This window comes from Triticum urartu, chromosome 7A (assembly GCF_056163025.1).
Source record: "Triticum urartu cultivar PI428250 chromosome 7A, HENAU_Tu73, whole genome shotgun sequence".
Taxonomy (NCBI): domain Eukaryota; kingdom Viridiplantae; phylum Streptophyta; class Magnoliopsida; order Poales; family Poaceae; genus Triticum; species Triticum urartu.
The window spans coordinates 303,970,731-304,041,866 of record NC_141879.1 but is presented as its reverse complement, the minus strand read 5'-3'; the positions used below and the strand labels follow the sequence as shown (position 1 = coordinate 304,041,866).

The window sequence follows — 71,136 nt, the reverse complement described above, 5'->3', positions numbered from 1 at the left end:
CAATTCGGCCCAAAACCCACCAAAAACCCCTCCATCATCTAGAGCGTTCGATCACAATCGTGTGGCCAAAAACCATGCTCAATCTGGAGCTCCCTAGCTCCCTCTACCTCTAAATAAGTGCCTCCCCGTCCAAATCCGGACGAAACCCTAGTCTCCTCGCTTCCCTCGCGCCGCCGGACAAAACCTCGTCCGGCCGGACACGTTCGCTTCACCCCGCCGCTGCCACGTGGCGCTTCCGGATTCATCTGCTGGCCGCGCCCCACATCGCCGAGCCTCCCACCGCGCCGGCCCGCGAGGCCCGGGGCAGGCCCCCGCGGCCCATCTCCTCACCGGTCTCCGCCCGGGTCTTCTTCCTCCTCCCGCGCAGCCGTTCGCCGACCGGCCGCCGCCCGCCACCGACGTCCGCCGCCCGCCACCGACGTCCGCCGCCCCGGCCACCGGCGTGCGCCGCCCCGGCCGCCGCGTCCGCGGCTACCTCGCCGCGCCGGCGCCGCCTCCTCGCCGCCCTTCTTCGCCCTCGCCGCCCGGCAAGCTCCGGCCGCGCCCTGCAACTCCGGCGAGCCCCTTCGACGACTCCGGTGAACAGGAACTCTGGCGCCGACCAACCTCGTTTTCCGCGCCTTCGATCCAGATCTGAGATCTATTCCAGACGGTTGACTTTTTATCCCCGAAACCCTAATTGTTGGCAATTTTCATCATGTCGTAACTCTGCATCTGTAGCTCCGATTTGTGCGTGCAGCATATCAAAATGTTCAGCTCGACGAGTACATAATTTCATCTCATTGCATCATTTCCATTTGATCTCATCTTTATGCCCAAAATGCTGTTGGAAGAGGTCTATGTGATGAATTTGGCAGATCTGTTTTAGCAAATAGCTATTTGTCATTTTTGCCATGTTTAATGTGTGCATGATATGATCCTGAACTCTACATGTGTTTTGTTATATGCCATGCCATCTTTACAGAGGTGCTTGCCATGTATTTTTGTGATATTTGTGGTGACTAGCACAAGCTTGCAAAGTAGCGTAATCGGTAATGCTGATTTCAGGGACTTAGAATTTCACTAAGTCCTTGTTCTGTTTTTGTCGTTATGCCATATGTTCATGTTGTTTCCTAGTGATCCGTGCCTCTTTTGAGGATGATCAATAAGGGTGTTTTGTTAACATTGTGGTGCCCTATCTATCCATGTCTTTGTTTGCATTTATGGAGCACCTAGCTTGAGTCAATCGAGCTCTACTATTGCTATAAAGTTAATCCTGGCAGATTGTTGACATGTTTAGCGATTTTGCCGAGGATGTTGCTATTGATCCGTGCATGCTATGTTGTTGTTCTTGCAATTTCTAGCTTCTATGCTATGTATTCTTGATGGGTGTATGCTTAGTTTGTCATGCCATGCTCTGTAGTGAGTGCATCGAGCTCGTAAACATGCCTACTCGTTAACTGATTTGCATGCTCCAGTTTTTCACCAAGTCTGAAATCTGTTTATGTTTTTGCCATGTTCACATGCTTGCAATTGTATTTTCTGATCCCTTTTGGCTCAAGGTCACTAAGGGACTTTTGTTAAGTGCTTTGAGTAGCTTCATTCCATGCCTTGCTTTGCCATGTTAAGTTCCTGTACCATGTAGTTTTCATGCTCTAAAGTGTGCTTCCTGATGATAAATTCCAGACTTGTGTTGATTTCATTAAGTCTGAAACCGGTTATCATTTGCACTTTTGCCATGCTTGTTTGAACCTGTTAATGGATGAATTAGCCGTAGCTCAGTGTTCATCTTTTGTCAAGAATCATGAGTTGATCCCTTCCATGTATTTTGTTGTCATGTTTGAGTGCTGTAGCATATTTACCTTGATGCATTTAGTTGGTCACTTGCTGATTATCGCAGACCGGTGCCATATTTGTTTTGCTTGCCATTTCCAAACCGTGCATCCGATTCCGGTGATCTTTATATCGATTTCAACCGAAATCACCTCACCTTTACAGTGGAACTCTTGGATTTACAAGTTGAGGCCAGGTTCAATCATTCCTTGTCAAATCTTGCATATGCATCATATACCGCATCCCGCATATCATACCATGTTTGCATCATGTTGTTTGAGCATTGCACGTGGTTGATTGTGTTCCGTTTGCTTGTTGTTCTTGTTTGGGTAGAGCCGGGAGACGAGTTCGTGAACGAGGAGCCCGTTGAGTTCGCTTACGAGGATCAAGTCAACTCTGATAACTTTGCAGGCAAGCTGATCATACCCTCGAAATCACTTCTATCTTTGCTTGCTAGATGCTCGCTCTTTTGCTATGCATATTCTACGATGCCTACCACTTGCTTATCATGCCTCCCAAATTGCCATGTCAAACCTCTAACCCACCATGTCCTAGCAAACCGTTGATTGGCTATGTTACCGCTTTGCTCAGCCCCTCTTATAGCGTTGCTAGTTGCAGGTGAAGATTGGAGATCGTTCCTTGTTGGAACATTGTTTATTGTTGGGATATCACCATATTATCTTGTTTATCTTAATGCACCTATATACTTGGTAAAGGGTGGATGGCTCGGCCTTTTGCCTAGTGTTTTGTTCCACTCTTGCCGCCCTAGTTTCCGTCATATCGGTGTTATATTCCCGGATTTTGCGTTCCTTACGCGGTTGGGTTATAATGGGAACCCCTTGACAGTTCGCCTTGAATAAAACTCCTCCAGCAATGCCCAACCTTGGTTTTTACCATTTGCCACCTAGCCTCTTTTTCCCTTGGGTTTCCGGAGCCCGAGGGTCATCTTTATGTAAACCCCCCCGGGGCTAGTGCTCCTCTGAGTGTTGGTCCAAACTAGAGCCCCTTGCAGCGCCACCTCAGGGAAACTCAAGGGTTGGTTTTAGTTGTACGGATTGCTTATCTGAGTGTGCCCTGAGAACGAGATATGTGCAGCTCCTATCGGGATTTGTCGGCACATTCGGGCGGTGTTGCTGGACTTGCTTTACCATTGTCGAGGATGTCTTGTAACCGGGATGCCGAGTCTGATCGGAATGTCTCGGGAGAAGGAATATCCTTCGTTGACCGTGAGAGCTTGTGATGGGCTAAGTTGGGACTCCCCTGCAGGGATTTGAACTTTCGAAAGCCGTGCCCGCGGTTATGGGCAGATAGGAATTTGTTAATGTCCGATTGTAGATAACATGAAACTTAATTTAATTAAAATGAATCAATCGCGTGTGTAACCGTGATAATCTCTTCTCGGCGGAGTCCGGAAAGTGAACACGATGTTGGAGTAATGTTTGACGTAGGTTGTTCTAGGATCACTTCTTGATCATAGTTCTTCGTCCGTGCTTTGCCTTCTCTTCTCGCTCTCTTTTGCGAATAGGTTAGCCACCATATATGCTAGTCGCTTGCTGCACCTCCACATCATACCTTGCCTTACCTTTAGGCTTAAATAGTCTTGATCGCGAGGGTGCGAGATTGCTGAGTCCCCGTGACTCAAAGTTTACTTCCAAAACCAGGTGCAGGGACCGATGATACCGTTCTAGACGATGCGCTTGAGCTCAAGTGGGAGTTCGATGAAGACTCTCGCCGTTAGTATGTGTCTTTCCCAGATGCTCAGTAGTGGTGCCCAGTTGGGGCGATCGGGGACCGTGTCGCATGTGGGGGTTGATCTTATTTTGGTACCGTAGTCGGACCATGAGTGTATTGGATGATTGTAATGTTATTCGTGTATTTGTGTGACATGGCGAGTGTAAGCCAACTATGTACCTTTTCCCCTTTTGTCTATTTACATGGGTTGTTGTGAAGATTACCTTACTTGCGACATTGCTTTCAATGCGGTTATGCCTCTAAGTTGTGCTTCGACACGTAGGAGATATAGCCGCATCGAGGGCGTTACATAGGAAACATCGTACTGTTAAAGGGTCGAGGAAATACTAAGGAAAATTTCCATGTGGTGCTCAACTCAAAATCCTACACCTACCAATCCCTTCGAGTGAAGTCTTTGGAAATCGCATACAGTCCAGTCATATTCTTCAGTGACAGAGATGAAGTTCTTCTGGTCTCTGAGGCATTTGTTCTGACTGAGGAGTTAGGAATTCACCAGTGCAGATTTCCTACACAGTGAGGAACATGATAGCCCTGAGGATTTTGCTACTCAAAATTCCGACCGTTGCTGTGCTATGTGCCAGCTGTCCCAAAATATCTATCCACCTAACGGTCATATCATTGAAGGGCATTTATGTCTTATCATGTCAGGCTGCTCCCTAGGCTATAAATAGCCGCCCCTACAACCACTAGCTGGTTGGGTGCTCCGAGAGAAACTGACACTTGTCATTTGAGAGCAACCCATCCTCTGAGGACTTTGAGAGAAAATCATCAAGTGACGAAAAACCCAAACCCAAACACCTACAAACCCCAAGTGATTGAGCATCACTGAAGAGATTGATCCTGTGTGGATCCGACGCTTGTTACCTTTGAAGACTGTGCTTCTTCCAGACGGTTAGGCGTCATGGTCTAGAGCGTCCAAGAGGAATTGTGGATTGCCGAGTGACCGAGTTTGTGAAGGTTCGGAAGTCACTTGAAGACTTACCACGAGTGATTGGACGAGGTCTGTGTGACCTTAGTTCAAGGAGAATACAGTGAGGACTTGGTGTCCTGAGCTGCGTGTTCAGGACTGGGTGTCCGGGACTGTGTCCTCGAGTTTAAATACTCAGCCGCTCCAACCAGACGTACAACTGAGACAGCAGTTGGAACTGGTCTACCAAATCATTGTCTTCACCAAGCTTACTGGTTCTATTCCCTCATCTCTTTCATTTCCTCGTAAATATGTTGTGAGTTTGTTCATATCTATGTTTGAAGACTTTAACTGAAGACTTTCTCAATTTCCTCAGTTCAATTTCCTTAGTCTGTTTATCTTCATCATGTGTTATCCTGTGCTTACGCTTCCTGTACTCTGTGCCTGTCTTCATTTCATCATGATGACTATGCTTGTATTCCGTTATGTTTACTTTTGAGTACTTATTCCGCTGCTAGTAGTTCTTCGCTACGGAATTTCCTCACCGGCAAATTCCTCAGTGAAGAATTTCACAAAAATCGCCTATTCACCCCCCCTCTAGTCGATATAACGCACTTTCAATTGGTATCAGAGCAAGGTACTCCCTTGTTCTGTGTGATTTTGGTTTAACCGCCTGGAGTTTTAGTTATGTCGACCGCAGGTATGATCAAGGTCTCTGCTGGGTGTCCTACCTTCGATGGGACGGACTACCCCTACTGGAAGAATAAGATGCGAATGCATCTTGAGGCAATTGATAACGATCTCTGGTATGTTGTGGAAAATGGTGTTCCCTCAGTCACACCTTCTCTGAATGTTGCTGATGTGAAGAGATTCAAGCAACTCGACTCTCAAGCGAAGAATATCATATGTGGCCATCTGAGCAAAGGACAGTATGGCAGAGTGAGTGCTTTGGAGACAACGAAGCTTATCTGGGACAGGTTGTCCAAAGCGAATGAAGGAGTCTCAACATAGCATGACTCTCGAGCTGATGTTCTTCGCAATCTCTTCAACCGCTTCAAAAGACTCGACAATGAAAATGTTCAACAAACCTTTGATCGCCTCACTGACATCTCAAATGAGCTTCAAGCACTTGGTGCCACTGACATCACCGACCATGAGGTGCTGAAGAAATTGGTGAGATCGCTTGATTCCTCATTTGACACTCTGGCATTGATGATACAAGAACGTGTTGATTACAAGTCACTTGATCCCGCTGATATTCTCGAGAGGCTAAATACTCATGAGTTCCAACTTCCTGAAAAAAGAGATCTCTATGGTTCGAGCTATGGCAGATCACGTGCACTAAAGGCCAAGGCAGTATCCCCTGTTCAAGAATTCATCCGATTAATCAATTAACTTATCGATTAATCCCTACTCATAGGGTCATCGAGTAGCCGATAAACTGATAAATCATCCGATTAATTGATTAAATGGCCGATTAACTTGCCGATTAGCCTATTAATCCCCTACTCGCCAGCCAACCGAGCAGTTACCAGTTACCGATTTCCTCAACAATGGCAGTATCTGAGTCCGAAGATGAAGACTCTGGTAGCAGCCTTGGTGACCCTGAAGAACTAAGCCATGATCTGGCTCTGCTCGTGAAGGAACTTCCAAAAGTTCTCAAGACGTGGTCGCCTTGGAAGGCCCTCAAGGAGCAATGATTCCTCATCCAGTGACTACAAGAGGAGGCTCTGTCACAAGTGCAAGAAACCTGAACGTTACATTCAAGATTGTCCTAAGTGGGAAAAGGAATCAAAGAAGAAGAAATACAAGGATTACAGTTCTGATGATGCAAAGAAAAAGAAGAAATCCACAAAATCTTCATCATCAAAATCCTCAAAGTCTCCATATCACAAGAAAAGCAGCTCCAAGAAGGCTAGGGAATTCATTGGCAAGGAAATGGACTCTGAGGCTGAATCTGAAGAAAATGAGGAAGAGGAGACATCTGAGGAGTCCGAATCCGGAGTGGTGAGCCTAGCTCTCGCTACTGCATTCGTCAGCAAGTCTATCTTCAACACTGAAGAAAATAACCTCACCAACAAGGTTGATGAAGGCGATGATGACTACGCTCCCACCTATTACTTCATGGCAAAGGGTGCCAAGGTACTCAAATATACCTCCTCTGAATCAAGTGAGCATGAATCTGATGAAAACCTTAAGCCCAGCTATTCTAAACTTGCTAAGATTGCTGTAAAACAACAAAGGGCTCTTGAAAAGGTTCAAAACATGCTAGACAAAAGTGATGATATGTTGGGTGAAGAAATGGATCGCACTAAAGCCTTGACTAAAAATCTTCAGAGACTTCAGACTAGGTTTGACAATCTTCAAGGTCATCATAACACTCTCTTATCTGATCATGAGAAGCTTTCTTATGAATTTCTTCAAAGAAAGAAAGAGCTTGAGAAGCTAAGAGTGAGTTATGAAGATCTTCAAAAGGAGCACGATTCATTACTTGCTCAACAAATCAGCGCTTCTTAGGAAGAATTTGTTCCTCCATGCTTGAATTGCATTGAACGTGAATCTGCTAATTCTTCACCTGAATGTTCAAATGCTGCTAATGTTTTAAATTCTTCACATGCCTCTGCTATCACTAATTCCTCATCTGATAACATTGCTAGTATCACTGACGATGCAGGGCTGAAGGAATTGTACATGATAGGCATGTACAAAAGCCTCAAAGGGCATCAGACTCTTTGTGATGTGCTTAAAAAGCAGATCCTCAACAGGAACTCTAGGAAAGAGGGTATTGCTTTTGAGAGGAAACTCAATGCTGATGGTACATATTGGAAGCTTGAGCAGTACCCCAAAACTACATGGGTTGCTGCAAAGGGACCTACAGTTGATCCATCTAACTTATCTGGATTTGCTTGTGAATCTCCTTGTTCTGATGATGAGTCATTTGACTCCAACTATAAACTGTTCAAAAATCAGAATGGTGAAGTATTTGCTAGATATGTTGGCACTAACTGCAGGAACGGTCCCCCTATGAAGAAAATCTGGGTTCCCAAAAGATGCCTTGAAAATCTTCAGGTGAATGTCATCATGACACCACCTATGAAGAATAGGAACCCCAGATCAAATTCTTCATATGGACCAAATTCTTCATATGGATCATATTCCTCAAAAGGATCAAAGTCCCCATATGAACATCATCGTGCTAACCCGTCTGTTTCGCAGGGAAGATCTAAGGATTATGGATATGTGCATTATTCTTCAAATCATTATGTCCATAAGTCCTCGAAGAATTTCTCTGCTTACTCTTATGCTTACTCTAACCCCTCTTATGTGAAACGAAATGGACTGGCTTCTATGTCATCCTTCTCGTATGGAGCTCACAGAGTGATGAACTCTTTGCCACCCCTTCGGATGTGGGTGGTGAAGAAAAAGAACTAATCTCTTCTGCAAGGACAGGTCTCCAGACGTACATAATCGTCTGAAGAATTTGCTGGAGACCTGAGTATGCCTGATAGGACGCGGGCTAATCATGAAGAAATGAACTTTCATTTCTCACGTCCTCATACTGCTTTATCTTTTTTGTTGCTTGATGAAATTGATCTGATGAATGGATGTCATATTCTTCACTGATGAAGTATATGAGTTTGTAAGCTGCACTAATTCATCTGCAGGATGATCAACCAAAAGCCATTGAGTGGGTCCTCGATAGTGGATGTACAAATCACATGAGTGGTGACAAGAATCTATTGATGGATGCTCCATTATCTCTGTCGCATCTGAAGCATATCATCTTTGCCGACAAAGGCAAAAGTGAGGTATTGGGTCTAGGTAAGGTTGCAATCACAAAGGATCGACACATGGACAAAGTCATGCTTGTTGAATCCTTAGGATACAACCTTATGTCTGTCTCAATGCTTTGTGATCTTGATATGGTTGTTGTCTTTGGCAAGTATCGTTGTGTTGTGGTTATGGAAGCTGACAATTCCAAAGTCTTCGAAGGCTTTAGGAGAGTAGACCCGTATATTGTTGATTTCTCTACAGGACCACAACCAGCCGTGTGCCTACTTGCAAAAGCTTCAGAAGGCTGGCTCTGGCACCGACGACTTGGTCATGCAGGCATGAGGAATTTACACACGCTTGCGAAGAAGAAGCATGTCATTGGCATCGAGAATGTCAAATTCCTCAAGGATCACCTATGCGGAGCCTATGAAGCTGGGAAGATGACAAAGGCCAAGCATCCAGTGAAGACTATCATGACCACTACTCGCCCATTTGAATTGCAACACATGGATCTCTTCGGTCCTAATCATTATTCTGCTGTTTCAAATGAAGCATCTTAATATGGCTTTGTTATTTTTGATGATTACTCTCGTTATACATGGGTACACCTTGTTACTTACAAGCATGAAGTGCAGGAAGTCTTCAAACAATTTTCCTCGAGGGCTTCAACCAACTTTAGTGTGAAGATCAAGCACATCAGAAGTGACAATGGCACTGAGTTCAAGAATTCTGGTCTCGATGACTATCTTGATGAACTTGGTATTACTCATGAGTTATCTGCTCCTTACACTCCTCAGCAGAACGGCATCGTGGAGCGCAAGAACAGGACTCTTGCTAAGATGGCTCGCACTATGCTTGATGAATACAAAATGCCTTGTCGTTTCTGGACTAAGGCAATTGATACTGTGTGCCACATCATCAAAAGAGTATACCTTCACAAATTCTTCAAGAAGACTGCCTATGAACTCCTCACTGATAAGAAACCCAATGTAAGTTATTTCAAAATCTTCAGTGCTAAATGTTGGATTAAAGATCTTCATCACAACTCAAAATTTGCACCGAAAGCACATGAAGGTTTTATGCTTGGTTACGGAAAGGACTCGCACACCTACAGAGTCTTCAACAACGTTCTTCACAAGGTTGTTGAAACTGTAGATGTGTGGTTCGATGAAACTAATGGCTCGCAAAGAGAGCACCTACCTACTGTGATAGATGAACCAGCACCTGAGGAAACTATCAAGTTCAAGGCTACTGAGGATGTCATTCCTATTGAAGAATCTGCTGAAGAATTCATTCCAGAACATGAAGAACGTCGAGCTAATGCACCTGAAGAAAATACTGAAGAAAATGGTGCTGAAGAGAATTTTGATCAAATTTCTCAACGACAACCAGCTCATCCTCGCATTGCAAAAGAAGTGCAAGTTGAAAAGATCATCAATGACATCAAAGCACCAGGTCCTCTCACACGCTCAAAAGCTTCACATTTATCTAACTTTTGTGGGCACTATGCCTTTGTCTCTATCACAGAGCCCACTAAGGTAGATGAAGCATTTCTGAAGCCTGAGTGGATTCAGGCCATGCAAGAAGAATTACATCAGTTCGAGCTCAACAATGTCTGGGAACTGGTCAAACGTCCAGATCCTCGCAAGCACAATATCATTGGCACAAACTGGATCTACCGCAACAAGCAAGATGAAAATGGCCTTGTGGTGAGGAATAAGGCACGGCTCGTAGCTCAAGGCTACACACAGGTTGAAGGAATTGATTTCGATGAAACTTTTGCACCTGTTGCTAGACTTGAGGCTATTCGCATATTACTTGCTTATGCTAACCATCATGATATCACTTTATATCAAATGGATGTGAAAAGTGCATTCCTCAATGGTAAGCTTGAGGAAGAAGTATATGTTGCTCAACCCCCAGGTTTTGAAGATCCAAAGAATCCTGACAAAGTCTTTAGACTCAACAAGGCCCTCTATGGCCTCAAGCAGGCCCCACGGACGTGGTATGATACCTTGAAGGAATTCTTCATGAAGAAAGGCTTCAAACCCGGTTCATTCGACCCTACTCTTTTCACTAAATCTTATGATGGTGAATTGTTTGTGTGCCAAATATATGTTGATGATATTATCTTTGGCTGTACTGACCAACGTTATAGTGATGAATTTGCCTATATGATGAGTGAAGGATATCTATGATGGGAGAGTTGAAATTCTTCTTAGGTCTTCAAATTCGTCAACAATGCAATGGCATATTCATATCTCAGGAGAAATACCTCAAGGATGTACTAAGGAAATTCGGCATGCAAGATTGCAAAGGCGTCAAAATTCCTATGCCCACAAATGGCCATCTGTGCACTGATGAAAATGGTATTGACTTCGATCATAAGGTATACCGCTCCATGATTGGTTCTTTATTGTACTTATGTGCACCTAGGCCAGACATAATGCTTAGTGTTTGCATGTGTGCCCGATTTCAAGCTACACCGAAGGAATCACACCATAAGGCTGTGAAGCATATTCTTTGATATCTAGCTCACACACCAACACTTGGATTATGGTACCCCAAGGGCTCGGCTTTTGATCTCATTGGATATTCTGACTCTGACTATGCTGGTGATCGTGTGGACCGCAAGTCAACATCTGGTACATGTCATTTCCTCGGACGATCTTTGGTCTATTGGTCCTCGAAGAAACAGAACTGCGTATCACTATCTACTGCTGAAGCTGAGTACATTGTCGCTGGTTCTTGCTGTGCTCAATTGCTATGGATGAAGCAAACTCTCAAGGACTACAGCGTCAACATGAAGAATGTGCCTCTCTTCTGTGACAATGAGAGTGCCATCAAGATTGCTCACAACCCAGTTCAGCACTCGAAGACTAAGCACATTCAGATTCGTTATCATTTTCTTCGTGATCATGTGTTGAAGGGCGACATTTCTATTGAGCATGTGAAGACTGAAGAATAGCTAGCCGATATCTTCACAAAGCCCTTGGATGAGAAGAGATTTAGCAAGTTGCGGTGTGAGCTAAATATCCTAGAATCTTCGAATGTTCTCTGAAAAGGACACTCATCCTAACACTTATGCAAATTGATGACTTAGATGTGCAACACATGAAGAAACGTTTTTCTTCAATCAATGAAGAATAACACTCTAAGTGTGAAGAAATTAATGAAGAATTTGATTCTCAGAACCCTACGATAATTGTACGCGGTGTCTGAAATCATCATTCTTATACGGTGGGTCACGCCACCACCAAAAGTTGAAATTCCTCAATTGTTCATATTCTTCAGCTTTGCATTGTCTTCACTGTTTCCGTCGTTTTTCTTCATTGGCTATATATATATATATATATATATATATATATATGAGTTTATGTCCTCTGCAGCATTCACTTATTGCTAATTCTTCAAGTTGGTTTTTCTGCTAAGTGAATGTGGTCGGACCCTTCCCCCTCTATGCTAAACTCAACCCAATCTGTTCATAAATTCTTCATGTGTGTTCTATTTGAAACTCGTTCAAAATCTTCACTGTGTCCTTGTCAGCTGAAGAAATTGCGAACGGAACTCTAAAACCTATCTTATCTAAATTTTCGGCTTTGCCGCTCAAACCGTTCCGCATCCCATGATACACTTATCCTTTCACCCACGATCGCACACGATCTCCACCTCTCAGTACGTGGGTGACACATGTCATGCGAATGAGAAGGGTCAGGGGCACGTTCGTCCAATTTCTTCGGGCGAACAGTTTTTCACCATGGCTATAAATACCCCTTTTCCCCTTTCTCACTTCTTTTACTCCACTCGACTTCTCTCCAGCTCGAGCTTCTCAAACCCTAGCGCCGCTGCTACTTCATCGTTGCCAGTGAGGAAGAGCTTCACTGCCTCGACCTCGTCGCCGCCGTACTCGCACCGGCCGCGGAAATCTTCACTCCGCCATCGCCGTAGCTGTCTTCCTCCGCCGAGTTAGGGCGTGGAAGATCTACACAGACGAACTTCACCTCTCCACCTCACTGTTCGTCGTGTTCTTCATCCAGGGTAATTAAAAGTTACTTTTACTGCCCTCGTTGATTCGAATGATTATCTACAAAATCTTCAAAGGTGTTTTTCTTCATATCTTCACACACTAAAACACCTCTCATATCATCTGTTCTTGATTTGTTTCTCTAAGCTATGTTTTTCTTCAAGATTCCTCAAATGTGTGGATTTTTAATCTACACATCTCTGGAACCTAAGACAAAGAACGCTTAGTGAAATTCTTCAAGACTCATCTGGTCAAATTCCTCAAACTTTTTACTTTTTACAAAACCTTCTGAGAACGCATATGACCTCTCCAAATTCCTCGCAACTATACTCTGTTCACAGGTACTCATGTTAGCTGCTGAATCACTAGGTTCTCATCAACTTAACTCATTTGCAATGTTCCTTGAAGAAAAGTTACATACTTCAGAGAATTCAATTGTTCAAATTCCTCAACTGAAGAAAATGGCTGACGGTAAGAAGCCACAGAAAGGAGGAAAGCGGGCTGAGGTTAACACATCGTTTGAGATCCCTGATGATATATATGCTGGGTACTGCACACCTCCTGAGGAAGACAAAAATCAGCGCAAGGTGCGCTTTCAGAAGATAGAGAGGAGATGGACTAGAGAGTGGAGGGAGTACAGATATGTCACTCCCAAGTACATGAAGAAATTCGCATTCAATCCTCCATGCCCAAGACCTCCATTGGCACCTGGCCAAATAGCTGATCCCACTAGCCTCAAGCGCGGTGAGGACTATCCTGATGAATGGGCCAAGTGCCAAGCCAAGTTGGCTAAGTAAGCCAGAGAAGCAGTGAGGAAATTCAATGAAGACTCTGCTGCTGCCTCTGCTGTCAAGCCGAAGAAGGCTATGTCAAAGAAGCCTGCGCGCAAGCCAAGTGCTTCACCAACAATGCCCTCAAGGCCAAGTTCCTCAGCAATGCCCTCACGGCCAGAATCCTCAAAGCCCTCACAGCAAATTCCTCATGCTGCTCCTGCTCCTTAAAAATCCTCAGCTCCTCCAAAGTCCTCGGCTGTTCTGACAAAGTCCTCAGCATCTGTGCATCTTGCCTCGTGCCAAAGGACTACAGGCATCTCAATTGCCTCAAGAGCTTCAGCTAGTTCCTCAGCTGCACCAAATTCCTCAACGGGACCCTCTCTACTGAAGACAAAGGCCACTGTTGGACGAGGTCCTCGCCCTAGTCCTCAGAAGAAGCAAGCCGCCTTCCAAGTGTCGTCTGAAGAAGACGAAGCTGATGATGATGAACTTGTTGAAATCATCAGAGATAGGCAAGTTAGGGCCGCTAGAGCCAATGGAATAAATGCCACTGCTTTTGGATCCCAAGTTGATCATCAAATACATTGATGTATGGCACAAGAACCCCAACACTCCCATGCCTGATTTCAAGCTGACTCCTGGCCAAAGTCACATGCTGACCCATTTCATCCAAGAAGAAAAATGGAAATATGAGAAGGCCAGGCAGATCAAGAAAGCGCAGTACAAGAAGGAGCACTATTGAAGAAAAACGTTGTCTCTATGACAACTGAAGAACTTGTCACTACTCAATCTGAGATCAAGAAACTCAGTGATGAATTTGACGCATACCATGCTGATTGGCTTGGAGACAAAGTTTGTTTTGTGAGACTCGCTGACAACTTCACTTCAAATGTTGCAGCCCCAACACAACGGGAAGTTCCTCAGGCTGAAGCATCTGCTCAGCCGACTGAAGAACATGCCAGCATTGCTGATGAAAATCAGGCTGCTAAAGAAAATGTGAGTTCCAGGGCTGATGACTGCATTCCAGCCGCTGAAGAAATTGCCAAGGCATCCTCTAGTGGTGCGCCTGAAGAAACTGAAGAAATCAGGGCAACTGCATCAGTTGTGCCTAAAGAAAATCAACTAGATTCCTCTGCTCTTCCTGTGCCAACACCAACTCCGATCCTTCCATCTGTATCAGATGCATTGTTGAGGAAATCGTTAACTGGTAGCTGCTCGGTCGGCTGGTGAGTAGGGGATTAATAGGCTAATCGGCAAGTTAATTGGCCATTTAATGAATTAATCGGATGATTTATCAGGTAATCGGCTACTCAGGGACCCTATGAGTAGGGATTAATCGGCAAGTTAACTGGTTAATCGGATGAATTCTTGAACAGGGATCATATGTGAAGAAGACCAAGGCCGTAGAGCATGCAGCAGTGAAGAAAAGGAAATCATCAGCTACTTCAGATTCTTCAGCTCCGAAGAAGATGAAGCCTTTGACCAGTTTATTTGCTAATCCCATTGATGCTGTTCAAATCTCAACCATGCCATCAAAGGACCTTGTTCCTTTTGGTGAAGAATATGAGATCCCTAGCGGATCTGATGAAGAAACTCCTTTAGCTGCTTCGTCTGAGCAGTTGGATGAAGAAATTGAAGTGGATATGATCCCTTCAACACATGTCATCTCCTCGCCCATGCCTCAATTCACAGCTGAAGAGGCTGGCGTTGAAGAAATGGAAGATGAAGATGTGGACGTTGCCTGCTCCACACCAGTAATAAGTGATGAATTCTGGGAAAGCCAGAATCCAAACTCTCCAATGTTCACACCGTTGCAGCAAATACCTCAGTCACCTGCACAAACTGTTCAAATGGGTTCTAAAGAAACTCACCCCACTTCATTTGTGCGTGAAGAAATTCCAGCCACTAGCGCTGAAGAAACTGCTGCTGCTGAACATCTGAAGACACAGACTGCCACTGAAGAGGAACCAAAAATTCCTCAGCCTGAAGAACCTGAGATTGCGATTCCTGAGGTCGTGATGCAACTCACTGACACTCCTCTGCCCAAGCCAAAGGATCCATTCTCACGCAAGCAAAAGTTCAAGGCTGATGATTTCTTCGATGAGCATGTATTCTTCGAAGACTACAACCCATATGATTCTGCTCGTATAAGGAAGAGGCATTTCTGGACTGCTAGTCAAGCCAATTTCTATTCCTCAGTGTTGTTCAACAAAGAGAAAATCTTCTATCATGAGCACATTCCTCACGTGGATATGGAATCTCTGCCGTGTTTCATGCCAGTCCTCAGTGTTCTTCACGATGCTGGACTGTTAAACTTTTGCCCTGACATCTGTGATTGGAATGAAGAACTGATTCTTCAATTTTATGCAACGCTGCACATCACAGGAGATTCTGAAGATGTGAATTCATGGGTGCTGGGCTGGATGACTGAGAACACTCACTACACAGCACCAACTTCTAAATTGTTGCATGCCTTACCACTCAGTCCTCCCCTTGAAGAAGCTCGTTGCATCTACAGTGAACCTGAGCTTACAAATCACTACATGCAGGTTCTGATGAAACCCTTGAAGCCAGGTCAGGCCCCACGGACCAAATTCCTCGTGAAGGAATTACTCTGTGTGTCCAGAACTGTCTATCGTATTCTTACGAGGACAATGAGTCCTATCAAAGGCCACGATTCATCTGATGAGGAAATTGTTGGCATCATGAAGAATCTGGTATTCAACATCGTTCATGGCATTCCTGTCAATTATCACGATTTCTTCATGAGGACTCTGGCAAATGTTGCACTGTCTCCCTTTGAGCTGAAGCCTTATGCACCTTGGATTATGAGATTCCTCAGGACAAGGTATTCACTCAACTACAAAGCTGATTTTCAGAATCACCTCAGCTACTTGCCCCTGATTGAAATCCTCAAGCAGACCTATTCCTCAGTTGATGAAAAGGTCAAGGCACCAGCTGTTATAGATGAAGGCATTCGTCCATTGGATGGACAGTTTTGCAAAGCTGCCTCTTATTCCACCAATGATGACTCTGCCAATGCACCCAAGTCTACTCCTCAAGCCACTGCTCCTCATGTGATGACTGATCGTGAGCTTTTGCTTAGTCTTCACCAGAAGGTGGATCAAAATCATAAATGGGTTAAGCGTTAGTTTGGTTAATTTCTTCACAACATGACTGCTACACACAATGCAGTGAAGAAAAACCATTACTACCTCCTCAAGCCACTACTCCTCGTGTGATGACTGGTCTGCACCTCCACCGAAGAAATTCAAGAAGGTCAAGGTTCCTTCCTTGGTGGCCAGCTCATATTCTTCATCGCGCGACACTAATGAGAATGAAGACTTGGACGACACTGCGGCAGGCCCTACTACGACAAACGACCCCAACAACGTTGGCGCTCCTTCATCAACTTGATATTCTTCAGGGGCGTTAGTCCTCATATTCGATCCTTTTGGTCATTTGATGACAAAGGGGGAGAATTTTGAGTTAGTCTTCAAGCGGGTCTTTCTATATGGGCGTTTTTTTCAAGTTACAACTCTTGTTCTTCTGAGACTTTATTGGATCGAGTTGTAAACTTAAACCCGATGGTGCTCTGATACTTTTGATTTGTTTTTCTGCATGCTTATTCCTCATATATGCTAATGCACGCATGATGAATTACATCAGTCACCATATTTCATCATGCATTTCAAATTCTTCACTGTTATATATCAAATGCGTGTATGAATTACAAGATATAGGGGGAGATCTCCATGATTCAACTCTTCAAGTGTGCATTGTTTCAAAAGCAAATTCCTCACTATGCACATCTTCAGGGGGAGTTCTTCTATATCTTGCAATCAAATTCCTCAATATCAGTATTTACACTTCATATGTTTATCCCCGTTGAAAACTTAACCTATATTGTCATAAATCACCAAAAAGGGGGAGATTGTAAGTGCATCTAGTGCCCCTTAGTGATTTTGGTGTATTGAAGACTTATAGGTTAAGGGACTAATGCGTTTTTGAGTGTACACAGGTCTATAAGTCTATGAGGAGTTTGATATTTACAGAGAAAGTCGACCCCTAAAAATGAAGTTCTTCGACTGAAGACTTTGGATTTCTGAAGACTTTCTGAAGACTTTGAAAGTGAAGAAATTGGTGTGACCTTGAAGACTTGGTATTCATTCGAGGAACATGAAGCGAGAAGACTTTTGTTTTCGTAGTTTTATTTTCTCTTTCTTGAGTCATAGGAAACACCGTACTGTTAAAGGGGGTCGAGGAAATACTAAGGAAAAATTTCCATGTGATGCTCAACTCAAAATCCTACACCTACCAATCCCTTCGAGTGAAGCCTTTGGAAATCTCATACAGTCCAGTCATATTCTTCAGTGACAGAGATGAAGTTCTTCTGGTCTCTGAGGAATTTGTTCTGACTGAGGAGTTAGGAATTCGCCAGTGCGGATTTCCTACACAGTGAGGAACATGATAGCCCTGAGGATTTTGCTACTCAAAATTTCGACCGTTGCTGTGCTATGCGCCAGCTGTCCCAAAATATCTATCCACCTAACGGTCATATCATTGAAGGGCATTTATGTCTTATCATGTCGGGCTGCTCCCTAGGCTATAAATAGCCGCCCCCTACAACCACTAGCTGGTTGGCTGCTCTGAGAGAAACTGACACTTGTCATTTGAGAGCAACCCATCCTCTGAGGACTTTGAGAGAAAATCATCAAGTGAGGAAAAACCCAAACCCAAACACCTACAAACCCCAAGTGATTGAGCATCACCGAAGAGATTGATCCTGCGTGGATCCGACGCTTGTTACCTTTGAAGACTGTGCTTCTTCCAGATGGTTAGGCGTCATGGTCTAGAGCGTCCAAGAGGAATTGTGGATCGCCGAGTGACCGAGTTTGTGAAGGTTCGGAAGTCACCTGAAGACTTACCATGAGTGATTGGACGAGGTCTGTGTGACCTTAGTTCAAGGAGAATACCGTGAGGACTTGGTGTCCTGAGCTGCGTGTTCAGGACTGGGTGTCCGGGACTGTGTGTCCTCGAGTTTAAATACTCAGCCGCTCCAACCAGACATACAACTGAGACAGCAGTTGGAACTGGTCTACCAAATCATTGTCTTCACCAAGCTTACTGGTTCTATTCCCTCATCTCTTTCATTTCCTCATAACTGTGTTGTGAGTTTGTTCATATCTGTGTTTGAAGACTTTGATTGAAGACTTTCTCAATTTCCTCAGTTCAATTTCTTCAGTCTGTTTGTCTTCATCCTGTGTTATCCTGTGCTTACGCTTCCTATACTTTGTGTCTATCTTCATTTCATCATGATGACTATGCTTGTATTCTGTTATGTTTACTTTTGAGTACTTATTCCGCTGCTAGTAGTTCTTCGCTAAGGAATTTCCTCACCGGCAAATTCCTCAGTGAAGAATTTCACAAAAATCGCCTATTCACCCCCCCTCTAGTCGATATAGTGCACTTTCAGTAGCAACGGTGCATACTCAGGGAAAACACTTTTACCTTGAAATATAGTGGAGGGATCATCTTATAACGCTATCGCCGTACTAAGCAAAATAAGATGCATAAAAGATAAACATCACATGCAATCAAAATATGTGACATGATATGGCCATCATCATCTTGTGCTTTTGATCTCCATCTCCAAAGCATCGTCATGATCTCCATCGCAGGGCCGGCCCTGGGGTATAGCCAGTGGGGCGACGACCCAGGGCCCAGGCGAGAGGGGGCCCATGATGTAGTATGTATACATACTATTGCCCAGCAAAAAATACGTAAAAAACAAGATGGGCTAGGGCGCGAGGTCCATGTGATCGATTACGAAGCGTTACGCTAGAGGCTAGCGATCGGTGCCGGCTGCTCATTTTCTTTTCCTTCGTTTGGAGTCTGGACGGTTCGTCTCTAATCTCTTCCTCCTGCCTGCCGCTCGTCGCTCGGCGCCTCGTCGGCCGCCGCCGGCTTGCCGCTGCGCACGCCGCACAGCAGTCCGGTAGCCCAAAGTCTGCAACGGGCCAACGAGGTAATTCATGACCCATTCCATCCATCAGTTTCTTCAGCACGTGAGTACACCACAATCCACAGAGTTAGTAATAGTACGTATACGTATCCATGATCCATCCATGCTCCTGATGACCTGATCCATCCCCCAAAATCCCAATTTGACAATTTCAGTAGTATATTTTAGTTTTTATTTACTATGTACGTATTCAACTATCCATCCATCAAAAAAAAACTATCCATCCATGTATGTCTACTAGGGTTCCAATCATCTGATATATAAATTCTTAATTCTTTGTACACTCTTTTCTTCATGATTTTAGGACATTATCCTGCCCTGTTGCCTAATAAGAAGCAATTTTTGGGTGCTGAAAAAAGGAGAAACAAAGAAAGAAAGTGATCCGAAACTTCAACCACTGATTGGTTCTTTGAATAAGTACTTTACATTGTTGACAATGCAATTCTTTCATTGACCAGTCGCTTTGATCAGTTGAAGAAACTTGAGGTAATCATGTCATATTAGTTTCATTTTGCTATCTTTTTGATATTATTGTCGTTGATGGGGTCGGTTTGAAATTAGTTATTATTGTTGTCGATGGAGTCTGTTGAATTATTATAGTCAAATTTTAAACTAAAGATGTATGGTTGAAAGTTACATAGGGGCCCATGTCGCCGAGTTCGCCTAGGGCCTCCCAAAACACAGGGTCGGCCCTGCTCCATTGTCACCGGCTCGACACCTTGATCTCCATCGTTGCGTCATGGTCGTCTCACCAACTATTTCTTCTACAACTATCGTTAACGTATAGTGATAAAGTAAAGCAATTACACGGCGTTTGCATTTCATACAATAAAGAGACAACCATAAGGCTCCTACCGGTTGTCGGTAACTTTTACAAAATATGATCATCTCTTACAATAAGTATATCACATCATGTCTTGACCATATCACATCACAACATGTCCTGCAAAAACAAGTTAGACGTCCTCTACTTTTTTGTTGCAAGTTTTACATGGCTGCTACGGGATTCTAGCAAGAACCATTCTTACCTACGGCAAAAACCACAATAGTGATTCATCAAGTTTTCTGTTTTAACCTTCTTCAAGGACCGGTCGTAGTCAAATTCGATTCAACTAAAGTAGGAGAAACAGACACCCGCCAGCCACCTTTATGCAAAACTAGTTGCATGTCAGTCGGTGGAACCGGTCTCATCTGCGTGGACATGTAAGGTTGGTCTGGGCCGCTTCATCCAACAATACCGCCGAATCAAAATAAGACGTTGGTGGTAAGCAATATGACTAACACCGCCCACAACTCTTTGTGTTCTACTCGTACAACCTACTTGGGGTCTTCCCTAATTCGGCATCCCCCTGCTATAACTGCCGGAAGGAAAAAGGGAAGAGGGAGAAGAGAAGGAAGGGGGGGCGAACCCCTCATCTCCTTCTCCAATTCGGCCTCCTAACGTAAGGGGGGCGCGCCACCCCTTGTGGGCTGGTGTGCTCCCCTCCCATGGCCCATGTGGCCCATATGTTCTCCCCGGGGGTTCCGGTAACCCCTCCGGTACTCCGATAAATACCTGATACACTCCGGAACATTTCCGGTGTCCGAATACTATCGTCCTATATATAAATCTTTAGTTCCCAACCATTTCGAGACTCCTCTCCATGTCCGTGATCACATCCGGGACTCCGAACAATATTTGGTCACCAAATCATATAACTCATATAACACAATATCGTCAATGAACGTTAAGTATGCGGACCCTACGGGTTCGAGAACTATGTAGACATGACCGAGACACATCTCCGGTCAATAACCAATACCGGAACCTGGATGCTCATATTGGCTCCTACATATTCTACGAAGATCTTTATCGGTCGAACCGTTATGACAACATACGTAATTCCCTTTGTCCATCGGTATGTTACTTGCCCGAGATTCGATCGTTGGTATCTTCATACCTAGTTCAATCTCGTTACCGACAAGTCTCTTTACTCATTCTGTAATACATCATCCTGTAACTAACTCATTAGTCACTTTGCTTGCAAGGCTTCTTATGATGTGTATTACCGAGAGGGCCTAGAGATACCTCTCCGAACTCGGAGTGGCAAATCCTAATCTCGATCTATGCCAACTCAACAAACACCTTCGGAGATACCTATAGAGCATCTTTATAATCACCCAGTTACGTTGTGACATTTGATAGCACACAAGGCATTCCTCCGGTATCCGGGAGTTGCATAATCACATAGTCGAAGGAATATGTATTTGACATGAACAAAGCAATAGCAATAAAACCGAACGATCAATATGCTAAGCTAACAGATGGGTCTTGTCCATCACATCATTCTCCTAATTATGTGATCCCGTTATCAAATGACAACTCATGTCCATGGTTAGGAAACCTTAACCATCTTTGATCAACGAGCTAGTTTAGTAGAGGCTCACTAGGGACACGTTGTTTGTTTATGTATTCACACATGTATTAAGGTTTTTGATCAATACAATTTTAGCATGAATAATAAACCTTTATCATGAATAAGGAAATATAAAATAACAACTTTATTATTGCCTTTAGGGCATATTTCCTTCAGGTGCAATACCAACTTCCCAGACCTCTTCGAGGAACTTCATACCTCCGCGCGTGGGTCCCGCCACACTAGATGGATGGGCATTGGGGTTCTTGTGTGGCCTCCGTGGATGATTCATCATAAGTTTGTGATTGAGCGTGCCCCTCTTCGGCAACCGACTGATGCTCTCTACAAAATGTGTGGCTACTTGCAACTATGGAAACCGCTTAGCCGTGGTAGCAGGATGCCATCGACATCTTCACTTCAGATCTTCAGGCGCTGACTCTTCGTTTGGCGTTGCCGCTTCCTCCACCACCTCCTGAGCCGGATTAGTCCCTGGGACTCACCGCATTGACGCCGCTTATTTATTGTGTACTATTCAGGGCTTGTTGAGTTGTGCCCTCAGTAAAACCCCTTTTTCATACTTTAGTGAGTGAGTGAACAAACACACTAAAACATGTCTATATACATCCGATTCATAAAAAGTTAGAACATCTTATATTTGTGAATGGAGGGAGTAGTTATTTTACAAATACATGATTTAGTTTGTAGAGAGATGCATGATTTTTTTAGGCAGAGAAATACATGATTTTTTTAGTAAGAGCTTGATTGCATTATATTGAATTTTGCTTGTTCATGTCGTTTGTCAATTTAGTTTGGATGCTGCTCATGGGCCGAGTCAGAATTCCATGTCAGACTGATTGTGTATTCAATGGGCCAAGCTAAAATGGACTCTGGCCTCATCAAAACACAGAAGAAATTCCCCTAAAAAACACACACACAGAGGAAAGAGGAAACACAAAAAAATTGTGGTGGGGAAAATGAAGAAACGGAAGATGCGCCGCCGCGGAGGTCGCCGCCAGCGTCCAGCCTGGTTCTTTCTCCACGAGGTCTCCCTCTACTCCCCGACCTTCGACTAATAAGTTGCGCAATTGCGCTCTCTACCACTCACATATCCGCTTACGTGAGTACTTGTAAGGGAGACATCTCTTCTTTCTTGTTTATCATTTACAACATCCATTGGCGTTACTGCATGTAGAATGATATGAAAACAAGCGAAATTTGACGCCTGCTAAAGTTTTTGCGACCGAATCTTTCTCAGATTATTGTGAAACGTTAAGAACGGGCAAAATAATCCAGGTGCTAGGGTACATGCTTGTGCCATTTTTGGGCTCTGGATTCGTAATAATGTACATTGTGATATACTACTTGAATGATACTGTAGAAATTCAATTAAAAAAAGTTCCATATCCGTTCTGAAACAAGAATATTCAATTCTAGTGCCAGACTGCACATCCATGTGATGTGAGGGGGTGGTGGGGAATCTGGGTAATTAAATGGATTTATTCTGCTAAACACAAGATTAGCCCTTGTGGCTTCGACCTGGCATGTTTAATGTACGCACAGCTAGATCCACCAACCATAATTGTCAAAATTAAGTATACTTGCATCACAAAACACATCTTCAAGCATGAAATGGTCAAATGGATCAAAACTTTGGTTTCTCTTTCTATAATTTGCTGTACATTTCTACTGTATGCATGTTGGGAAAATTGTACCAAGGTCAGCTACTCCTCAAAAAGGCGGATGCTAATCGCATGGCGTCAAGAGTGACTAGGGAGTATCTATGAGCTAAGAATGTTTAGGAGAGAAACTCTGTTCCGGACTAATTTCCTGAACAGATGGCCTGCTTCACTCTCAAGATCTCCCATACTGCATTCTAACTCCTGCAATTGCTCCTCCTCAAAAATAGCTGCCTTTTTCTTGTGAAATGCCTTGGAAACAAGAGATTGTTTAGGCATGTCGATTTGCTTCGACAAGAGGTGGAGTGTGGACTCAAGTAGAGAGGCCGTCAGCTCCCTCGCCTTGGTCAACAGCCTGACCATTCCATACTCTGCCTTGATGGAAGCAGCCTTGTTGCATGTCTTCTTGAAATGTTTCTTAGCCCTCTTTGCCAAGCGGGTATAAGACTGGATCTTGGCTTGAACGGCTGCATCATCTCCTTTTTTTAGAGCCACTTGCAGATCTTGGATGATGGTCTTCAACTCGACGAAGATCTCTTGCATGGTGCTGCAGAGATCCATCAGCTCAAAAGAGCATTCCATCTCTCCATCCAACATCTTCCTCTGCTGGGAGGAGCTAACTTGGTTGCTTGGCAGGCAGATAATCTCTTCAACACCATTGTAGATGTTTCCAAGCATCCTCAGACCACCACACATTGTGCTGATGGTAGCAGAGGAAGAGATGCTTGCCTCTAGGCTGTGAAGCTCTTGCTCAACTTCAGCCTCGCTAGCTAGAGGCCTAGATGGCAAACTTGTTGATCTTAGGTGGCAAGCCATATCTGATCTTGAAGATTTTGCTTGTATTGTGGTTGGAGAGAGGAGAAAGCAGAAACTTTTAGTTTGCTGTGTCTACCATTCTGCCGAGACCTATTTATAGAGATGTGTGGAAGCAGTGGCATGCCATGCACTTTCGTCGAGATGAGCAATCACATTCCCATGTTCCAACTATTGGCAGCAAGAATGAGCTGTGTGGCTGAGTCTGTTGCTGGACGTGAGTCCACTATTAGATAGTGGAGGGGCGAGGGAGGGGCTGATGCCTCTGCAAGGGTTTCACCGCCGGTGTAACCCAACGGGAGTGATGCAGAGGCCTCGCATGCAGGCGGGGTGGGGGGTTACCAGCTCCATTTCAAATTACACCATTTTAAAAACTAAGGATTGTTTTTATCAAGGAGAGATGAAATTATTTTAGATAGCTTCAATACCCAGATATTGATTTCAAAATGGAGATTTAGTTTTTGCTGCAGTAATTTGTAATTTTCACATATGTATCTGTTCTTACACAACAAAAAACAAATAACAGCGACACTTCATGTACACAAAACAAGATCTGGCAAATAAGGATCTCAACCAAACTATTATGACATCACAAAAATATATTGCGGGCACGAAATAGATCAAAATTTGGGATTTGTTTCTGTAATTTTTTGTACATCTGTATTGTATATACATCTGGGGAAAATGTGAGATTGGCTAGTCCTCAAAAAATCGGATGCCAATAACATGATATGAGTGACAAGGCTCCTGGAGATCTATGAGCTAAGTATGTTTAGGAGGGAAACTCTGCTCTGGATTAATTTCCGGAACAGGTGCCCTGCTCCACTCTCAAGATCCCTGATACTGCACTCTAAGTCCTGCAATTGCTCCTCACAAACAACAGCTTTTTTCTTGTGAAATGCCTTGGAAACTAGGGACTGTTTAGGCACTTCGATTTGCTTCGACAAAAGGTGCACCACGGACTCAAGTAGAGAGATAGTCATCTCCCTTGCGTTGATCAATAGACTGACCATTCCGCTATCCATCTTGTCCGAAGTCGCCTTCCTGGTAGTCTTCTTGAATTGTTTACCAGCCTTCTTCACCAGTCTGATGTAAGACTGGATCTTGGCTTGGATGGTTGCATCATCTCCTTTTCTTAGAGCCACTTGCAGCTCTTGGATAATGGCCTTGAGCTCAACGAAGATCTCTTGCATGTTGTTGCAGAGATCCAGAAGCTCGAGAGAATATTCCGTCTCTCCATCCAATATCTTCCTCTGCTGGGAGGAACAGACTTGGTTGCTTGGCAACTGGATGATCTCCTCAACAGCACCGTAGATGTCTCCAAGCCTCCGCAGGCCATCGCACATCGTCTCGATGGTGATGGATGAAGAGACACTTGTCTCTAGGCTGTGCAGATCTTCTTGTACTTCCGCCTCAGTGGTGTGATGCCTTGAAGGCAAGCTTATTGATCTTAGAGCAAAAGCCATATCTGCTTCGGAAACTAATCTCTGTATTGAGTTGGAAGGAGTGAGGACTTTAGGAGGAAAGAGCAAGTGTTGTCTTGATGTGTATAGTCTTGTCTTGAGACCTATATATACAGAGGATGGATGTGATGCAGCATAGTTTCAATGGTAGACAAAGGGAATCATGAAATTTTGTATTCCAGATGCTGCCGATCAAGGTTCTTGATCTGGGAGCAGCGTAGTGATTAAAACATTATAGCTGTCTAACTCTTAGCGTGTTACACTGGTGCGCTGGCTATCTTCCCGGTGAGATGTCACGTTGTCATGTTTCAGTGATGAACAGCAAGAATCTTCTTGGTGGTTTATAATAATGCTGGATCCTGGTGCAAGCACATGCATAGCTTTATCTATGTGTTTTTGCTTGCATCGTCGGTGCAAAGCTGTTCTAATTACAATGTCAAACCTTGATGTTTGGTGCTGGCATGTTTAGGTGGCTTTGAGCAAGATCCACTGTACAAGGATAGTCTGCTTGTTGTTCGTTCAACATATTGTCCCCTTCTTTTTGGGTTTTGTATGTCAATTTCATATTAAGTAATTGTACCGACGAATTTGCAATGTGCTTTTCCTGTTCTAATGATCTTTTACTTTTGCAAAAGCGTGCCGTAAATCATCTCCAAAAAATCTCCAATGTAAATATATATTTATATAGTGACATTGTACATAAGCAAAACCTTGTTGGTACTGAATTTCTCCAAAAAAGTTGATTATATTTTGTTTCTTCCTTACTGCTGGAATGATCTTTCGTTGAGCATATGAGGCTATCCGCTGTCATGTCTCCATTATTTGCAGCAAAGTCATCTGCACGAGATGCAGTTTGTTCATGGATCAAAACAGGTGGCAGCATGAAGCAAAATGAGGAGGAAGCAACCTTGTTGCTTCTTTGTTGTACCTGCTAGATAGGAGGAGTTGACTTCAGAATTCCTACCTAACCTATTTCAGCGATCCGTCGAAATAATCCACGTGTTCTACAATTTTGTAGTGCATTGCGTGCATCTAGCTGACCTTATCACATTGTTATGTTCCAAGTATTGACAACAAGAATCTGCATAGATATCTAATATATATGTGGGCACGAAATGAGCTGGTACAGCTTTAGATGGCTTGTCAACTCTTGTCTAGATTGTTGGTGCTTGGATGTATAACTTGTATTAGTCATACAATCCGTTTGTTGGTCATTTGCCACACCTGTTCAATGTCCAGACTTTTCTTGTTGATTCAATATATTTTTCCCATTTTTTGTTTCTTGAAGCATTTCCCATGTGAGTAGCATGGGAATTTCCTCGAAACCACAGAACACAAACGTCTAAGGTGTGCTTCTGGCTACATAATTATCCTGATCTAATAGTGTGAGTTCCATAATAAATGCTTGTCTAAAGTCAGAGAGCATTTTTATTTAGTATAAAGTTGTGTTAAGAAAACGTTATTCTCTCCTGAACCGTTCCACGTTTCAGGTGATTGTTCCATTGCCAGCTACATATCAATATCAAGTATATATGATCAAATGGGAAGTGGTAAAGAAGACAACATTACACCAAATCCTGCAAAGAAGCAAGCCGCCAGGATATAACGTAGACGACAGTGGCATCTGCATACATGAAGACAAAAATTGACCAAAAGGGATGTACCAAAAAGTTGGTTCTGATGATATGTTTTGCCATTTATATTTACATTGGACTTTAGTGGGATGATAAGCAAATCCTCTAAAAGGTGGACGCCAATCACAGTCACAGGTAATTGCAGTTGGGCCTCTACAAGCTGAGAGCACTCAGAAGAGAAGAGAGACTCTGTTCTGTATCATTTTCCTGAACATGGCCTTGACTCCACTCTCTAGATCAGCGATGATCTCCAGTGCCTGCAACAGATCCTTCTTGCATGCGGGTTTTCTCTTCTGGAATGTCTGGGAGACAATAAGACACCACCTGCCAGAACCTAGCATGGCCAGTGGTCTCCTGTGCTTCTGTAAGTATCCTGATCACCCTGCTATTGTCATTGTGATCAAAACCAGTTACCTTCCCAACCTTCTTGACATGTTTCTGCATCTTGCTTGACACAACGGATGTGGGACAGAATCTTGAGCCGCACGGCCGCGTCATCTTCCCTTTTCATAACCAAATGCAGCTCCTGAACACTCATCTTTACCGAAAGAGGCTTTCGCCCCGCTTTATATATAAAGCAAACCACCAGAGCCACAAGATCCAACAAAGGTTCACACCGCACACACACGCAAAGGTAGCACACTCACAAGGTCCACTGAGGGTTTTGCCGAGGGCACAGCTCAACACACCCTAAATAAACGAAAACAGGGTAGCATCGGCCACGAAGGGCTAATGCGGCTCAGGCGGAGGTGGAGGAAGCGGCAGCTCCAGGCGGAGGGCCATCACATGAAGATCTGCGATGAGGATGTCGATGGCGTCTCGGTCTTGAGGACAACTAAGCGGTCACCAGAGCTGCAAGTAACCACACATTTTGAAAACCGCGTCAGTAGCATGTCGAAGGGGCGCACGCTGGATCACAAGTTTATTGCGGACCGTCCAAAGCGTCCAGGCAAGCACCCCAATACCCAGCCTCCTAATGTGGTGGATACGTTGTGGAGAGGCTTGGATTTTCACAAAGAGGCCGGAGAAGTTGTTGTTACCCAACGTCCGCCGACCGCCGACCACCTCCCGGAAGCAACTCCAAAGGAATTGCGAGGACACGCAGGTGAAGAAGATGTGATTCAAGTCCTCTTCCGTCCTGCACAAGGGGTATATCCCATCGCCATGACCATTTCGCTTGAGTACCTCCACCCCTGAAGGCACCCGTCCCCGGATCCATTGCCACAGAAAGATCCAAATCTTCAATGATAGTCTAATCGCCCAGATTTCCGCAAGGGTCTTTGGGCCGGGAGCTGCCGCAATGGCCTGGTATAGCAATTTGGTGGAGAACCGACCCGAGGGCTCCAGGTGCTAGGAGATGCGATCGCTCGTCCGATCCATATCCGGGGTCTGCAGAGCAATGCACTCAAGGAGTTCCTGTCACGCGACAAGTTCCGGTGGCCCAAATGGCCGCCGGAACGCGAGGCGCCCTAAGTCAATAAGGGCCACCTCGACAGAGATCCTAGGCTCCACCGTGATGGAGAAAAAGTCTAGGAACCGGGCGGCGAATGGGCGATTCCGAACCCATGTGTCAAACTAGAAGAGTGCAGAGCCGCCGGACCCCACCGAGATGGAGGTCCCGATGTGGAGAACTAGAAGCAGTTGTATGATGGATTGGCAGAACTGAGAGCCGCACGACCACTGACAGAAGGCGAGCGGTTGGCCCCAGAGATATTTGTTCTGGATGATGTCAAGCCAAAGGCCGCCCTCCCCATTCGCAATCCACCACAACCATCGAGTCAGCAGGGCAATGTTCATGCATTTGGAAGACATGATACCGAGCCCGCCTTGGTCACGGGGTTTGCAAATATCAGGCCAACGCACCATATGGTATTTCTGCTTGTCGCCCTCCCTAGCCCAGAAGAATCTCGCCTGATACTTGGCAATCTCATGATGGAGGGTCTCATGGAGGCTGTAGAAGCTCATGATGTATAGGAGCAGGTTGGAAAGTGAGGAGTTGATGAGCATCGTCCGAGCCGCCTTGGACAACCATCTGCCCTGCTATGGTTCGACACGGTGTTGGAGCTTGGTCACCGACGGCCGTAAATCTGCCACGGAAAGCCAAGAGTCACTAATGGGAATCCCCGGGTAGTTTATGGGGAAAGATCCCAGCTGGCAATTAAGCCGGTCGGCAATGCTCTGGCGATCGGCAGGGGAGTAGCCCATAACCATCACTTTGCTCTTGTTGAAGTTGATCGTGAGACCCGACCATCTGAACCGTCGGCAGGGGACATCTGTTGGAAGCAGAGGAGGAATTTCAGATTAGTGATGTTGGCCGCAGAGCATTCCACCATAATAATGGTGTCATCGGCGTATTGGAGGGAGACCGCACCCCCTCCCACAAGGTGTGGGACCACACTACGGATATGACCCGCGGCCTTGTCTCGAATGGTAGCAAGAGCGTCAACCACCATATTGAACAAAAAGGGGAAGAAGGGGTCGCCTTGCCTAACCCCACATAGGGTGGGGAAGAAGGGGCCAATCTCCCTGTTAATGTTAACCGCGGTACGCCCATAGGACACCATCTGCATGACATGGGTGACCTAGCGATCGTCGAAACCCTTGCGGAGTAGGACTTCCCGAAGGAAGGGCCAAAGCACTGTGTCATAGGCTTTATGAAATCCAATCTTCGGGAAACCGCCTTTTGTTGTCTAGAGCGGACCTCATGAAGGACTTCATGGAAAACCAAGACCCCATCCAGAATATAACAGCCTTGGATAAAGGCCGGGGATGACTGATGTGGCCAGCTAATGAGGTCACCCTATTGGCGTACCCCTTTGCCAGGATGCGGAAGATCACATTGGTCACCGTGATCGAGCAAAACTAGCGAATGTCCGCGGCCCCAGACACCTTGGGGATGAGATTGTTGATCCCGTAGTTAAGCCACGACAGGTCGATGGAGCTCACATAGAACTCCTTGAAGAACGCCATCACTTGATGCTTAATGACGGTCCAGAAGGTATGGAAGAACTTTACCGGGAGGCCATCGGGGCCTGGGGTGGATGCCGGATTCATGCCCTTAATGGCCAACTGAACCTCCTCCTCGGTAAAAGGGGCCGTGAGAGCCGCATTCTCGGCCGCCTAGACACGCCGGTGCTCGACCCAAATATCTAGGGCCAGAGCCACACCTCCCTTATGGGAGGGTGAGAAGAGGGCTTTATAAAATACATCGACGTGCGTGCGAATCTCAGCCGCACGTTGGAGGAGGTTATCACCGTCCCAAAGGAGGGGAATAGTGTTATGGCATCGCCGGCCATTGGCGATGGCCTGGAAGTATGCCGTATTGGCGTCACCCTTGAGGACCCATCTCTGGGTACCACGTTGGTGCCAATAGGCCTCCTTGGTCGTGTAAATTACCGTCAGCTGGTCCTCAAGATCATACTAGAGCAGCCACTTGTCGGAAGACAAGCCCGAGGAGTCTGCCCGAAGGTCTAAAGCCTAGATGGAGTCGAGAAGTGCTTTCTTATGCTCCCTCAAATTCCGACCGAGGTTAGCTCCCCACAACTTCATAAACTGTCGTGCGCGTTTAGTGCAAAAGTGCCACAGCCGAGAGGGACCGGTGAGGGGAACCACGGGCCGCAATCCACCAGTCGCGGACAACCTCGACAAACCCATCCTGCTTAACCCAGAAAGTCTCCAATCGGAACCGTGGGGGTTGTGGCGGACGGTCGTTCTCCGAAGAGAGGAATATAGGGACGTGATCTAACCCGATCGTGGTGATGGCCCGGAGAGAAGCTAGGGGATAGCGGAGCTCCCACTCCGGCGTCACGAGGACACGGTCTAGGACGGACCGCATCGGGTCGACCTGGCGGTTGGTCTGGGTGAACCTGGCACCAACCCTATCTACTTCTCAAAGACCGAGATCCGCGATGTAGTCGTTGAACATCTGCATCCGAGGGTAGTTGACTAGATTATTGCTTTTGTCCTCAGCCGAGCGGATAAGGTTAAAATCGCCCCCAATCACCACAGGCAGTTGAGCGTCCAAGACCTTCCTCAGAAGTTCGTCGAGGAAGGCCTCGAAATGGCGGTGGTCGGCGAGGCCATAGACTATGAAAATCTCCCATTTGAAGTTGAGAGCCCTTTCAAAAATCTCCATGCTGACGAAAAACTCTCCCCTGTCCATGCCACCCACCTCGAAGGTGGCATCCTTTACGCCTAAAAGGATGCCACCCGAATGGCCTGTGGTCCCACTAGAAGGGAGCCAGTGCTAGGAAAACAGGTGAGAGCTCAATTGCTCAAGCTCCGGTTGGAATATCCGTACGCATGGTTTCTTTGATGGCCACTATGTCGATTCTCTCGTCTTGCATGTACTCGATAAGTTGGCGGCGGCGTCCATCCTGGCCGAAACCACGGATATTCCAGAAGAGCGTCCACATCAGGGGGGCCATCGGGGGGCTGCTTGACCTCAGGATGAGGGAGGCACTTTGCGCACGCAAGTCAGTGGTGCGGGAGCGGGTGCGACCACAGATCTCCACCACCTCCGTCGAAGTCACCCCATGCGAGGATGGGGCAGGGGTGGATCCGGAGGTGGTCGCACTTAGAAGGCGCGCGCGAGTCTCAGCCAACCTCCCATCCAGGATCCCGTGAGTGCGGATCACCTCTATCTGGACTAAGGGGTACCCACCTCCCCCTGAAGACGATCGCCGAGTCTGCGGCGACCTTGGCAAGATGGCCAAGCTGGGCCGACTCAAGAGCAGAGAATGAGCAATTGGAAGAACTAGCAGGAATGACTGGAGTACCTGTCTCGAGGTTCCGGGTTGTCGCCCGAATCTCCGCCCGCTCGGGGATGGACGGAGCCAGGCTGTTCGCTGGTCTGGCCGCGTCATTCTGAGCGCTGCGCCGCGAGGCCGTCACTGGAGTCGACGCGGACCTGACCCGCCTGGAGTAAGCCATAGCCCGTGGTGGGTGGGGGTGGGAGGCCACCGGGGTGGTCACCACCGTAGCCTTGGCCACCATCCCAGCCGACGGGGAGGACGGGGCAGGCACGACCTAAACCATGCAGCACAGCTTGCTCGGCGGAGGAGCAGTCGAGATGGCCAGGCGGGGCGGCGAGGAGTCATGGGCACGACAGAGGGGATCCATCTCGGGCTGCTTTGCGGGTGGCAGCACACTTGCAGCTGGAGGCCCTTGCCCGCACAGCTCCCCAAGTGAGAGCAGGACAAAACGCAGCGGTGCCGACTCGAGCTCGGGGGAGGCAACCACCGGGCCAAATATCGAGACAGCCGAGACGAGACGGTCGTCAGGGGTCTCGGTGGCAACGGGAACGGCGATGTGGAAGGCCCTGGAAGGGGAGCGCGGGGATGAAGCCGGGAGGACTATCATGCCCACACTAGATGTGTCGCTCGTGTCCGCCACAATCAGCAAGGAGCCAGCACCAGTCAGGGAAGGGGTTGGGTCCACCAAAGTGAAGGAGGAGGTTAGAGGGGAGCGGACGAGCGGCCCGGACAAGAGGAGAGGCTGCGCGACCCGAGTTCGATCGGCCCCGACCCACCACTCCTCGGTGCCGTCTTCGGAGGCTCGCTGGAGTTTGAGCGGCCACGTTCCGAAGTCTCATCATCATCCTCCACGTCGAAGAGTCGGGAGCGACGATGATGCCGCCCGCGGTATTCGTCATCCCCCCCCCCCCCCCCCGTGCCACTGCCAAAGATTCCGTCGTCCGAGAAGCAGGGATGACCCACAGGGTTGGGCGGCTCAGGGGCGATCTTGAGGTCGTAGCCTTAGTCCTTGGAAGACGCGAATGGTGGCCCGGAGCTTGGAGGAGTCCAGGGATTTGACCTTGACCCGAACCTCCTCCTTGCGAAGCGAGAGCTCATCAACCACGAAGACCTAGCCGAGGTTTCAAGACATGTTGGGGATGGCCCGCTCGAATCTCGCAATGTCGGGTAGACCCGTGATGAGGATCCATGCTGTGTTGAGGACAGCCACCGCCTTTGGGTCGAGCTTGGGCTCCGAGATGTCCACCACCAGCTTGTTGAGGGCCAGGGTAATCTCGGCGCTGCGCGTGCAGTAGTCGAGATGTCCGGGACCTCGATGTGGAAGAAGCCCATGCCCATACATCATCAACTCGGTCACCTCAAGGCGGGATGCCCGGAGTCCTTGCATAAGTAGCACATCAGTGGGTTGGTGCACGAAACTTGGAAGTGCCCGAAGAGCCCGCAGTTGAAGCATGGTGGGGCGTCGCGGTCGGCCACAGCCGCCGGCTGGGAGGTGGCCGCAGCCAATGGTGCCGAGCCGGAGGTGCCAGGGGCCGGATGCCCACCGGATGCGCGGGTAGGCCGCTTCTTCTTGGCACCCTGACGCCCGCAGTTACTGTTGCCCCCGTTCGAAAGCAAGAACTGGGGCTGGTTTTGCGGCGGTTGGTACCGGCGTGGCAGAATAGGCGGGGCGAGCTCTTGCTGACGGGCCGGGGGCTAGGAGCGAGCCGACGGGGCAGGGGAGAGGTTGCGATCCCGCCGACGCACGGGGAAAGGGGAACGCCGGCGGGAGGAGCGCCAGTCCTCCGCTGGGGGTAGAGAGCGGGTGCGGTTGTGGCGGTCAGAGCGACCCGGCGAGCGGCTTGCCGGGGAGCGGTGGTCCTCCCGCGTCGGCGAGCGCCGGTGGTCGCGGTTTTAGAGCTGTCGTCGAGGTCCATTCCCGCCGCTGGCCGTCTTGGGATGGACGGGGCTGATCCCGCCACGCGTCAAGACCCCATTTGGGGCGGACATCACGTCGCCCCACTGGGGCGGGAAGCAGGAGCAGGTGGTCGCTGAGCAGAGGCGGCTGGGAGCGATGGAGGAATGGGGAAACCCTGGGGAGGCCATATCGATCGATCCTAGGAGGCATAGCCGGATCCAGTGAGCCTGGACTAGCACGCGCTCGCTGGGAGCGATGGAGGAACGAGGACCTGGGGAGGCCATATCGATCGATCCTAGGAGGCATAGCCGGATCCAGTGGGCCTAGACTAGCACGAGCTGGTCCAGCTATCCGAGCCATGGCCCGAGAGGGGTGGGTGGAGAGCGCGGTGCCGGTCGAGGCCTGGCCCACCACCGGACGGCCCAGCCGATCCCAGCCCAACCGAGCGGAGGTAGGGTTGGTCGGGAGGGTTTCCCCTCCTCGAGCAGCTGGCGCCGTTGGGCAGAGCTCTGGCACCCAAGACCTATGGCGAATGGCGCCGACCGTGACATGGAATCGGGAGAAGCCAAACGCCACGATGAAAGGACTGAATGGGGTGCACCGACCTTGGAGAGCGTGCATTCGGGAGCAAATCCAACAGCGTGGCGCGCCGGCAGCGGAGACGACGGTGGCGTCCGACGATGGTGACCGCTAGGAGAGGCTAGCAGACCAGTGGTCAGAGCGGCGAGCAACACCCCAAGAGGAGCAGTTGCAGCGACAATTCCTGCCCCTCTAGGCAGCGCCTTGCCCCGATGACGAGCGAGCTGCACTCCGACGCCCACGACACGGATGGGCCGTGCGAGGGCAGCAGAACCCCCACCCCTGGGGTCTGAGCCGCCATCAGCGATGGTCGCCGTCACACATGCCGGGGGAGGGAGAATGCGGTCGCGGTGCTTGATGGAACGGCTGGCAGCACGATCGTCATCTTCCGCAAGGTCCGCCCACAACACCTTCACGGGCGTGGTAGGTGCATCCATCGGTGTTGCCGGGGAGCGGGGGGACACATCTGGCTGGCTGTGGGCTACGTCGGCGCTCGCCAGCGACGAAGATAGCGGGGGAGGCGAGGGAGGGGCGAGCGCTGTCGCCTTGGGGTCGCTAGAGCACTCGGTTGCCAGAACACTCATCTTTAGCTCTCTTTCATGGCATTGCATCGATTAACAATATGAGGGACTCCTCGAGCTCGTACTTCAACACCTTCCATTATCGAGCCTGGCAAATGGTCATCGGGCTGCTGGGCAAGCGCACAACCTCCTTAATGGGTGGAGGGGGGAACCCTAGCCGTCGGCCTCGCCCCCTTCCTTCCCTCCCTCGCTGCCGTCGGGCCACGCTGTCGGGCAAAGCCCGCCGGCGCCGGTGGCGGCAGGGCTCCTTCACTTCGCGCTCGGGCACGCTTAGTGTGGGTCAACGACATCCGGTGGTGCATCACGCTGGTGAGAGGCGCGGTGGCGGCGACGGGTTCGGGCGCGGTGGCGGCGACGGCGGCGGGTTCTGGCGCAGGGTTGCGAGCGCTAGGTGGCGATGCGGTGGGCTTCACGGGGTGGTCTCGCACCCGTGGCTGCGGTGGCGGATCTGGCGGGCTGGTGGCGCCTCGCCGGCGGGCGCGGGCGCGTCTGCTACGGCGTGTAGCGCGGTTGACGTCGCCTGCGTGCCCGTTCTGGCGCGGCTCGCGGCACCTCTTCTGCTCATCTCCGGGGGCGGATCTCGACCACTCCGGCGCCCTTGTCTGTCGGCGGACGGTCAGGGCGTGCTCCTCGCGCTCCTGTCCTGGCGGCCGTGGTTGGGCGTTGCAGGGGGCGATGTAGGGAGAGTAGGCAGGAGGGATGGGTGATGAGGCCACCCGTGACTGGCAGGGGTGCCAGTTCGAGGTTTGCGTCACTCCTCACCCTTTCCCCGACCTGGTGCCCCCAGTTCCAATCTTGGCGCGGTGGCGGCGTGCCGGCCGTTGGCGGCTTCAGTTGTGTAGGGGTCTGCTGGCTGGTGGAGGCCCATCCCTTTCGATGGCCGATGATGTGTCAGGATGCAGGGCGGCAACTCTGTGGTGGGAGCTGCGGTGTTCGTGGGCGGTTCTCGTAGCTCGGGTGCGGCCTGGCAGCCTCAGTCGTGGTGTGGCAGGTCTCTCGTGATTTTCGCCCTCTGTATGGAGGTGGAGCGTGTGTGCCGGGCAGAATTCCCTGTCTAGCGGTGGTCAGAGCGATGGTGGTGATGCCCGCGGTTGTCGTCCTCTTACCGAAAAAGGGTTTTCCCCCGCTTTAGATTATAAAGCAACCATCACCGAATACATGCGAGATACCGAACAACGCACACACCGCATACACCCAAGGCAAGATACAAAGGTGCCAGGCACCGACACCACCCCACCAACAAACAATAGGGAGGTGAACCGGACCACAACGAAGCCAGGCCTCCAAAGCGATGCCTCCAAGAAGGGCACTACCATGGATAGCCGCCACCGCCCGATCAGCGAAGATCAGGTTTTCATCCAGAGCAAGACCGCAGAGTGGGAACGCCGCTACGGAGCCTTCATGAAGGGTACAGCGGCAACGGCCACCGCCACCGTCGGACTGGACAAGTGGTGTACCCTGGCGCTCACACCCCACTGGTGCACCTGAACTCCATCAACCACCCGCAACCATGCCACCCATGCGGCCATGGTTGCCCGCCCGCACCTGAGACGCACACTCCACCCATGAACGTCGCGCCTCCCGCCGCCTACCGCCAGAACCGCCGCCCTGCAACCAGACAACCCCGAGACCTACACAAAGGCCCCAACTTTGGACCAACCGACGGCCCTCGACCGACAGAACCACCCGCAGACACTCCGCTGGTAAACCTGCGCCAACCCGCCCGCGGATGAGGAAAGGGGGAGAAAGGGGAGCGGATGAATCCGGACCGGCACACCGTGCCGGCGACAGGTGACGCAACCGCATCGAGGCCACCCATCCCTCCAACCAAGCTCCCCGCCGAACATGAGGAAAGGGGGAGGAGGAGCGGATGCATCCGGACCGGCAAACCGTGCCGGCGACAGGTGGTGCGACCGCATCGAGGCCACCTATCCCTCCTACCAAGCTCCCCCGCAAGCACTCCCATGCCGCCCCTGTAACGCCCGGATAATCAAGCTACAGTAACCTCTGCTAATGATGCCTCGTCACCACTTTTACTGTTGTAAACCTCGCGTTGATTCAATCCCATTCGAATTCAAATTTCAAAATCAAAGCAAACAATAAAAGTTTTTCAAAATTTAAAACAAAAGTGTTCGGGAGATGCCATATTTTACATAGGTCAATATGGTGTAATAAACACAATTTTATAGACTGCCTAAGTATTTTAAAATAAATAAAGACAGAAAAAAAAAAGAGAGAAAGCCCCCCCCCCCCCGCTGGGCCAAGTGGCCCAGCTGGCCTCAGCCGACCGAACGGGCCGCCCCCCCCGGCCCAGCCGGCCACTCCCTCCCCTTATCCCTCCCACCCCCAGCGGAACCCTAGCCGCCACCCACTCGCCCCCCCCCACTCGCTCTTCCCCCTCCTCTCTCCCGATCCGGATCGGGATCCAGAGGAGCCGACGGAGCTCGCCGCCCCCCCCCACGCGAGTACGCCGCCACCTCGCCGCCCTCCTCCGCTCCGTCACGCGTCCCCGTCCCCTCCCCCACGACGCGCCCCCTTCCCCCGATCCAGATCGGATCGGGGCTCGCGGCGCCAACCGCCGCCTCGCGACCGAACGTCGCCGCCGCCGAAGCTCCTCCCCGGAGCGCTCCCTCGTCGGTCTGCGTCGTCTACGTCGACGCCATCGTCTCCGACCACCACCCCGACCCCCGTTGCCACGAACCCTGCTCCCCGCCGTGAGCCCCGCCTTGCTCCCTCCCTCTCCCTCGCGCGCTCGCACTCGTCGCCGCGGTCCCCGCCGATCTCGCCCGCGGTTGATGCGCTCCGGGCCGCGTCCGATGCGCGTTCACCGCGCACCGCCCCTGCCGTGGCCCGCAGCCCCCCTGCCGCCTCCGCTGCGGCCACCGAACCCCCCCCCCTACGCCGGCGACGCCGCTACGCCCGTGGCCAACTCCGGCACCCCGGCCCCCGCGCCCTGCTCCCCTGCGCCCGCATCTCGTGCCGGCCTCGCCCACTACCCCGCGCGGCCTCCCGCGCGCTACTGCGATCACCGCCGCCGCCACCTTTGACCCATGCCCCCGCCCGCACTACTCCGGCCGGTGGCGCCCCGCCCAAAACCTCGCCGGCGCGCTACCACCCCCACCGTGCGGCGGGCCGCGCCTAGACCGTCTCGGGCGCCCAGCATCCATGCCCGTTCGGGCGGTGCCCATGCTCGCACCGCCCTGTGCCCGTTAGGCCCTTGGGGCCACAGACATGTGGGGCCCGCCCCAGAACGTTTAATAAAAAAAAAGGAATTAAAAAAATATATATATAATAATAAAATTAATTAATTAATTAAGGAATTAATTAAGTTAATTAATTATAATTAGATTAACCTAATCACTAATTAACCTAAACAGAGAATGACAGGTGGGTCCCACTGGACCCACACGTCAGGTTGACCAGGTCAATGGTCAACGTTGACTGCTGACATCACTCTGATGTCATGCTGACGTCATCATTTACTATTCTGGATAATGTTGGATTAAATAATTAATTAAATTCCAGAAATTAATAAAATCTTTAGAAAATCATATCTTTTAATCCGTAACTCGGATTAAAATATTTTCAACATGAAAGTTGCTCAGAACGACGAGGCGAACCCGGACACGCAGCCCGTTTGTCCGCCACGCATCCCTAGCATAGCCAACTCGCAACTTTCCCCCTCCGGCTCCTTTGCCCGAAAACGCGAAACACCGGGGATTCTTTCCCGGATGTTTCCCCCCTTCACCGGTATCACCTACTACCGCGTTAGGGCACCTCTAACGCCGTAACTTGTCTTGTCATGCATCACTATGCATATGCTTGCATTATATTTATTGTTTCTTCCCCCTCTTCTCTCTCTAGACACCGAGACCGACGCCGCTGCTACCCCGTACGACTACGGAGTTGACGACCCCTCTCTCTTGCCAGAGCAACCAGGCAAGCCCCCCCTTTGATCACCAGATATCGCCTACTCTTCTCTATACTGCTTGCATTAGAGTAGTGTAGCATGTTACTGCTTCCCGTTAATCCTATCCTGATGCATAGCCTATCCTTGCTACTACTGTTGTTACCTTTACCTGCAATCCTAATGCTTAGTATAGGATGCTAGTTTATCATCAGTGGCCCTACATCCTTGTCCGTCTGCCATGCTATACTATCGGGCCGTGATCACTCGGGAGTTGATCACGGGTATATACTATATACTTTATACATGATACATGTGGTGACTAAAGACGGGTCGGCTTGAGGAGCACCCGCGAGTGGATCTTTGAGGCGGAGCGACAGGGCAGGTTCCGACCACCTAGGAGAGAGGTGGGCCTGGCCCTGGTCGACGTTCGCGGATACTTAACACGCTTAACGAGATCTGGGTATTTGATCTGAGTCTGGCCATTTGGTCTATACGCACTAACCATCTACGCGGGAGTAGTTATGGGTATCCCGGCGTCGTGGTATCAGCCGAAGCCTTCGTGACGTCAGCGACTGAGTGGCGCGCGCCGGATTGGACTGGAAGGCCACTAGGCTAGGTCTGCTTTCGGCCGCGTTCGCAACGTGCAGGTGTGCTAAGGGCGATGGGCCCAGACCCCTGGGCGCTTAGGTTTAGACCGGCGTGCTGACCTCTCTGTTGGTCTAGGTGGGGCTGCGACGTGTTGATCTTCCGAGGCCGGGCATGACCCAGGAAAGTGTGTCCGGCCAAATGGGATCGAGCGTGTTGGGGTATGTGGTGCACCCCTGCAGGGAAGTTAATCTATTCGAATAGCCGTGATCTTCGGTAACAGGACGATTTGGAGTTGTACCTTGACCTTATGACAACTAGAACCAGATACTTAATAAAACACACCCTTCCAAGTGCCAGATACAACCGGTGATCGCTCTCTCACAGGGCGACGAGGGGAGGATCAGCGGTTAGGGTTATGCTATGCGATGTTACTTGGAGGACTTCAGTCTACTCTTTTCTACATGCTGCAAGACGGAGGCTGCCAGAAGCGTAGTCTTCGAAAGGACTAGCTATCCCCCTCTTATTCCGGCTTTCTGCAGTTCAGTCCACATATGATACCCTTATTCCAGTTGATACCAATGCATACATATGTAGTGTAGCTCCTTGCTTGCGAGTACTTTGGATGAGTACTCACGGTTGCTTTCTCCCCCTTTCCTTTCTTCCTGGTTGTCGCAACCAGATGTTGGAGCCCAGGAGCCAGACGCCACCGTCGACGACGACTCCTACTACACCGGAGGTGCCTACTACTACGTGATGCCCGCTGACGACGACCAGGAGTAGTTAGGAGGATCCCAGGCAGGAGGCCTGCGCCTCTTTCGATCTGTATCCCAGTTTGTGCTAGCCTTCTTAAGGCAAACTTGTTTAACTTATGTCTGTACTCAGATATTGTTGCTTCCGCTGACTCGTCTATGATCGAGCTCATGTATTCGAGCCCTTGGCTTGTAATATGATGCTTGTATGACTTATTTTATTTGTAGAGTTGTGTTGTGATATCTTCCCGTGGGTCCCTGATCTTGATCGTACACGTTTGCGTGTATGATTAGTGTACGATTAAATCGGGGGCGTCGCAAGTTGGTATCAGAGCCGACTGCCTGTAGGAACCCCCCTTCCACACTCCTTGGCCGAAGTCGAGTCTAGACATTGCAAAAACTTTTACTAACTTGGCTGTGTGCCTTACGGGCCCATGTCGCCATCAGGTGGTACTAGGATCTTTTACTCCTCGACCTTTACTCTGGGACTCTGAACTCTCTTCTACTCGGGTTAAACGAATTTACTAACTCTGACACTAGGATCCCGTTACGACATTCACCCCAAAGTTGGATAAGCCCTAGTTATTCTTTAGAATTGTATTTGAACATTATCCACATTGTCATTTGACTTCTGTGAAAACATCTGTGTTTTCAGATGGAACCCACGAGGCAGGTCGTGCGCCACACGACGGCCATTGGTGCCTCAGGGTCACCTGCTGTGTTGGTTGAGATGATGACCTATCTGGGTTATCGCTGGCACCCTGAGTACACCGTCTATGAGGAGTATCAGGACTTCAACCAGGAGCAGTACCGTGCCATCGTCCACCTCTACTCTCGGGAGTATGACTCCACTACCGTGCTGCACACTGCTCATGGTGTTGGAGTGACTATCGATATGGCGATCCACGATGCTGCTTATGCTGCTCTGACACGTCTCCGTGGAGAGTATCAGGAGTTGGATACCTCCCCCTTCAGGCACATTGCTATCGCATCCGATGTTGGTGCGGAGGGTTACTACACTGCTGCCTACTCCACTGTCACCCGAGAGCCCTTCTACCATCAGAACCTGGTTCTGCATGCTGATGGGCTGGATCGAGCTAACCGAGCTCTTCACCACGAGTTGTACACCACCCGTCAGCACCTCTACCGTGCTCTGACGATGTTGCACCCCTTCGTCGGATCTGGGGAGCTGTCGCGTTCTGCTATCTACCCAGCCAGGACCGTGATGCCCCAGGGCGTCGGCTGGCCAGATGTGGGAGGCTACTCTCCTGCATTGGGCCCTCTCCTGCCACCTGCGCGTCGGGTTCCGCACCAGAGTATCCGCGGACCCCAGGCTACTCGCGTGGAGGTCTTCCCTTCGCGTCACTGCCAGCTGTCGGGCTACACCTACCTCCGCAGTACCGCATGGGACTGACGTAGACTTGCTTATTAGTGTTAGATGCATTCGCCGCGAGCCTACGTGCCGCCTATGATGTCTTAGCCTATGTACCGAACTCCGCGTAACGAACTCTATGCTGATCTCTTTTGTAAGATATGCCGACTACTATGTAGTATCTATCATGCTACGTTCGTTGTGCATGTTTCATCATGAATGATTCTTGTTTTTATGATTCCTCAATGCTGAACTACCCCTGTTAAATATTAGCAGGATGGTTAGACCAGGTGGTCGTGGTCGTGGTGGCAACGCCCCACCACCACCTGAGTACATGGCTGGGATGATGCAACAGTTTGAGCTGAATCGTCAGTTCATGGAGAATATTATGGCTCAGTTTCCTCGCCCCAATATGAACCAGCAGCCAACCCCAGTAACTCTGCAGGATTTCATGCGTCTGAACCCAACTGTGTACCGCAGCTCAACTCAGCCTCTGGATGCTGATGACTGGCTCCGAGACATAACCTACGAGATGGAGTCTGCTGATGTAGCCCCTGCCAGCTATGTCACCTTTGCTTCCTTCTTCCTGAAGGGACCCGCAGCTCAATGGTGGGACAGCCACAGGCGTACTCTGCCAGCTGGAACAATCATCACCTGGCTAGACTTCCAAGCTGCCTTCCGTGCTCGCTTCATCCCTCAAGGAGTTATGGACCGGAAGAAGCGTGAGTTCCGCAACCTCACCCAAGGCAACAAAACTGTGGAAGCTTATCAGCGGGAGTTTCTGGACTTGTCCCGCTATGCTGAAGAGGACATTGCAACCGATGCACGCAGACAGGAGAAGTTCCGGGATGGCCTTCAAGCTGACATCAAACTCGCACTTCTAGTGCATGACTTTGCTGATTTCGCCACTCTGGTGAACAAAGCCATCAATGTCGAAACTGGTCTGCAGGAATACCAGAGCTCTCACAAGCGCAGCCGTGACACGGGCTCATCTTCGGGCCCGTCCTCCCAGAAGCGCAAGATATGGATTCCCAACAGCATGTACCAGCCGAATGCACCTGCCCCAAGGCAGTCCTATGCTGCACCTCGTCTGCCTACGGCTCCAACTAGGCAGCCAAGGCTTCCAGCTCCACCACCCCAAGCTCCTGTTCCTACTCCCGAGAATGGTTTGTGCTTCAGGTGTGGACAACCAGGGCACCGTGCTAGGGAATGCAACCAGAAACAGAGTCAGCTGGCCCTTCCAGCAACTGGCCGTGGAAGCAGCCAGCCTCGCAACAACAGTGCCAAGTCTTATGGTCGTGTTCATGCCAACCATGTTGATCTCAATGAAGTTCTAGACCAGCCTGCTACCGTGATGGGTACACTCCTCGTAAATTCAGTACCAGCATCTGTTTTGTTTGATACAGGAGCATCACATTCATTCATATCAGCTGAGTTTGCATTCATGCATGGCATTAACTACGAAGAGATGAACACTGCGATTGTGGTACACACTCCTGCGGGCCAGTGTCAAACCTCTATGGTTAGTCACAACGTCCCCGTTGAAATTGAAGGGCTGGAATTCCTTGCCTCCCCCATCGTACTAAAGTCCTGTAGCATCGACCTCATTCTGGGAATGGATTGGTTGAAAGCGCATACTGCTTCTATAGTTTGCGCCACTAAGGTCGTCCATCTGCTACACCCTTCTGACGAAATAATAGCTTACCAAGCTCATCTAGTTCAGAACGCCGAGGCACGACTTTATGCCTTGAATGCGTTGAACGCTGCACCACTCGAGGGCATTGAAAACATTCCCGTCGTTCGTGAATTCCAAGACGTCTTCCCAGAAGAACTTCCAGGGATTCCTCCTGCTAGGGCTGTCGAATTCATCATTGACTTGAAACCCGGCACTACCCCTATAGCTAAACGACCCTACAAGATGCCGCCGCATGAACTCATTGAGCTTAAGGAGGAAATCGACAAATCTCTTGTCAAAGGTTTCATTCGCCCAAGTTGCTCTCCTTGGGGAGCACCTTCTCTCTTTGTTAAGAAGAAGGATGGGACAAACCGATTAGTCCAAGACTACCGTCCTATAAACCAAGCTACCATCCAGAATAAATACCCTCTTCCTCGGATCAATGATCTTTACGATCAACTGGCTGGTTCATCAGTGTTCTCCAAACTCGACTTGAGGTTGGGTTACCACCAGATCCGTGTTCGTGAAGAGGACATCCCAAAAACCGCCTTCGTGACTCGGTATGGGTCATATGAGTACACCGTCATGTCATTCGGCTTAACGAATGCTCCCGCCACCTTCTCTCGTCTGATGAATTATATATTCATGGATTACCTCGACAAGTTCGTCGTGGTTTATTTGGACGATATCCTTGTATTTTCCAAGAACGAGGAAGAACATGCTGGACATCTGCGTCTTGTGCTAGAGAAGCTTCGAGAACATCAGCTGTATGCTAAGTATTCCAAGTGTGAATTCTGGCTTCCCGAAGTAACCTATCTTGGGCATGTCATCTCCAAAGATGGTATTGCCGTCAACCCTGAACGAGTTCAGGCTATTCTCGATTGGACTCCTCCGAAGAATGTGAAGCAAGTCCGAAGTTTTCTCGGCCTCGCCAGCTATTGCCGTCGATTCGTCGAGAACTTCTCCAAGATTGCCAGGCCTCTGACTAATTTGTTGCATAAGGGTGTCAAGTTCGACTGGACAGACAAGTGTCAGGAAAGTTTCCAGGCGCTCAAAGACAAGCTGACTTCTGCCCCCGTACTTGCTCCACCTGATACTAAGAAGGACTTCGTCATTTACTGCGACGCTTCCCGTCAAGGATTAGGCTGTGTCCTAATGCAAGAGCGCAGAGTGATTGCTTATGCCTCTCGTCAATTGCGCCCTCACGAAGAAAACTACCCGGTTCACGACCTCGAGCTTGCTGCTGTCATTCATGCACTGAAGCAGTGGCGACATTACCTTCTCGGTAATCATTGCGAGATCTTCACCGACCATCAAAGTCTGAAGTATCTGTTTACTCAGCCAGATTTGAACCTACGCCAGCAAAGATGGATGGAGACTGTTGCAGACTTTGACGTGGATATATCATATACCCCCGGCAAGGCTAATGTAATGGCTGATGCCCTGAGCCGCAAGTCTTACTGCAACCACCTCCAGGTCCACAAAGTTCAGCCCTCGCTTGTCGAAGAATTTAGAGGGCTGAACCTCCATATTGTTCCCCCGGGATCACTCGCTCCCCCTCCCGAAGGTTTCCCCAAACAGAACCTCCATGTTGTTCCCAAGGGTTCTCTCAATACCCTGGTTGCGAAACCAGATCTTGTGGACACCATCAAATGGATACAGAAGTGTGACGATGAAGTCCTCAAGATTAAGCGCGACCTCAAAAGGGGGAAGCCCTCATTCTTCACGATCGCCGACGATGGCGCCTTGTATTTCAAAGGCCGCTTAGTGGTACCATGTTCGAAGAAAAACCTGGATAAGACTAAAAGGGTTATGCAAGAAGCCCATGATACGCCTCTGTCCATCCATCCTGGTAGTACAAAGATGTACCAGGATATTCGTCAAAGATTCTGGTGGTCTAATATGAAGCAGGACATTGCTCGTTATGTTGCTGAGTGTGACGTTTGTCGCCGAATCAAAGCAGAGCATCAAAGGCCTACTGGAACTCTGCAACCTATCTCTATTCCTGAATGGAAATGGGACCATGTTGAAATGGACTTCGTCACTGGATTTCCCAAATCGCAGAAAGGTAATGATGCTATTCTTGTCGTCATTGACCGGCTTTCCAAAGTTGCCCATTTCCTGGCGGTCAAAGAGACAATCACTGCTAGTCAGCTTGCTACTCTCTACATGGCTAGAATTGTTTCACTTCACGGTATCCCACTGGTTATCAGTTCCGACCGTGGCAGCTTATTCACTTCAAGGTTTTGGGCGAGTTTCCAAGAAGCTATGGGGACTCATCTGTCGTTCAGTACTGCGTTCCATCCTCAGTCACAAGGACAGGTTGAACGTGTCAACCAAGTTCTCGAAGACATGCTACGAGCTTGTGTAATCTCATTCGGCAAGAAATGGGAGGAATCTCTTCCATATGCCGAGTTCTCTTATAATAATAGCTATCAAGCTAGTCTAAAGATGTCCCCCTTCGAAGTGCTATATGGACGAAAGTGTCGAACCCCTCTGAACTGGTCAGAAACTGGGGAACGTCCACTCTTTGGTCCGGATATTATACAACAGGCCGAAGAACAAGTTCGCATTATTCGCGAGAATCTCAAGACTGCTCAGTCACGTCAGAAAAGTCAGTATGACCGTCATCACCAAGACATGGTCTATCAACCTGGCGAAAAGGCTTATCTTCGAGTTACACCAATGAAGGGTGCTCACCGCTTCGGGATCAAGGGCAAGCTAGCTCCTCGCTATATCGGTCCCTTCACTATTCTCGAAAGGCGTGGAAAGGTGGCATATCAACTGGAGCTTCCGCCGAACCTTTCTCAGGTTCACGATGTGTTCCATGTGTCACAACTCCGCCGTTGCTTCAAGGATCCAATCTGAGCGGTGGATCATGAAGTGCTCGAATTGCAACAGGACCTCTCTTATAAAGAGCATCCGGTCCGCATTCTTGACCAAGCTGAACGCCGCACACGTCAGAAGGCGATCAAATTCCTCAAGGTCCAGTGGTCGAATCACTCTGAAGACGAAGCCACCTGGGAACGCGAGGATCGTCTTCGCGATGAATACCCTGCACTGTTTCCTCCTACCTCCTAAATCTCGGGACGAGATTTCTTGTAGTGGAGGAGATTTGTAACGCCCGGATAATCAAGCTACAGTAACCTCTGCTAATGATGCCTCGTCACCACTTTTACTGTTGTAAACCTCGCGTTGATTCAATCCCATTCGAATTCAAATTTCAAAATCAAAGCAAACAATAAAAGTTTTTCAAAATTTAAAACAAAAGTGTTCGGGAGATGCCATATTTTACATAGGTCAATATGGTGTAATAAACACAATTTTATAGACTGCCTAAGTATTCTAAAATAAATAAAGACAGAAAAGAAAAAAAAAGAGAGAAAGCCCCCCCCCGCTGGGCCAAGTAGCCCAGCTGGCCTCAGCCGACCGAACGGGCCGCCCCCCCCCCCCCGGCCCAGCCGGCCACTCCCTCCCCTTATCCCTCCCACCCCCAGCGGAACCCTAGCCGCCACCCACTCGCCCCCCCCACTCGCTCTTCCCCCTCCTCTCTCCCAATCCGGATCGGGATCCAGAGGAGCCGACGGAGCTCGCCGCCCCCCCCCCCACGCGAGTACGCCGCCACCTCGCCGCCCTCCTCCGCTCCGTCACGCGTCCCCGTCCCCTCCCCCACGACGCGCCCCCTTCCCCCGATCCAGATCGGATCGGGGCTCGCGGCGCCAACCGCCGCCTCGCGACCGAACGTCGCCGCCGCCGAAGCTCCTCCCCGGAGCGCTCCCTCGTCGGTCTGCGTCATCTACGTCGACGCCATCGTCTCCGACCACCACCCCGACCCCCGTTGCCACGAACCCTGCTCCCCGCCGTGAGCCCCGCCTTGCTCCCTCCCTCTCCCTCGCGCGCTCGCACTCGTCGCCGCGGTCCCCGCCGATCTCGCCCGCGGTTGATGCGCTCCGGGCCGCGTCCGATGCGCGTTCACCGCGCACCGCCCCTGCCGTGGCCCGCAGCCCCCCTGCCGCCTCTGCTGCGGCCACCGAACCCCCCCCTACGCCGGCGACGCCGCTACGCCCGTGGCCAACTCCGGCACCCCGGCCCCCGCGCCCTGCTCCCCTGCGCCCGCATCTCGTGCCGGCCTCGCCCACTACCCCGCGCGGCCTCCCGCGCGCTACTGCGATCACCGCCGCCGCCACCTTTGACCCATGCCCCCGCCCGCACTACTCCGGCCGGTGGCGCCCCGCCCAAAACCTCGCCGGCGCGCTACCACCCCCACCGTGCGGCGGGCCGCGCCTAGACCGTCTCGGGCGCCCAGCATCCATGCCCGTTCGGGCGGTGCCCATGCTCGCACCGCCCTGTGCCCGTTAGGCCCTTGGGGCCACAGACATGTGGGGCCCGCCCCAGAACGTTTAATAAAAAAAAGGAATTAAAAAAATATATAATAATAAAATTAATTAATTAATTAATTAAGGAATTAATTAAGTTAATTAATTATAATTAGATTAACCTAATCACTAATTAACCTAAACAGAGAATGACAGGTGGGTCCCACTGGACCCACACGTCAGGTTGACCAGGTCAATGGTCAACGTTGACTGCTGACATCACTCTGATGTCATGCTGACGTCATCATTTACTATTCTGGATAATGTTGGATTAAATAATTAATTAAATTCCAGAAATTAATAAAATCTTTAGAAAATCATATCTTTTAATCCGTAACTCGGATTAAAATATTTTCAACATGAAAGTTGCTCAGAACGACGAGGCGAACCCGGACACGCAGCCCGTTTGTCCGCCACGCATCCCTAGCATAGCCAACTCGCAACTTTCCCCCTCCGGCTCCTTTGCCCGAAAACGCGAAACACCGGGGATTCTTTCCCGGATGTTTCCCCCCTTCACCGGTATCACCTACTACCGCGTTAGGGCACCTCTAACGCCGTAACTTGTCTTGTCATGCATCACTATGCATATGCTTGCATTATATTTATTGTTTCTTCCCCCTCTTCTCTCTCTAGACACCGAGACCGACGCCGCTGCTACCCCGTACGACTACGGAGTTGACGACCCCTCTCTCTTGCCAGAGCAACCAGGCAAGCCCCCCCTTTGATCACCAGATATCGCCTACTCTTCTCTATACTGCTTGCATTAGAGTAGTGTAGCATGTTACTGCTTCCCGTTAATCCTATCCTGATGCATAGCCTATCCTTGCTACTACTGTTGTTACCTTTACCTGCAATCCTAATGCTTAGTATAGGATGCTAGTTTATCATCAGTGGCCCTACATCCTTGTCCGTCTGCCATGCTATACTATCGGGCCGTGATCACTCGGGAGTTGATCACGGGTATATACTATATACTTTATACATGATACATGTGGTGACTAAAGACGGGTCGGCTTGAGGAGCACCCGCGAGTGGATCTTTGAGGCGGAGCGACAGGGCAGGTTCCGACCACCTAGGAGAGAGGTGGGCCTGGCCCTGGTCGACGTTCGCGGATACTTAACACGCTTAACGAGATCTGGGTATTTGATCTGAGTCTGGCCATTTGGTCTATACGCACTAACCATCTACGCGGGAGTAGTTATGGGTATCCCGGCGTCGTGGTATCAGCCGAAGCCTTCGTGACGTCAGCGACTGAGTGGCGCGCGCCGGATTGGACTGGAAGGCCACTAGGCTAGGTCTGCTTTCGGCCGCGTTCGCAACGTGCAGGTGTGCTAAGGGCGATGGGCCCAGACCCCTGGGCGCTTAGGTTTAGACCGGCGTGCTGACCTCTCTGTTGGTCTAGGTGGGGCTGCGACGTGTTGATCTTCCGAGGCCGGGCATGACCCAGGAAAGTGTGTCCGGCCAAATGGGATCGAGCGTGTTGGGGTATGTGGTGCACCCCTGCAGGGAAGTTAATCTATTCGAATAGCCGTGATCTTCGGTAACAGGACGATTTGGAGTTGTACCTTGACCTTATGACAACTAGAACCAGATACTTAATAAAACACACCCTTCCAAGTGCCAGATACAACCGGTGATCGCTCTCTCACAGGGCGACGAGGGGAGGATCAGCGGTTAGGGTTATGCTATGCGATGTTACTTGGAGGACTTCAGTCTACTCTTTTCTACATGCTGCAAGAAGGAGGCTGCCAGAAGCGTAGTCTTCGAAAGGACTAGCTATCCCCCTCTTATTCCGGCTTTCTGCAGTTCAGTCCACATATGATACCCTTATTCCAGTTGATACCAATGCATACATATGTAGTGTAGCTCCTTGCTTGCGAGTACTTTGGATGAGTACTCACGGTTGCTTTCTCCCCCTTTTTCCCCCTTTCCTTTCTTCCTGGTTGTCGCAACCAGATGTTGGAGCCCAGGAGCCAGACGCCACCGTCGACGACGACTCCTACTACACCGGAGGTGCCTACTACTACGTGATGCCCGCTGACGACGACCAGGAGTAGTTAGGAGGATCCCAGGCAGGAGGCCTGCGCCTCTTTCGATCTGTATCCCAGTTTGTGCTAGCCTTCTTAAGGCAAACTTGTTTAACTTATGTCTGTACTCAGATATTGTTGCTTCCGCTGACTCGTCTATGATCGAGCTCATGTATTCGAGCCCTCGAGGCCCTTGGCTTGTAATATGATGCTTGTATGACTTATTTTATTTGTAGAGTTGTGTTGTGATATCTTCCCGTGGGTCCCTGATCTTGATCGTACACGTTTGCGTGTATGATTAGTGTACGATTAAATCGGGGGCGTCACAGCCCCACCATGGTAGCTGACAGACATCTCCACGAGGCCATCGGCAACCGTGCGCCCGCCGACGAGGGAGAGCAAATCGACCCGCAGCCGCAGCCAAGGAAGCTCACTGGAGATGCCTCCTCGCGCCGTCCGCCGACGTCCGAGCACAAGACCAGGAGGGATCCGACGTGGACTCGACCAACACACCCCGCCAGCCACCACCACTGCGCCGCCACCCCCACCAAGCCTGAAGCCAGGGCAGGGGCGGCCGCCCGCAGATCCTTGTCGCTCGCGACCCGCACCACCACTGCGGCAAGCCAGGAGCCGGCCAGGCCACACCAGGCCCCACCACCGACGCCCTGCCTCGCCGCCGCCACGCCAGATCCGCCCACCGCCTGCTCCTAGTCCTCTTCCTGAAGACGCTGTCGCGGCTGCTCCCAGTCCTCCGTTTACTCCGGGTGAAAATCTTGATCCTTTGGATCGGGCGGTGGCGGTGCTCCGGCGTCGTACCCTTTCTGAAGGCATCGTCTTGGAGCTCATGTGCATCAGCGGTCAACTTGGGTCTTCGAAGTGGCTAGTTCATGGTTGAGCGCTCTGTCTCCCCCGTAGTGGTGCTTGTTGTTCATCTTTTGGTCGCTTGTGGTTGATGTTGTTGATCTTCTGTACCCTTTGTATGTTGTCTTGGGTGTGTGCATTGTGGGTTGGTGTTGTATGGCTCGCATGTTTGTGGTTCGTTGCTTTATATATAAAGCGGGGCGAAAGCCTTTTTCGGTAATAGATGGTAGCTTCTAGACTCGGCAAGAAGAAGAAATTGTGCATAAATGCTAAAATTCAGGAAAAATGAAATTGACAAAATTGTTCTTTAGTGCTTTTCGGTTCAGCAAACTTTCTACACATGTACATACTGCAAAATTGTTATCATGATTGACTAGTCCTTTAAAAGGTGGATGCCAACCGCAGGGAACTAGAACTCAGGGTATCTATGAGGATGAGCTAAGAGCATTCAGAAGGGAAACTCTATTCTTGATCAATCTCCTGTAAAGAAGTTCCACTCCGCTCTCAAGATCTCCGATACTGCACTCTAGTGCCTGCAGTTGCTCCTCTTCGCAGACGACTCTGCTCTTCTGCAATGTGTTTGAGACAAGAGACCACTTGGGCATCTCAATTCGCTTTGCTAGGAGGCAGGATGTGCATTCGAGTAGTGATATAGTGATCGCTCTTGCTTCTGCCAGCAGCATCACCACCCTACAGTCCTTGTCAGAAGCAGTCTTCTTGCTGATTTTCTTGAACTGCTTTTGTGCCTTCTTGGCGAGACGATGTACGCCTTGAGTTGAGCAGACGCATCTTCTCCTCTTTTAAGAACTAAAAGGAGCTCTTGGACAGTCATCTTCAATTCCCTGAAGCTCTCCTGCATGGCGTTGCAGAGATCGAGCAAGACGAGGGACCGTCCAAGCTCTGCCTCAACTGCCGCCCTTTGCAGGGTTTGGCAAAGGCTGACTTGGCTGCTGGGTGTGCACACCATCTTCTCAATGCAGCTGTAGATGGCTGCCAGCCTCCTCAAGCCATCGCGCATTGTGTCGATGGTCGCCAAGGGCGAAGAGATGGTTGTGCTCAGGCTCTGGAGCTGCTGCTCGACTTCTGTTTTGTGCGAGCGAGGGCTCGAAGGCGCGCTTGCCGATCGTAGATGGTAAGCCATGCTTGGAGATTGAAGCTTTGGTACTGTTTTCTTCTGTAGAGAAATGGAAGAGAATGGTAGTCAAGATGACCTGCAGTTTGTTGGTGCTGAAGCCTTGGGGTTCACCCTGTATATATATCGGAGGCAGCAGCAATGGCATGATGAACAGAGCAGCCGACAGCAAGAATCCCATTTGCTAACCTCCATAAGAGAGTGTTGCTTTATCTGCTTCTGGTTAGCATGGCACACATCAATGAGTTAGCTTATATGCCTGGCGTGTCTTGGCTATTGGTAACAGAGTATACTGCACGGGTGTTTCGTTTGATTTCGGATCTTGATATGTGATCATGAAGTATTGTTGAAGGAAATACAATACAGGTTTTCGCTGATTTTTCAATATTATGATGGGGGTCTTATTCCTGTGCAGCAGCGCTGGCGTGTTTCAGCTATCCACAGCAGGAACAACCATGTAAGTGTACGCAGATTCTCGACACAAGCAAGTACAACTGATGCTTTCGATCTTAAGATCCATCTGGCTAGCTGAGATAGTCATGTGAAAGAAAATTACCTACGATGTATGCTATGCATAAAGTAGAAGTGTAATCCATTTGCTTCTGATTTTCATTTTTGAAACTAATCCAACGATGGAAATATGAAATTCATTGTACCGTTAGGAAGCAGAGGGGAAGGTACAACAACATGATAAGAAAGGATCTTCAGTGGATTTGTTTTGATATTATTGGTTGCATGTGTTGGCTTGATTATTGATAGTCATCAGCATCATTAGGTTTCCCCTTGATAATGATAATGCATAATCACAAGGTTATAGGTCGTGGGTTGGAGCTGGCATGTTTCAGCATGTTAGAGCTTGAGTAAAATAATTCCATGAGACGCGTAGGCTATTACGGTCAACTTCCAGATTCTGGAGACACCATTACTTCTTTTAACATCAGTAGGGTTAAATTTAATTGTACCAAGTCATTTAATCAGGATACTGATTTATACCAGTTGTTACTGTTCTGTTGCCTGTAAGTACATACTCCGTACTACATAGTATGTTTGAGGAGAAACCAAGTCATTTAATCAGGATACTGATTTATATCGTGGGGCTTGCACAAGTGCTAATTCAGAAAATTGGAAATTGACAAAATTGTTTTTGTTTGCTATTGAACTTTCTATGCATACACATTGCAAAACTGTTAGGATGGTTGACTAATCCTTTAAAAGGTGGATGCCAACCACAGGGCACTAGAGCTCAGAGTATCTACGAACTAAGAGCATTGAGAAGAGAAACTCTGTTCTGGATCAATCTCCTGTACAGAAGTTCCACTCCGCTCTCAAGATCTTCGATACTGCACTCCAATGCCCACAATTGCTCCTCTTCGCACACAACTTTGCTCTTCTGCAATGTTTTGGAGACAAGAGACCACTTGGGCATCTCAATTTGCTTCGACAAGATGCAGGATGTGGATTCGAGCAGTGAAATGGTGATCTCTCTCGCTTCTGCCATTAGCATCACCACCCTAGAATCGTTCTTGTCGGAAGCGATTTTCTTGCTTATCTTCTTGAACTGCTTTTGTGCCTTCTTGGCTAGCCGGATGTATGCCTTGACTTGACAAGTTGCATCCTCTCCTCTCTTGAGAACCAACAAGAGCTCTTGGACAGTCATCTTCAGCTCCATCAAGGTCTCCTGCATGGTGTTGCAGAGGTCGAGCACGACGAGGGACCGTCCTAGCTCTGCCTCCACTGCCACCCTTTGCAGGGTCCTGCAGAGGCTGACTTGGTTACTGGGTGTGCACATCATCTCCTCAATGCAGCTGTAGATGTCTGCCAGCTTCCTCAAACCTTCGCAAGTCGTATCGATGGTCGCCAAGGGCGAAGAGATGGTTGCGCTCAGGCTCTGGAGCTGCTGCTCTACTTGGGGTTTGTTTGAGCGAGGGCTGGAAGGCGCGCTTGTAGATCTTAGATGGTAAGCCATGCTTGTGGTTTCGAGGCTCTGATGCTACTTTCTTCAGTATGGAAATGGAAGAGAAAGGTTGGCAAGACAAGGGCTGCAGTTTGTTGGTGCTCAATCCTTTGCTTCTCTCTGTATTTATAACGGAGCAATGGCATGATGGGTAGAGCAGTCGACAGCAGGAATCTCTCATCCAACTAACCTCCATATGTGTTAAGGTGATCTGTTGAAAGAAACATGGCCAACCAAAGCCCAATCAGACAAAGCTGTTGCCTACGTGTTTTTTATTAGCGCAGCAAGTGTGAATCAGTGAGCTTATATGTGCCTGGCATGTCTAGGTCATTGGTGACACAGCTGACTGCACGAGTGTTCAGTTTGATCTCGGATCTGGATATGGGTTATATGTGATCATGGAAGATTAGCCAAGGAAATGCAATGCGGGTTTCGTGTTCCTGCAATGATTATTTTAGTTTTGTTCTCTGCTGGTTCTCCGACATTATGATGAGTTGCACTGGTTGCACAGCAGCGCTGGTGTGTTTCAGCGATCCCACAGCAAAAGGACAGCCATGTAAGTGGATGCAGATTCTGGACTACACGAACAGTATTGCTCTGTTTTTAATATTAAGTTTAAGCTGGCTATCTTAAATAATTGTTCGCCGTCCGTATGGAAGCATACTTGGTGCATATAGGAGAAATCTAAAAAAAAACACATCTTTCTCCCACCCCCTCTCTCCCTCTCGCGTCGCCCCGCGCGTGACCGAGAGGGAACCCTAGCTGCCGCCGCCGGGCGTCCCTCCCTACTCTCCTCCTCCCTCACCGCCGCCCGAGGGCACGGCCGGGCAAAGCCCGGTCATCGTCGGCGGCGGCAGGGTTCTTTCATCTCCCCGCGCGGTGGATTCGGCGCGAGATGCGGCAGCTAGTCGGGCACGCGACGCTTGGCGGCGGGTGCGGCGGTGCATTAGCGCTAAGGCGCGGCGGCGGTGTGGGCTGGCGGCGTGACAGGCGGCGTGGTGGTGGTGCGCCCGTGCAAGCCCCTCGCATCTGGTTCGAGCGTTTTGCCTCCGTAGTGACTGTCGCTGGCTTTCGAGCGAGTGCTCATGATCCGGCGTTGTTCGTCCATCTTTCAACTCGTGGTCGGACTGTTCTTCTTCTATATGTTGATGACATGACCCCGAGTATATTGCCTTTGTGAAGGCACACCTTAGTGAGCAGTTTCTTATGTCTGGTCTTGGCCCTCTTCGCTACTTTCTTGGGATCGAGGTCTCTTCTACCTCTGATGGCTTTTTTATTTCCCAGGAAAAGTATATCCAGGATCTTCTTGCTCGTGTTGCTCTTACTGATGACCGCACTGTTTTGACACCCATGGAGCTCAATGTTCACCTCCGTGATACTGATGGTGACCCCTTGTCTGACCCGACGCATTATCGTCATCTTGTTGGGAATCTTGTCTATCTAGCTGTCACTCGTCCGGATATCTCTTAGCCAGTCCATATTCTGAGTCAGTTTGTCTCTGCTCCCACTTTGGTTCATTACAACCACCTAATTCGTGTTCTCTGATATCTTCGTGGCACGATCTCTCATCGTCTGTTCTTTCCTCGCTCCGGTTCATTACAGCTCCAGGCCTATTCGGATGCTACGTGGGCTAGTGATCTCTCAGATCGCCGTTCACTTTCTGCTTATTATGTTTTTTGGTGGTTCTCTCATTCCTGGAAGACGAAGAAATAGACTGGAGTTTCCCGTTCGAGTGCAGAGGCCGAGTTGCAAGCTATGGCTCTTTTGACGGCAGAGGTGACTTGGTTACGATGGTTACTTCAGGACTTTGGTGTTTCAGTCACTACACCTACTCCGCTATTGTCTGACAGTACATGTGCTATTAGCTCTTGGGTCATACGTGAGTTTCGCGCGACGTCGCTCTCTTCCGGTTGCACGTGTTGACTTGTCTTCCCCGGCACACGTGAGAGGGGGTGTTATAGTATATGTGGATTACACTAGCCCTTTCCATCAGTTTGGACTTTTGGTTGCGTTGACTAGTGCATGAAGCTTAACAACATTGAGTTATTACAATGGAGTGTAAGAGCAAGATGAGGTCTACAAGCATTTGTTTAACGAAAAAGGCGTTCGCCCCGCTTTAGATATAAAGCAATGATCATCAACAACCTGGTACAAACGCACGCCATCACAACACACGCACACACCCAAGGCAGGATACATAGGCGTTGAGCGCAGCAACACCATCCCTAGCACTAACGCCACCGCGAGGAGATGAAGCCACATACGACGAACTGTGGGCTCCAAGGCGGCGCCTTCAGGAAGGTTACTACACCGGAGCGCCACCACCGCCCGATCCGAGGATCAAAGTTTCCCCCGGAGCATCACGACGAGCAATGAGAGCCGTGACGACGCCTTCAAGAAGGGAGCGAGCCTCGCCGCTGCTGGTCCGTGCAAAGATAGAACATGTTTTCACCCTGTCCAACACTCACCGTCACCGAACGCCACACCCCGGCAGCCACACCGCCCACACGGCCATGGCCAACGGGCAGCACCGAGCCACGGGCTCTGCCCATGAGCACCGCGCTACCACCACCAGGGCCGCCGCCCCGGCAACCAAGACCTTGACACCCCCTCACCTGAAACCCACCGCTACCCCAACCAAAGAGAAGAGCGGAAAGGCCCCGCCTTTCGCACCCCTGGCCGCCCCCAGCACCGAGACCTAATAGGTCGGCCAAAACTGGCCTCCATCGACCGTCCTACCGCACCGATCGCAAGATGACCTCGGTACTGTTGCACGGGCGCGAAACGAGCTCGGTCCTGCTGCACCGGGCGCGAGACGAGCTCGATCCTGTTGCATCGGGCGCGAGACAACGATGGACCGCAACTGGGAGAGGGCCAACTCTTTGACGAAAATAGTGCCAAGATGACGAGGAGAGGGACCGAAGGCCACTCAGATCGACGCCACTGCCGGGAGCCCCATCCACCACCGCCACACCCGCCACGATCAGCGGGTGCTGCACCACCCGCGGCGAGGATGAACACGACAGCAGCCCGTAGGCTCGCGGCGCCCAGATCTGGCCCGCCAGCCCCGGCCAACACCACCTTATCCCCACCAACGCCTGGGCATCCACGCCACCGCAGAGCCCTGCCCGCCGCCCGCCATGGACCGCCGCCGCTTCCCGCCACTGGGCCTCGCGGATCTGGCGTGCGCCGCCACGCCCCAACTAGGAGAGGAGGAGAGGGGTGGAGGTTGCCCAGGAAGACGCCCCGCCGCCGCCCTCACTGGAGCCCGCCCGGACTTCGCTAGCGGCGCCTCCGGCGGCAGCGAGACAAGAAGGGGTAGGGAAAGGAACTGGTGGCAGCGCTGGAGGAGTCGCCCCCCGTGTCGCCAGAGGAGGGCGACGCGGGGTTTTTTTTTATGCCTTCCACACCTCTCTTTCCTCACAAGTATTTGTTTTGAAGAAGCGATTCACGGATCCCATTCTTGGTAAGCAATTTACGCAACCATTTACTAAGCATGCATTTGTTTTGAACACGTAACTCTTGAATGCCCAGACTGCCTTGGTCTTTTGGGCTACAGAAAATTCCCCTTGTCGCCAAAATCTGAAGCGACAAAAGTCTAATCGGGGTATCTCTTGAAACATCATCATCGCTACTTTTTCTTCAGAGATCGGTGCAACTAGGTGCAGTTCTTTGAGAGAGGATAAGATATGGTGGCATGTTAACTGAAGTTAACATTGAGGTTTGTCGGATCATTTATCGAAAAAGGCTTTCGCCCCGCTTTATCGGGTCATTTAGCATGCCGTGCCAGATATTTGTTTATGTGTTGGGTGTTGCCTCCACCTGTAATCTTATACTCGAAAGTATTAATGAAGGTGGGGTCTACTATGATAAATATCATTTCTATCTGACACACATTGTACTGAAATAGTTATATCAAGCTACCCAACCATGTGAATGATATTTGAGTTTAGCAGAAATGAAAAAATTCAGGGAAATGAAATTGACAAAATTGTTTTCTTTGCTTTTCGGTTCAGTGAACTTCCTGTACATATCCACAAGTATACGCAATGCAAAATTGTTCTCATGACTGACTAATCCTTTAAATGGTGGACGCCAGCTGCTGGGAACTAGAGCTCAGGGTATCTACGAGCTAAGAACATTCAGAAGAGAAACTCTGTTCTGGATCAATCTCCTGTACAGAAGTTCCACTCCGCTCTCAAGATCTCCAATACTGTGCTCCAATGCCTGCAATTGCTCCTCTTGGTACACAACTTTGGTCCTCTGGAATGTTTTGGAGGCAAGAGACCACTTGGGCATCTCAACTTGCTTTGAAAAGATTGACGATGTGGATTCGAGCAGCGAAATGGTGATCTCTCTCGCTTCTGCCAGTAGCATCACCACCCTACAGTCGTTCTTGTCGGAAGCAGTCTTCTTGGTGATCTTCTTGAACTGTTTTTGCACCTTGTTTGCTAGCCTGACATATGCCTTGACTTGAGAAGACACATCCTCTCCTCTTTTGTGAACTAAAAGGAGCTCTTGGACAGTCATCTTCAATTCCATGAAGCTCTCCCGCATGCCGTTGCAGAGGTCGAGCACGACGAGGGACCGTCCAAGCTCCGCCTCTACTGCCGCCCTTTGAAGGCTCTGGCAAAGGCTGACTTGGCTGCTTGGTGTGCACATCATCTTCTCGATGCAGCTGTAGATGTCACTGAGCCTCCTCAAGCCATCACACATCGTATCGATGGTCGCCGAGGGCGAAGAGATGGTTGTGCTCAGGCTCTGGAACTGCTCCTCGACTTCCGCTCTGTTTGAGCGAGGGCTCGAAGGCGTGCTTGCCGATCGTAGATGGTAAGCCATGCTTGGAGATTGAAGCTTTGTTGCTGTTTTCTTCTGTATAGAAATGGAAGAGAATGGTAGGCAGTGTGTTAGTGCTGAAGCCTTGGGGTTCTCCCTGTATATATATCAGAGAGGCAACAGCAATGGCACGATGAACAGAGCAGCCGACAGCAAGAATCTCATCTGCTAACCTCCATAGGAGAGTTAGCATATATGGCTGGCATGTCTTGGTTATTGATAACACAGTGCAGTGCACGGGTGCTTCGTTTGATTTCGGATCTCGTTATATGATCATGAAGCAGTATTGTCCAAGGAAATAAAATGCAGGTTTTCTGTTGCTGAGAGGAATAATTCATCTGGTTGTGCAGCAGCGCTATTTTTTTTTTTTTTTTTTGAAACGGAAGCAGCGCTAATTTGTCAACATTAGGATGAGGTCTTCTGCCTGTGCAGCAGCGCTGGCGTGTCTCAGCTATCCACAGCAAGGACAACCATGTTAAGTGCACACAGATTCTTGACACAACCAACACGTATTCTTCTTTTCATATTAAATTTCATCTGGCTGTGGCTGTCTGAGGTTATCGTCTGAATGAAAATTACTTATGACGCATGATAAGCATAAACGAGAAATGTAATAATAAGAATGTAACGAAATGTTTGAAAAGTTATGGTCGCAAAAACTAAATGTCCAAGTGACGTTGGTTTGGTCCACTTCTGATTGCACATATCACTTAATGGTGCATCCTTCCAAATTTTTTTGAACATAACCAGTACAGCGATATAAACGTGAAGTTCATTATATCATTTGGAAGCAGAAAGGAAGGTACAACAACATGATAAGAGTTAAGGATCTTCAGTGGATTTGTTTTGATATTATTGGTTGCATGTGATTATTGTTAGTCATCAGCATCATTAGGTATTCCCCTTGGTAATGATAATGCATAATCACAAGGTTATAGGTCGTGCATTCGAGCTGGCTTGTTTTAGCATGCTTGGCAAATTATATGAACCTTGGCAAATAATTACCTGAGACCCATAGGCCATTAGAGACACCATTACTTCCTGTAACATCACTAGTGTAAAATCATAAACTAGACAACATTCTATGTGACAGGAATGCCCAAAATTCCATGTTATTGTTCTGTTTCTTGTAAATAGATTGTATGTTTGAGGAGAGAGATCTTTTGTTAGACACTTGTCTAACCAAAATCAGTTAACAGCATAAATGGTAAAATCCAGAAAATATGAAATTGCCAAAATTGTTTCTCTTCTCTTTTCGGTTAACTGAACTTTCTGCACATTTCCACAAGTGTACATACTACCAAAATTGCAATCATGATGATTGACTAATCCTTTAAAAGGTGGATGCCAACCGCAGGGAGCCAGAGCTCAGGGTATCTACGAACTAAGAGCGTTGAGAAGAGAAACTCTGTTCTGGATTAATCTCCTGTACAGAAGCCCCACTCTGCTCTCGAGATCTCCAATACTGTGCTCCAGTGCCTGCAGTTGCTCCTCTTCGCAAGGGGCTTTGCTCTTCTGTGATGTTTTGGAGACAAGAGACCACTTAGGCATCTCAATTTGCTTCGACAAGACCGAGGATGTGGACTCGAGCAGCGAAATGGTGATCTCCCTCGCTTCTGCAAGTAGCATCACCACCCTGGAATCGTTCTTGTCGGAAGCAGTCTTCTTGCTGATTTTCTTGAACTGCTTTTGTGCTTTCTTGGCTAGCCTGGCGTATGCCTTGACTTGAGCAGACGCGTCGCCTCCTCTCTTGAGAGCCAACAATAGCTCTTGGACAGTCATCTTCAGCTCCATGAAGCTGTCCTGCATGGCGTTGCAGAGGTCGAGCACGACGAGGGACCGTCCGAGCTCTGCCTCCACTGCCGCCCTTTGCAGGGTGTGGCAAAGGCTGGCTTGGCTGCTTGGTGTGCACATCATGTTCTGGATGCAGCTGTAGATGTCTGCCAGCCTTTTCAAACCATGGCACATGGTATTGATGGTCGCCGAGGGCGAAGAGACGGTTGCGCTGAGGATCTGGAGCTGCTGCTCGACTTGTGTGTTGCTGGAGCGAGGGCTGGAGGGCGTGCTCGCCGACCGTAGATGGCAAGCCATTGTTGGGGACTGAAGGTTTGGCGATGTTTCCTTGTGTATGCTAATGTAAGAGAATGGTAGGGAAGGCTAGCTGCAATGTGTTGGTGCTGAAGGCTTGGGGCTGTGCCTGTATTTATATGGGATGAAGAGAGCAGGGGAGACCAAGAATCTCATCTAGACAAGCTGTTGCTTATCTGTTTTGTTGTGGCTGGCATGTTTCAGTCGTTGGCGACAAGGCAGGCTGCACGAGAGCGCATCCTGTTTGTTCCTAACTGAAATTAGATGGCCAGCCAGCAGAGTAAGATGCACGCTCAAGGGTCTGTTGGGTTCAGATGAATGTGAAGAGAAGAAACAAAACAGCACAGGTGCGTGGAAATTTCTCAAGTGCCGATCGAAGCATGTTGGGGCAATCCGAAGCAGGCAAGATCAGATCCTCCCCCCCTTATATTTATATTCAAAAAGTTGCTAGAACGGCGACGTTTTAGCGTTGTGTGACCCAACTCATTGGACGACACATGGAAGGAAGGTTGTTGGCATCCCTAGCTGTGACAAATCGAAACACAGAATTGTATGAATGTCCGGGAGTACCTACCTGCAGATGAAAGGGATTCGGCCTCATGCTGCTGGATGAAAGATAGTAGTAGTATGTGGCGTCCAAGGGAAAGAAAGGAGATGGCGAGAAGCCGCAAGTCCCACTTTGCTGCCAGATGAGGGAAGTAGAGTAGGAGTATTTCTATGTGCCGCATCATTTTGCTGGTGGGAGTGCGAGTGCGAGATTGGCTTGGCTCTGCGCTCGCTGATAGTATAAATTTGGCACAATCTGAAACACCTGAATTATAGTATAATCTTGAAAATAACCGTGATTCGTAGTACCGTACCAACAAGGCAGCCAAAAGGAGCAGCCTGCCTGTACTTGTGCTGATGCATTCATCCCTACTAAGAATCTCTGATGGTTAGCAGCCAGCCCCACTGAATCCATCGTATCGTCACACACGTCGAATGTATGGATGAGTCCAGCAACAAGTATGTGCCGTAACTGACAAAAAAGGGTTGTGTTTAGAACCCGATCGACTGAGATGATCCCCAAGGATCCATTTAACAAACCCCCCAGGTACTCCTACATGCATGTCTGCGTATGCGATTCCGGGATAAACAATGCATGCATGTATGCTCCATGGGAAAGGTACGGAGCTCAAACGGATCATGTACGTACCCTCACCTTATCTGAATGCGCATGCACGGCAGCTTCGCCTACTACTCCACTACATTGGACCTGGAGTTGGCGGCGTGGCTGGACCTACGCGTCCCCATGTGTCCAGCTCCACCCAACCTCTTGCGGTTGGAACGCTCCGGCTACATGTGTACGTACTTCCTAGCAAAAGAACTCGTGAGTTGCAACGGGAGAAAAAACACAACACACATTTTTAATCAAATAACCATCACTTAAGATCATAATAGGTTCATTTTCTTTATTTTAGCAACACATCATATTTGTATTGCCGCTTATCCTTCTTCTCACGCTCGTCAGCGATGGCCTTAGTGTTCACACAAACCAAAATGTGTTTAAATGTGGTTAATCCTAAGACGTCTCTCTCTCTCTCTCTCTCTCACACACACACACACACACTCGCGATGAGAAATCTGTTGTTCTCCCCTACGATGTATTCAAAGGTATGCATGTGTAGTTCTCGATGTTTTTTTTCCTATATGACTATAGTGGGTGTTTATTTGCAACCTGGATCACCGTCTGTATGAAAGAAAAATGAATCGTGCGCTATAGTTATAAGTTTGCTTTCAAAACAATATCTAAAAATATTTAACAGGTAAAATTAATATCATATTCAGATTTCACATATTTTTTTAATCAAACTTCATATATAATATATTAAAATCCGAGTTACGGTTTAAAAGATACGTATAATTTAAAAAACCATTTGTTTGACTTAAATATTTTTCAAAATAATATTTATAAATACTTAATATATTAAAATAATTTTATATTTATATTCTACATATTTTTCTAATCAAATTTCATATATAACATGTTTAAACCGGAGTTACGGTTTAAAAGATATGGATGGTTTAGGAAAGCATTTGTTTGACTTAAATATGATCTGCGGATGGAATACCTAAAAAGTCGGGGGGGGGGGGGGGGGTCGAAAAACTGTAAAATAACGGTTTGGCGTGACTTAAATCTGGACTGCGGGTTGATTTCATAAAAACGCATGGGCTTATTTGCAAAACGATGCGACGGACGGGCAGAAATCCTACATACTTTATTATTAGGTAAATGTTTGTGCCCGGTGCGCCGGCCAAGTATTCGGCCGATCGCTCGCGACACGCACCTGACTTGGCCCCGCAGTGCTACTTTTCCCCATCACACACCGCTACCTTATCCTCAGACACACCCGCATCTATCTTTCTTCATCAAATCCCTCTCATCATGGAAGCCCTCTTGAGCTCGATTCCTCCTCTCTCCCTCCACTCCTCCTTTGACCATGGAGTACTAGTTGTTGCTACTCCTCGTGCATCTCCTCCTACCCTCCCTCCCCTATCCCCCCCCCCCCCCCCCTAAATGTCGTGATGCGATGGTTATATGGCCGCAGATCCTCAACTGTGTGCTTGGCTGGAAACGACTAGCCCAGTGCAACTAGCGCTCGTCGCCATGGCCGCTCGCAGCTGATTTGCGCTCCTCTCCATGGCCACCACAGCAAGATTTTGCTACAATCATGCTTTTTTTGCTGGAACCAACACATGTTTTTGCTACCACCCACTCATCCCAAAATCTGCTACCGTTGTGATTTTTGTTGGAACCGGCGAACCATTTTGCTACAACTATTTTGGGTTTTGTTACTACCGGTGTTTCGTGGATTTTTTGCTACATCCATCTCCATGACATCGCCTGTTTCTTTCAGTCTATTTTTTGCTACAACCATGCTTTGATTTGCTGGAACCGAAGATAGATTTTGCGACAATCGTATTTTCATTTTGCTGGAACTGAAGACAATTTTTGCTACATCCACCCACAACGGTCTTGGTCGACGGCGGCGACGGCTTTTTTTTGCTGCAACCGTTTCGGATTTTTGCTACTACCGAGACGCCATTTGCTTCTACCAGTCTTGCTGGAAGCATCAGGAGTTTTTGCTACCACCCCTACTTTTTTTGATTTTGCTGAACCAACCTAAAAATTGCTACCACCGTCTTCTGATTTTGCTGGAACCCGTAATTTTTTTTTGCTTCGCGCGGCGGCGGTGAAGGCGGGTCATGTTTTGCTTCGCCGGCGGCGAGCAAGGGCAGCGGTGGTCCAAATGAGGGCAGCGCAGGCCAGCATGCAGGATCGTGCGAGCTGCGGCGTTTCCTTTTTTCTCCTCTTTTTTCCCGTGGGGGAAGATAACAAAAGAGAATGCGGTGTGGGACAAATCTGACGGTTATGCGTTTTTATATCGAACGGTATTGGATGGACCGGCCGAAACTTGCGCCGGTGCGTCCGTGCAGAGTACTGCCCTTATTATTAGGTAGAGATTTACATCGTCGGTCGCCATTGCACGCACGGGAGGGCATCCCGCGTCTCTCCCCGTGCACATGGCGAGGCCATGCGCACGCAGCACCATGCATGCTACGTGGGGCGCGCATCAGGGCTGTATATATTGCTCCCGTACCGTACGTACATACATACGGATTTCAGTGGTAACCCGGCATGGGTACTATTTTATAGATTGATTCTTTGTGTTTTTTACGCAAAGACCAATTATAACTGAGAAGCTAAATACAACCTATGACATATTGTTTTATGACTGAAAGTATATGTATGGTTCCTTAATTACATGACTGTGTCGAAGGGCCATATAGGCCGCTCTTTTATTACATATGAAGTGGAAATACAAAAGGCAAGACAGATCTAGAGCTGTCTGCCTCCGGAGTATAAACTCTGAAAAAACAAAGAAGAAGGCCCACCACCTGAGCCAACACGAAGGCAAGAAAAAGAGGAGAAACTAAAAGAGATCACTGACACAGCCAGCAACCCTCCAAGCCCTAATATCTTCACTGATTTGATCCAGCACCCTATCAATGTTGCACGCCACCTGCTCAAAAATTATGGCATTATGTTCCTTCCAAATCCTCCAATGCACCAGTTTGATAATGGTGTCAAAATTGCGCCGCTCGTTCTTGATAATCTCCTTCCGCGCACTCAACCACCAATCCTCAGTACTGGCGAAGCTATCATCAAGAATTCGAAAATCTGTGTGCATCCATTCTCTGAACTTCATCGAAACATGTTGTGTGTCTAATTTCCCAGACCTATTTGCGGAACTCCTTGTCTCCCCGCTGCGGCTCCGTCACATTGGGTGGCTGAATATTGGGGTGCTTGCCTGGACGATACACAATAAGCTTGTGATTCGACGTGTGCCTCTTTGGCGTGGTACGGACGCCATTTTCAAAATGCGTGGTTATATGCAGCTTTGGCGGCTGCTTACCCGCCCGCAGGACCGAGACGCCATCGACATCCTCATCGCTGATCTCCGTGTGATGGCTTTCCTCATCCATCGACATCCTCATCCTTTGTGTTTTATTTAGGGTTTGTTAAGTTGTGCCCTTAGCAGAACCCTTATTAAACCTACCTGTTTGTGCTACCTTTGTGTGTCTGCTTCGTAAACCTTTGTTGGATGTTGTGGCTTGGTGGTTTGCTTTATATATAAAGAGGGCGAAAGCCTTTTTGGGTAAACCTGCTATGTGAACCATAATGCACAAAAAGATATGTACCGTCTTCGTGTGTCGAGAGGCACATCGGGCAGTTTTCATTAGAAGACCAACCCCTACGCTCCAGATTATCAGCGGTCAAGCACCTGTGATGGACCGCAAGCCACATAAAGAATTTGCATCTCGGGGGAGCCTTGGATCTCCAAATCGGCTTGTGGCAAGCAAAACACACATTCATTGCAAAGAACATGCTATACACGCTGCTGGCCGAGAATTTGTGATCAGCGGTCAACTTCCAGACTAGGCAATCTGAAACACCAATAGATAAGGAGACACTTTGAGTGATGTCCCAAATTCTGAGATATTGAGACATGACATGTATCGAATGCCTCCCGCGATATCATTAATTCAGTTACGATTGCAGAGAGCCTCTTGGACAGAGCGCCCATAATCCTTGACAAAGGAGAACAAAGCTGGAGCAAAATCCTCAATGAAGCACCCTCCAGGCAGCCACTTGTCGGTTCAAAATTTAGCCCTCTGGCCATCCCCTAAGAAGACTGAAGTGACTGCTTTAAGGATGGATGATACCTTCTCTTTTTAGCCTCCCGTCGCATAAGTAGCGACCTGCACGAATGGTGTAATGACTACCCTGCTGTCTCCGACATGGACCCGGTGAAATTGAATTTTCTGTGAAGATGCGGAGTACCAATGGCTAGACAGTAAGACCCCGTGCACCTTGATTATAGCTTCGCAGTGATAACCTTGATCGAATGTGTAGGATAGGTGGGAGGTGGTGACACTTAACGACCAATCCTGAAAGACCACTCTTTCATCTAAGGTGGGAGGTGATGCCACGGCCTTTCTTCGGCGTCCCATCTCATACATGGCCATTGGCAACAAACAACTCTGGTATGAAGGAATCTGGCCGCGTTGATCCATCAACTAGCCGAGACCCATAGGCCATTAGAGACACCATTACTTCTTGTAACATCGCTAGTGTAAAATCATAAACTGGACAACATTTTATATGACAGGTGGTAGAAACTAGGGTTCTACCCGGTCTAGGGCGTAGCCTATAAGGGAAGGAGGGGGAAGGGCAAGGGCTGGTGCGCGGCGGCCGGCGGCGTGGCGCCGTCCTTGCGACGGGAGCAGCAGCGGCGAAAGCAGGAGGCGGCTAGGGTTTAGGTCTCCCGGCTCCCTAAGGGAAGCCGAGCAAATATTGATTGCTTCTTGCTTGATTAGATTGATACGTCTCCTCTCCTTATATAGAGAGGTTTACTTGACATCTAAGCAAACGATCCTAATACGATAAGATAATTGGGCTAAGCCCCTAATTAAGATACTTGGGCCATAACCCACTGGGCTAAGCCCCTATGCCGGTCATAACACTTCTCCCCGCCTGCACAAACAGCTCGTCCTCGAACTGTAAGGTGGGGAAGCGCTTGCTGAACTCCTCGAGGTGATCAACCAGCGTCAAACACCTTCGCGACAGCCGGGGCGGCAAGGTCGGCGGCGACGGCGTCCTCCGGAATGTAGTCTGCAACCTCCAGGTAGAAGAGTCGCGGGCAGGCGTGGCCGGGTGTGTAGGGCTCGTCGCAGTTGAAGCACAACCCTTGGTGGCGACGCTCGAGTAGCTCGACCGAGGTGAGCCGACAGAACAGGCGCGCCGCGACCGCGGCGAGGGGTGTCGCGGAAGCCTGAGCAGGCCGACCCTGAGCGGGATCTGGCCAGGGTAGCGACCCAGTGGCCCGGGACGGCGACTCCTGCTGGACGGCCACCGCGCGGCGCTCGAACGTGCGGCGTAGTACATGGCCGTCTGGATATCTTGGGGTCCCCGAAGCTCCACGTCCACGCGGATGTGATCCGGAAGTCCACCGACAAAGAGGTCGGACCACTGCTGCGCCGTCATGCCCGACGCATGGCATGCCAGGGCCTGGAAACGGTCGGCGAAGTCCTACACCGTGGAGGTGAAGGGAAGGCGGCTCCCGCAAACCGGAGGCCCAAAGCGAAGGAGGCAGAGCTCGCGGAAGCGCTCCCAAGGGGGCATGCTGCCCTCGTCCTGCTCGAGGGCGTAGTACCAGGTCTGGGCTGCACCGCGGAGGTGGTAGGATGCCAGCCAAGTGCGCTCCAACGCGAGCGTGCGCTGGCCATGAAAAAACTGCTCACACTGGTTGAGCTAGTTAAGCTGGTCCTCTGTGCCGTCATAAGTGGCGAAATCGATCTTGGCGAACTGTGGCGGCGTCTGGGTCGGTGCGCCATGGCCGACCGGCTCGGCGGTGCGGAGCAGTGATGATGATGGCGCCCGGTCAACGGTGGGGAGGCCGTCGTAGGCCCTCGCGGAGCCGGACGAGGCCCGAGACTACAGCGTGGGTACCGGTGGATCCCCGCCCTCTGTGTACACCGGCGGTGGCGACGTCCCGATTAGCCAGGCTGGGATCAGGGACGGTGACGGCGGAAACCAGACCTGCTGGATCGGAAGTTCTCCCGGTGTGGACTGGCCCAATCCGGAGCTGGGCGGCGGCGGTGGGAGCTGGACCGGTGCGGGCGGCGCAGCTGGGGCCGGCGCGGGCCAGTGCGGCCACTACGACGCTGGGGCGGGCGCGGGAGGCGCGGGTGGCGCCGTGAGAACGGGCGTGGGCCACTGCGGCCAGGACGGCGCTGGGGCGGGCAGCGGCTGGAGCGACGGATGGGCCCTGGTGATCGCCGCGGGTACCGAGTACCAGGGCAGGTGCAGCAGAGGCGGGGGCCTGCCGGTGTAGCCCGCCTGGAACGGCAGCAGGGGCATCCCGCTCGGGCCCGACGCGTTCTGGATAGGCCAGTGCGTCGCCGGGTGGCTGTAGGCGGGGGGCGCAGCCGGCGGGGTGGTGTGCGGGCCGGCCAAGTACAGGGAGATGCCCTGGACGACCGTCACAAGGTCCCGCAGGGTGCTGGTCATCTCCTCCGGCGTGAAGACGGAGGTTGTCGGCGACGCGGAAGTGACGGGGGCCGGCGGCGTTGGGGATCCGGTAGTGGTCATCGGGGCGGTGGTGATGATGGGCAGCGGCGGCGTGGGTGTTGATGACGACATGATAGAACCCGATTCTCTGGGTACCAAATTTGTAGAAACTAGGGTTCTACTCGGTATAAGGCGTAGCCTGTAAGGGAAGGAGGGGAAGGGCGAGGGCTGGTGCGCGGCGGCCGGCGGCGTGGCGCCGTTCTTGCGATGGGAGCAACGGCGGCGAAAGCAGGAGGCGGCTAGGGTTTAGGTCTCCCAGCTCCCTAAGGGAAGCCGAGCAAATATTGATTGCTTCTTGCTTGATTAGATTGATACATCTCCTCTTCTTATATAGAGAGGTTTACTTGACTCCTAAGCAAACGATCCTAATACGATAAGATAATTGGGTTAAACCCCTAATTAAGATACTTGGGCCATAACCCATTGGGCTAAGCCCCTATGCCGGTCATAACAACAGGAATACCCCAAATTCTATGTTATTTTTTTGTTGCTTACTTGCTTGTAAATAAGATAGTATGTTTGAGGAGAGAGGTCTTTTCTTCCAGTTATGAGAAACCAAGTCAGTTAGTTATTTTTTTAACAAAAAGTAAGTTAATCAGCATAAATGGGAAAATTCAGAAATTATGAAATTGCCAAACTGTTTCTCTTCTCTTTTCAGTTAAGTGAACTTTCTTCATATATCCACAATTGTACATACTACCAAAATTGCTATCATGCTGATTGACGAATCCTTTAAAAGGTGGATGCCAACCGCAGGGAACTAGAGCTCAAGGTATCTACAAACTAAGGCCCCCTTTGGTTTAGAGAAATCTTATAGAAATTTTATAGGATAAGATTTCTATAAAAAAAATCCTTTAGAGCCCTTTGGTTTGTAGGAATGGAATCCTATTTTTGTGGAGGAATTTTTCCTATCCTCCATATTTCATAGGAAAAAAACATTAGCCTAGATTCAATGGAAAAAATCCTATGATGTGAATCAAAGAGCATCTCCTTTCCTATTCCTACTCATAGGATTTGAGATACATGTCATCTCATTTTCTATGACTTTCCTATTCCTATGATTTTTCTACCCTATGAACCAAAAAAGGCCTAAGAGCGTTGAGAAGAGAAACTCTGTTCTGGATCAATCTCCTGTACAGAAGTTCCACTCCGCTCTCAAGATCTCCGATACTGCGCTCCAGCGCTTGCAATTGCTCCTCTTCGCACACGGTTTTGCTCTTGTGAAATGTTTTGGAGACAAGAGACCACTTGGGCATCTCAATTTGCTTGGACAAGACTGAGGACGTGGATTCAAGCAGTGAAATGGTGATCTCTCTTGCTTCTGCCATTAGCATGACCACCCTGGAGTCATTCTTATCGGAAGCAGTCTTCTTGCTGATCTTCTTGAACTGCTTTTGAGCTTTCTTGGCTAGCCTGGCGTATGCCTTGACTTGAGCAGACACGTCGTCTCCTCTCTTGAGGGACAACAAGAGCTCTTGGATAGTCATCTTCAATTCCATGAAGGTCTCCTGCATGGCGTTGCAGAGATCGAGCACGATGAGGGACCGTCCGAGCTCTGCCTCCACTGCCACCCTTTGCAGGGTGTGGCAAAGGCTGGCTTGGCTGCTTGGTGTGCACATCATCTTGTCGATGCAGCTGTAGATGTCTGCCAGCCTCCTCAAACCATGGCACATCGTATCGATGGTTGCCGACGGCGAAGAGATGGTTGCACTGAGGCTCTGGAGCTGTTGCTCAACTTGTGTGTTGTTGGAGCGAGGGCTGGAGGGCGTGCTCGCCGACCGTAGATGGCAAGTCATTGTTGAGGACTGAAGCTTCGGTGATGTTTTTTCTTGTGTATGGTAGTAATGGAAGAGAATGGTAGGCTGTTGGTGGTGAAGCCTTGGGGCTGTATCTGTATTTATATGGGAGAGGCTGAAGCAATTGGTTGATGAAGAGAGCGGTGGACAGCAAGAATCTGATCCAGACAAGCTGTTGCTTATCTGTTTTGTTGTGCCGTTGGCGACAGACGAAGAGCATCCTGTTTGTTCCTAACTGAAATTAGATGGGCTCCCCCTCATGGGCAGCAGAGTAAGATGCACGCTCAAGAATCTGTTGGGTTCAGATGAGAGTATGAACGGAAGAAACAGAAGAGCACAGGTGCGTGGAAATTTCTCTACTAGTGTCGAGGCATGTTTGGGCAATCCGAAGCAGGCAGGCAGGATCCTCCATGTTTCTATTCAATTTGTCAAGAGCGTGTTGGGTTCAGATGAGTATGACACATGGAAGGTTGCTTCATGGTTGTTGCCATCGCTAGCTGTGACAGATCGATAAAAACACAGAATTGTATGAATGTCCGTGATTACGTCCTGAATGTTTGTGCGGATGAAAGGGATTCGTCCTCATGCTGCTGGATGAAAGATACTACTAGTCTTGTGGCGTGACGTCCAAGGGAAAGAAAGGATATGGCGAGAAGCTGCAAGTCCCAGTTTGATGTACTAACTTCCAAGATGAGCGAACCATGTGTATGTGCAGCAGCACTTTGTAGCAGCGAGGCAGGCAATCAGCCCGTGCCTAGAAATGAAACAGCACTGATTAATATAAGTAGAGTAGTACTACCAGTGCCCTAGTTGGATGGAGAGAGAGACAAGACAGGTTGGGTAGGTGGAAGGACAAGACAGCAAACAAAATCTCTCCCAATCTCAATCTCTGATGGTTAGCAGCCAGGCTCGCTGAATCTATCGTATCGTGACACACGTCGTATATATCAGGCCAGCAACCAGTATGTACTGTATCTGGCAAAAAGTTTGTTTAGAATCCGAGATGATCCTACATGCATGTATGTGTATGCGCCGACGCGATTCCGGGGTAAACTATGTATGTATGCTCCATGGGAAAGGTACGGACGAGAAATGGAGCTCAAACGGATCATGTACCCTACCTTATCTGAATGCGCATGCACGGCAACTACCTTGGAGTTGGCGGCGTGGCTGGACGTACGCGTCCCCATGTGTCCAGCTACAGCCAACCTCTTGCGGTTGGAACGCTCCGGGTACC

At 49.4% G+C, this 71,136-nt stretch overlaps 5 protein-coding genes, 1 long non-coding RNA gene and 2 pseudogenes across 6 annotated transcripts; 1 reads left to right on the top strand and 7 right to left on the bottom strand.

Annotated features, from left to right (window-relative positions):
* The first annotated feature begins 22,370 nt into the window (after positions 1-22,370).
* Positions 22,371-39,021, top strand: LOC147959385 (uncharacterized). Its single transcript, XR_015609963.1, has 3 exons — positions 22,371-22,506; positions 26,906-27,413; positions 38,725-39,021. It is a non-coding gene; the product is annotated as an uncharacterized LOC147959385 (long non-coding RNA).
* On the bottom strand, positions 23,102-23,980 carry LOC125519777 (uncharacterized). Its single transcript, XM_048684546.2, has one exon. The coding sequence runs from the start codon at positions 23,953-23,955 to the stop codon at positions 23,242-23,244; it is 714 nt and encodes a 237-aa protein (XP_048540503.1). The 5' UTR covers positions 23,956-23,980; the 3' UTR covers positions 23,102-23,241.
* Positions 24,569-26,885, bottom strand: LOC125519778 (uncharacterized; annotated as a pseudogene).
* An 11,808-nt stretch (positions 39,022-50,829) lies between the features above and the next one.
* Positions 50,830-52,002, bottom strand: LOC125519773 (uncharacterized; annotated as a pseudogene).
* Positions 52,003-52,051: 49 nt separating this feature from the next.
* Positions 52,052-53,568, bottom strand: LOC125527107 (uncharacterized). Its single transcript, XM_087532951.1, has one exon. It carries the CDS (start codon positions 53,514-53,516, stop codon positions 52,803-52,805), a length of 714 nt encoding a protein of 237 aa, XP_087389077.1. The 5' UTR covers positions 53,517-53,568; the 3' UTR covers positions 52,052-52,802.
* Positions 53,569-55,427: 1,859 nt separating this feature from the next.
* On the bottom strand, positions 55,428-58,406 carry LOC125524567 (uncharacterized). Its single transcript, XM_048689599.2, has one exon. The coding sequence runs from the start codon at positions 58,341-58,343 to the stop codon at positions 57,630-57,632; it is 714 nt and encodes a 237-aa protein (XP_048545556.1). The 5' UTR covers positions 58,344-58,406; the 3' UTR covers positions 55,428-57,629.
* Positions 58,407-58,426: 20 nt separating this feature from the next.
* LOC125524568 (uncharacterized) lies at positions 58,427-61,483 on the bottom strand. The gene has a single exon (XM_048689600.2). The coding sequence runs from the start codon at positions 60,429-60,431 to the stop codon at positions 59,718-59,720; it is 714 nt and encodes a 237-aa protein (XP_048545557.1). The 5' UTR covers positions 60,432-61,483; the 3' UTR covers positions 58,427-59,717.
* Positions 61,484-68,933: 7,450 nt separating this feature from the next.
* LOC125522919 (uncharacterized) lies at positions 68,934-70,245 on the bottom strand. Its single transcript, XM_048687960.2, has one exon. It carries the CDS (start codon positions 69,897-69,899, stop codon positions 69,159-69,161), a length of 741 nt encoding a protein of 246 aa, XP_048543917.2. The 5' UTR covers positions 69,900-70,245; the 3' UTR covers positions 68,934-69,158.
* Positions 70,246-71,136: the final 891 nt, after the last annotated feature.

Bases quoted from the DNA above. Each gene is read 5' to 3' on its own strand.
- LOC125524568 (XM_048689600.2), bottom strand. From the start codon at position 60,431: ATGGCTTGCCATCTACGGTCGGCGAGCACGCCCTCCAGCCCTCGCTCC.
- LOC125522919 (XM_048687960.2), bottom strand. From the start codon at position 69,899: ATGACTTGCCATCTACGGTCGGCGAGCACGCCCTCCAGCCCTCGCTCC.
- LOC125524567 (XM_048689599.2), bottom strand. From the start codon at position 58,343: ATGGCTTACCATCTACGATCGGCAAGCACGCCTTCGAGCCCTCGCTCA.
- LOC125519777 (XM_048684546.2), bottom strand. From the start codon at position 23,955: ATGGCTTGCCACCTAAGATCAACAAGTTTGCCATCTAGGCCTCTAGCT.
- LOC125527107 (XM_087532951.1), bottom strand. From the start codon at position 53,516: ATGGCTTACCATCTAAGATCTACAAGCGCGCCTTCCAGCCCTCGCTCA.